The 72,089-nt window shown below is 39.4% G+C and overlaps 5 protein-coding genes and 1 pseudogene across 5 annotated transcripts; 4 read left to right on the plus strand and 2 right to left on the minus strand.

The window, feature by feature from the left end:
* Window positions 1-10,172: 10,172 nt before the first annotated feature.
* On the plus strand, window positions 10,173-11,099 carry LOC123787318 (olfactory receptor 6C4). The gene has a single exon (XM_045789964.2). The coding sequence runs from the start codon at window positions 10,173-10,175 to the stop codon at window positions 11,097-11,099; it is 927 nt and encodes a 308-aa protein (XP_045645920.1).
* Window positions 11,100-22,229: 11,130 nt separating this feature from the next.
* Window positions 22,230-23,204, minus strand: LOC148108715 (olfactory receptor 6C2-like). The gene has a single exon (XM_087869123.1). It carries the CDS (start codon window positions 23,175-23,177, stop codon window positions 22,230-22,232), a length of 948 nt encoding a protein of 315 aa, XP_087725249.1. The 5' UTR covers window positions 23,178-23,204.
* Window positions 23,205-29,080: 5,876 nt separating this feature from the next.
* Window positions 29,081-29,884, plus strand: LOC123787316 (large ribosomal subunit protein eL8 pseudogene; annotated as a pseudogene).
* Window positions 29,885-35,531: 5,647 nt separating this feature from the next.
* Window positions 35,532-36,482, minus strand: LOC123787113 (olfactory receptor 6C2-like). Its single transcript, XM_045789564.2, has one exon. It carries the CDS (start codon window positions 36,480-36,482, stop codon window positions 35,532-35,534), a length of 951 nt encoding a protein of 316 aa, XP_045645520.2.
* A 7,918-nt stretch (window positions 36,483-44,400) lies between these two features.
* On the plus strand, window positions 44,401-45,330 carry LOC123787112 (olfactory receptor 2AP1). The gene has a single exon (XM_045789563.2). It carries the CDS (start codon window positions 44,401-44,403, stop codon window positions 45,328-45,330), a length of 930 nt encoding a protein of 309 aa, XP_045645519.2.
* A 21,141-nt stretch (window positions 45,331-66,471) lies between these two features.
* On the plus strand, window positions 66,472-67,401 carry LOC148108716 (olfactory receptor 6C4-like). The gene has a single exon (XM_087869125.1). It carries the CDS (start codon window positions 66,472-66,474, stop codon window positions 67,399-67,401), a length of 930 nt encoding a protein of 309 aa, XP_087725251.1.
* Window positions 67,402-72,089: the final 4,688 nt, after the last annotated feature.

Raw genomic sequence — 72,089 nt, forward strand, 5'->3', positions numbered from 1 at the left:
ACTCATTTCGAACCCAAAGATGCATTCAGACTGAGAGTAAGGGGATGGAGTACCATCTTTCACGCAAATGGACCTCAAAAGAAAGCTGGGGTAGCAATTCTCATATCAGATAAATTGGATTTTAAACTACAGACTATAGTTAGAGACGCAGAAGGGCACTATATTATTCTTAAGGGAAGTATTCAACAAGTGGATATGACAATTATAAATATATATGCCCCCAACAGGGGAGCAGCAAGATACACAAGCCAACTCTTAACCAGAATAAAGAGACATATAAATAAAAATACATTAATAGTAGGGGACCTCAACACTCCACTATCAGAAATAGACAGAACACCCTGGCAAAAACTAAGCAAAGAATCAAAGGCTTTGAATGCCATACTCGACGATTTGGACCTCATAGATATATATAGAACACTACACCCCAGAACCAAAGAATACTCATTCTATTCTAATGCCCATGGAATAATCTCAAGAATAGACCATGTTCTGAGACACAAAACAGGTCTCAACCAATACCAAAAGATTGAAATTATCCCCTGCATATTCTCAGACCACAACACTCTGAAATTGGAACTCAACCACAAGGAAAAATTTGGAAGAAACACAAACACTTGGAGACTAACAACCATCCTGCTCAGGAATGACTCAATAAACCAGGAAATCAAAAATCAAATTAAACAATTTATGGAGACCAATGAGAATGAAAATACAACAGTCCAAAACCTATGGGATACTGCAAAGGCAGTCCTAAGGGGGAAATACATAGCCATCCAAGCCTCACTCAAAAGAATAGAAAAATCTAAAATGCAGTTTTTATATTCTCACCTCAAGAAGCTGGAACAGCAACAGAGGGACAGGCCTAATCCACGCACGAGGAAGCAGTTGACCAAAATTACAGCTGAAATCAATCAAACAGAAACCAGAAGTACAGTAGAGCAGATCAACAGGACTAGAAGCTGGTTCTTTGAGAGAATCAATAAAATTGACAGACCACTGGCAAGACTTATCCAAAAGAAAAGAGAAAGGACCCAAATTATTAAAATTATCAATGAAAAAGGAGAGGTCACGACGAGCACCATTGAAATTGGAAGGATTATTAGAAATTTTTATCAACAGCTATATGCCAATAAACTAAGCAATCTGGAAGAGATGGAATCCTTCCTGGAAACCTATAAACTACCAAGATTGAAACAGGAAGAAATTGATTTCTTAAACAGGCCAATTAATTATGAAGAAATTGAGTCAGTGATAAACAACCTTCCAAATAACAAAACTCCAGGCCCAGACGGTTTTCTGGGGAATTCTACCAAACATTCAAAGAAGAAATAATACCTATTCTCCTAAAGCTATTTCAAAAAATAGAAACAGAAGGAAAGCTACCAAACTCATTCTATGAGGCCAATATTACCTTGATCCCCAAACCAGGCAAAGACCCCCTCAAAAAGGAGAATTACAGACCGATTTCCCTAATGAATATGGACGCCAAAATCCTCAACAAGATCCTGGCTAATAGAATCCAACAGTACATTAAAAAGATTATCCATCATGATCAAGTGGGATTCATACCTGGGATGCAAGCGTGGTTCAATATTCGCAAATCAATCAGCATGATACATCATATCAACAAGAAAAGACTCAGGAACCATATGATCCTCTCAATCGATGCCGAAAAAGCATTTGACAAATTACAGCATCCTTTCCTGATTAAAACCCTTCAGAGTGTAGAAATAGAAGGTACATTTCTCAATCTCATAAAAGCCATCTATGAAAAGCCTACTGCAAATATTATTCTCAATGGGGAAAAGCTGGAAGCCTTTCCCTTAAGATCAGGAACATGACAAGGATACCCACTCTCGCCGCTATTATTCAACATAGTACTAGAAGTCCTTGCAACAGCAATCAGACAACAAAAAGGGATCAAAGGTATTCAAATCAGCAAAGAAGAAGTCAAAATGTCTCTCTTCGCAGATGACATGATACTCTATATGGAAAACCCAAAAGAATCCACTCCCAAACTATTAGAAGTTATAGAGCAATTCAGTAACGTGGCGGGATACAAAATCAATGCGCAGAAATCAGTTGCATTTCTGTACACGAATAACGAGACCGAAGAAAGAGAAATTAGGGAATCCATCCCATTTACAATAGCACCAAAAATCATACGTTACTTTGGAATTAACTTAACCAGAGACGTAAAGGACCTATATTCTAGAAACTATAAATCACTCTTGAAAGACATTGAGGAAGACATAAAAAGATGGAAAGATATTCCATGCCTATGGATCAGAAGAATTAACATAGTTAAAATGTCCATGCTACCCAGAGCAATCTACACTTTCAATGCTATCCCGATCAAAATACCGAGGACATTTTTCAAAGAACTGGAACAAATAGTCCTTAAATTTGTATGGAAACAGAAAAGGCCCCGAATCGCCAAGGAACTGTTGAAAAGGAAAAACAAAGCTGGGGGCATCACAATGCCAGATTTCGAGCTGTACTACAAAGCTGTGATCACAAAGACAGCATGGTACTGGCACAAAAACAGACACATAGACTAATGGAACAGAATAGAGAGTCCAGAAATGGACCCTCGGCTCTTTGGGCAACTAATCTTTGATAAAGCAGGAAACAACATCCGGTGGGAAAAAGACAGTCTCTTCAATAAATGGTGCTGGGAAAATTGGACAGCTACATGCAAAAGAATGAAACTTGACCACTATCTCACACCATACACAAAAATAAACTCCAAATGGATGAAAGACCTCGATGTGAGACAGGAATCCATCAAAATTCTAGAGGAGAACATAGGCAACAACCTCTACGACATCGGCCAAAGCAACCTTTTTCATGACACATCCCCAAAGGCAAGAGAAACAAAAGATAAAATGAATTTATGGGACTTCATCAAGATTAAAAGTTTATGCACAGCCAAGGAAACAGTCAGAAAAACTAAGAGGCAGCCCACGGAATGGAAGAATATATTTGCAAATGACACTACAGAGAAAGGACTGGTATCCAAGATCTACAAAGAACTTCTCAAACTCAATACACGAGAAACAAATAAAGAAATCAAAAAATGGGCAGAAGATATGAACAGACACTTTTCCAATGAAGACATACAAATGGCTAACAGACACATGAAAAAATGTTCAAAATCATTAGCCATCAAGGAAATTCAAATCAAAACCACACTGAGATACCACCTTATGCCAGTTAGAATGGCAAAAATAGACAAGGCAAGAAACAACAATTGTTGGAGAGGATGTGGAGAAAGGGGATCCCTCCTACATTGTTGGTGGGAATGCAAGTTGGTACAGCCACTCTGGAAAACCGTGTGGAGGTCCCTTAAAAAGTTAAAAATTGAGCTACCCTATGATCCAGCCATTGCACTATTGGGTATTTACCCCAAAGATACAGACGTAGTGAAGAGAAGGGCCATATGCACCCCAATGTTCATAGCAGCAATGTCCACAATAGCTAAATCGTGGAAGGAGGCGAGATGCCCTTCAACAGATGACTGGATTAAGAAGTTGTGGTCCATATATACAATGGAATATTACTCAGCTATCAGAAAGACCGAGTTCTCAACATTTGCTACAACATGGACGGCACTGGAGGAGATAATGCTAAGTGAAATAAGTCAAGCAGAGAAAGACAACTATCATATGATTTCTCTCATCTATGGAACATAAGAACTAGGATGATCGGTAGGGGAAGAAGGGATAAAGAAAGGGGGGTAATCACAAGGGGGAATGAAACATGAGAGACTATGGACTATGAGAAACAAACTGAGGACTTCAGAGGGGAGGGGAGTGGGGGAATGGGATAGACCGGTGATGGGTAGTAAGGAGGGCACGTATTGCATGGTGCACTGGGTGTTATACACAACTAATGAATCATCGAGCCTTACATTGGAAACCGGGGATGTACTGTATGGTGACTAACATAATATAATAAAAAATCATTAAAAAAAAAAAAAGAAAGGTGAACACCTACCATTTGCATCAACATGGGTGGAACTGGAGTATTATGCTAAGTGAAACAAGTCAATCAGAAAAAGACAATTATTATATGATTTCACTCATATGTGGAGTAGCGCAGAGAGTCACAGGGGAAAGGAGGAAAAACTGAATGGGAAGAAATCAGAGAGGGAGACAAAACATGAGAGACTCTTGACTCTGCAGGGTTGAAGAAGGGAAGGGGTGAAGGAATGGGGTAACAGTGATGGGCATTAAGGAGGGCACATGATCTGATGAGCACTGGGTGTTATATGCAACTAATGAATCATTGATCACTACATCAAAAACTAATGATGTACTATACGTTGGCTAATTGAGTTTAAAGTAAAAAAGAAAGAAAGAAAAGAAAAGAAAAGAAAAAAGAAAACAAAGTGTCTTAGATTTCCTGGTCAGCATTAATAATGTAAGTTTCAGCAGGGGCGTTGCATGTCCCTGAGGCAATGCCTGTGACTCCCAGGATTCTGAGCAAAATGAGCACAATTGGCAGGAAAAGAGCACGCTGGTGTTGAGACTGAGGGAAATTCTGTTGCACAAAAAAGTACAAAGAATACAGGTGATATGAGGAAGAAGGCCTGGGAGTGGGATATGAGTGGGGTATATAAAAATGAAACCAAAGGCCTAACACAAGTCAGTCTTTTGACAGAAACATCTTGTATAGAGAGGTTTCTATTTAAAAGATGCCGGTAAGCCCTGTGATCAGGACAAAGCAAGGGTCCTAAGTGTCAGAAGTTGAGCGTAACTAAGGTTGCTGATGGCAGTGAGAGTCAGTGAGCAGACCATGTACTTTTCCGTAATTCAGCAAGGTTTCTTTAAGGAAGACTTTAGGGCACTCTGTAAGGCCTGCAGCTTGAGGTTGGTAAAGGGGGTGGGGAGGAAAAGGTGTGGAGTTGAACCGAATGCCTTTTCAAGGGCCCAGCATTGTGTACTTTGAGAAATGAAGTAAATGCCTAGATCATTATCAGTAATGTCTGGAACTCTGAAGGGAATAAGAAGTGTCTTATTGAAGCCCGTGTTATGGCTTAAATGATAGCATGTCTAGAACGACAGATGAGTAATATTCCCTTCTAAGTGTCCACCATGGTCAGAAAATAGTAAGTATCCTCTGCAGAGGGAGTCAGTGACCCCATAAAATCTATTTGCCATTGGTTAATGGATAGTCCCCAGGGAAATGAGCCTCCTCAACTGTATAGACGGTGGCACATTTTCCCACGTACTGTACATGAGTTAGTCACTACGTTATTCATGGCTGAGGAGGACAGTCCCTTACATTCTTCTCAGGACCTCAGGGCAGTGGCTTCTCTGTGGCCTGATATTTCACAGGCCCACTAGTCCAAAGTTAGATCAGATCTGAGGCTGTGCCAATATGTGTCTCAGAAATCAAAGCCAATTTATCTGCTTGTGCATTGCAATGAGCCCCTGAAAACTGAATTCTTGTATGTGGAGAATATGTGTGGCCTTGATTTGTATTTTGGGTTTCTGGGAGGCAAGAAATTCCCAAAGTTCTTTTCCCCAACAGAGAGGGAGGAACACCTTAGATAAGGAATTGTTGTTGCTGCCATTAGTCAGACCAGATGACCATACCATTGACAAAGGCCTAGGGTCTATAAAAAGGTGCAGAAGGAACCAAGTGTTGGCCAGGACACCCTCTAGTGCTAAGATAACTGCTGACCCATGGTTCCCATCTTTGATTAGGGATGTTCCAGTTAGGAAATGGAATGCAGCAGCTCTTCAGTACACTCTATCATGCATGACAGTGCTGCTGACACCTATACCAACTACAAACTCCCTTTCCTATCATTCTGTTAATCCCAGTGGAGTCCCTAGGTAGCCAATGGATACAAGAGAGGAGTGACCTCTAAGCACTATTGCATATAGCAAAGAACTGATAACCTACAGGTGGGATATGACCGAAAGCCCAGTTTGGCTCCATAAGCAGCATTTTCCTTTTCCTAATGAGGCCTCTATGGCCATGCCAAGTTTGTGGAGTACTGCCTCAATGACCAAAGGCACAATGGGCAACTGGGTTCAGGGAATCACAAGTTCAGGACCTGTGAAAGCATTCATCTCAAGAAGAGCCCACCATACAACCAACAGTTGCCATCCCAATGGTGTGTTGATTCAGCCAAGGAACACAGCTTCATGCCCTAGAAGACCATGAACAATTTATGGCCACTGTGGCGGATCTGGAAACTCTAGAAGGAATGCAAAGAGGTTGTTGAATCCTCTACAATGAAGGAACTTCTGGGGGAACACCAATGGGAGTGTCTATTTTACTGCAATTTAGACAGACTCTAGAGCCTTTTGTCATTGGATGGTCCATTCAAAGTGAGCCAATTGTGAGTAACAGCACAATGAATTTAAATAAAATTTGTACATGAAGAAGATATCACCTCTGAAACCCAAATAAACACAGTAAATGTTGAGTCTACTTTTTTTGTTTTTTTATTTTTTAATCTTTATTCTGTTGTATTAGTCACCATACAGTATATCCCCAGTATTTGATGCAATGTTCCATGATTCATTATTTGCGTATAACACCCAGTGCACCATACAATATGTGCCCTCCTTAATACCCATCACCAGCCTATCCCAATCCCCCGCCCCCCTCCCCTCTGAAGCCCTCAGTTTGTTTCTCAGAGTCCACAGTCCCTCATGGTTCATTCCCCCTTCTGTTTACCCCCTCCCTTCATTCTTCCCTTCCTTCTCCTACCGAGTCTACTGTAAAGTAGTAACTGCTGATGTCAGTGAAGAGTTGGTTCCTTACTGCATTAGATATGGATCATTCCTGGGCTAACAAGTAATGTCCAGAGATTTTACTGAAATAGCAGTGCCTTGAATTTTGCAAGATTCAATGGGCTACCTGATTGGAAAGTTTGAATTACCTTCCAGGAGGATGTTATCAATATAATGTCATACCTATGTTCTTAGAATAAGTTGAACATGGCTAAGATCTATAAAGGTATCGGCACTGGCAAGGCTCCCCAAATATCCCATGGGGGGTGAGTGAAAACCTATCATTCCTTCAAAGGTAAAGAACTACTCATAGAGCAGAACATATCAGCCAAATCTATAACGGTAAAATATTTTCCAGTTGCTGATTCCTATTAATTTTAGTAAAATTAGGTATGCAGATCTTAATGGAGGCTATGAAGGCATTAAGGTTCTGGTAACTCACTGTGAAGTGAATTCATTTACTTCAGGTTTGAGCACTGGCCAAACTGCATCATTAAAGGGAAAGATAATAGGAAGATTGAGTAGACCAGGCACACCAATCCCCAGGGATCTCGCTCCATTGCTCTTAACTACAAACCTCATGTCTGTGACACATTCTCTCATGGAACCCATATCATGGTCTGTCTGGACCTTCTCTCCTCAGCCATATGTTTACAACTTGTTCTCAAAGTTGTCAACAATTGAGATTCATGTGAAGCTTTTAAACTTAAGTCCACAGGGCATGTTTAGCTTCTTCAGGAAATTGATCCCCATAGGCCTGTTCTCAAAAGAGCAGATAAACCCTGTGTCACTCTGCCTAACACAGAGATTGCAGAGAAGCCCAAACCCTGCCTTCTGACTTCAACATAATCTCCCTGAGAACAAAAATATTAAGGAATTGTCCATCTATCAAAGTCTACTTCTCTGATTCTATCATTGCTGGGATAGGGATTACTTGTTTATTTGTTTTTCTTTTTTATTATATATGTGAGGGACTGTGTCCCTCTGGAACTATGATTGGATTCTGGTTTGGATTCATAGAATGGAAGGTAATACACGTCCTCGGTAAGCCCCACACACTCGGGTACTTTCATTAAGAAAAGAGTACAAAGTTTACATGTGGAATCTAAGAAACAAACCCACAAACAAAACACAAAGTGACTCATAGATACAAGAATGAACTGATGGGAAAGAAAGATTACCCAACATTTGCAGCAACGTGGACGGGACTGGAGGAGATTATGCTAAGTGAAATACGTCAAGCAGAGAAAGACAATTATCATATGGTTTCACTCATTTATGGAATATAAGAAATAGCAGGAAGATCGGTAGGAGGAGAAAGGGAAGAATGAAGGGGGGGTAAACAGAAGGGGGAATGAACCATGAGAGACTCTGGACTCTGGGAAACAAACTGAGGGGAAGGGGGTGGGGGATTGGGATAGGCCGGTGATGGGTATTAAGGAGGGCACATATTGCATGGAGCACTGGGTGTTATATGCAGACAATGAATCATGGAACATTGCATCAAAAACTAGGGATGTACTATATGGTGACTAAGATAACATAATAAAAAATTTAAAAATAAATAAAAATAAAAAGAATGAACTGATGATTACCAGAGTGGGGAAAAGCTGGGATGAGAGAAGCAAAATAGGTGAAGGGGATTATGAGGTACAAACTTCAGTTATAAAATAAATAAATCACAGGGATATAATGTACAGCATAAGTGATAATCAGTAATGCTGTGATAACTTTTATGGTGGCAGATAAAAACTAGACCTGTTTTGGTGACCATTTCATAATGCATAGAAATATCAAATCACTATACTGCACACCTGAAATTAATGTAATATTGTATTTCAATTATAATTCAATTTCTTAAAATAAGAAAATATAGTCATCTATGGCTAATGACTCCTACAACAAAGGGAGAGAGAGAGATGGGTAGAATGTTGATGGGAAGCCAACAGACAACATATTAAATTTGATATTACTCAGAGACTCACATGGCCCATCTCACTTTTTATTTACCTCTTAGGAACAGGCAAACATCCCACCACAGTCATTCAGATTGTCAAGGATGTGAGCACTGGATGTTTTTAAAGTCACTGATGTTATTATTCTATAAATGTGGGTCATGAAGTCAACCAATTGTGAAAATCGGGATGAAAATGCAGTACTTGCCAAAGACCACAGGTTAGTACAAACAGGGAAGGGAGGGCTGAAGGCAAATCCAGGTCAAAGTTTAATATCACCTCATGCCTCCAACAGTTGTGTGGAATAATGGGGAGATTGACAAAAATGATTCTGAAGATATGATTTTTTTCTAACCCGTATGCATGTGAATTAGAGGGACCTTTCTATTCCCTTTGCCTCTGAATCAGAAAAATTGAAAAATGCACAAAGGACACCACGGCCAAAGCTTCCTTCCTTGGGGATTACAGATTTATCTACAAAGGACTCTTCTTGTCAGAAACATGAATGTCCCTTTTCCTGGTTTCTACAAGCCAAGAATAGAGAACAAGAACGTTTGAGGCATGATAAACTGTCATCCTTAATTTGTCTTGAGGACACTGTAGACTTTGAGCAAAATCCACTCTGAGGTGCTGCCTGTGGATATTTCAAAATCTCTATTCTCAGAGATCTATCCCAAATCTACCTACAAGACTTTGAACACAGCAGAAAAACATAAGAAAATGCTAATTATTATGATTTATGGATACCAGTGCCTTGTTCAGGTAGTCAAAAATGCTCACAATACGAGATCATACTGAACCAAAGATCTTAAAGGCCTATTACAAATTTATGCTTCCAAAGAAATAGGGGTGCAGGAAAAAAATCACTGACGCATCAAAACCTTCAACCATATCCATGTGATGACTGTCCTGGTGGTTGCTGAAACAAGGGAGTTAGAGGTTTGGACAATAATGGAGGTGAGGATCTATGGCAGACAGCCAGTGAAACGTCAAATACTGCAGGGAAGGGTGAAGAGCACGAGCAGGGGAAAGGGAAGCACAGAAAACAGAATCTGATAGAAATAGTTCCACCAAAAGCACAGAAGTATGAGAAATTAACAGAGTCAGAGGAAAATAACTTCAATGCGGAGATTTCGTAAACACTTTGGGATTAAAGGATAGGTTCGAAATGTTACTCTTCTGAAAAAAATGTGAGTAATTATTCTGTAATAGAGTCTGGAAAATGTCCGGGAATACGTCAACTTGGGAAATTAAAAACACTTTAGGAATAAGGTCATTCACATAGAAGACGATTGGGCTTCCATGGAGCCAAGTCCAGGGCAACGCGATGCTGGTTTAGGTCAACTGCATGGGGAGTAATATATGACATGACTCACTAGGATCAGCTTTGTCTCTCCTACCTAAGAAATGTGAGTTTTCATCATTCACCTCTTTCCTTTAGATCTCCAAGAGGTCAATAATGAAAAACAGGACGTTTACTGAGTTTATTCTGTTGGGCTTCACCAATCAACCTGAGGTCCAGGCTGTGATATGCATCTTTCTGTTCCTCACCTACGTGATAAGTGTCCTAGGAAATCTGACTATCATCATTCTCACTCTAATAGACCCTCACCTCCAGAACCCCATGTATTTCTTCCTCCGGAATTTCTCCTTCTTAGAAATTTCCTTCACATCCATTTTTATTCCCAGATTTCTGACCAGCGTGACAACAGGAAATAAAGTCATCAGTTTTGCTGGATGCTTGATTCAATATTTTTTTGCTATATTCCTTGGGGCAACAGAGTTTTACCTCTTGGCTTCTATGTCCTATGACCGCTATGTTGCCATCTGCAAACCCCTGCATTACCTGACCATCATGAGCAACAGGGTCTGCATACAACTCGTGTTCTGCTCCTGGCTGGGAGGATTCCTAGCTATCTTACCCCCAATCATCCTGATGAGCCAGGTGGATTTCTGTGCCTCCAATGTTCTGAATCACTATTACTGTGACTATGGGCCCCTTCTGGAGCTGGCCTGTTCAGACACAAGCCTCCTAGAAGTGATGGTCATCTTCCTGGCGGTTGTGACTCTGGTGGTTACTCTGGTGCTGGTGACATTTTCTTACACATTCATTATCAGGACCATTCTGAGGATCCCTTCTGCCCAGCAAAGGACAAAGGCTTTTTCCACTTGTTCCTCCCACGTGATTGTCGTCTCCCTCTCTTATGGCAGCTGCATGTTTATGTACATCAATCCCTCTGCAAAAGAAGAAGGTGCCTTCAACAAAGGAATAGCTGTGCTCATTACCTCAATTACTCCCTTGTTAAACCCCTTCATTTACACTCTAAGAAATCAGCAAGTGAAGCAAGCATTCAAGGACACCATCAAAAAGATTGTGAAGCTTTAAAAGACAATACATTTCCGTGAAAAATAGATTTCACTGACTAAATGTGTATTGAGTGTCTCCTATGTTTCAAATGCTGAACTGGCCCTTGAGGATAAATATATGAATGACATATGTCCTAAGTTAAGGAATCTGCAGCCTACTAAGACAGAAAGGTGTTAAACTGTAAATTCATGTAGTAAGTTTACAAAAAATAAAAGAACATGGTTAAGTGCTGTTAGGGAGGAAAAATGAGAATCCATAAAAAGAACAGTAGGAGGGAATTAACTATTTTCCCGAAATGACTTGAAATTTAAGAGGCAAACATATTGCTTATTTAGAAGAGTGGAAAGATAAGGATTCAGAGTGAGACAGAGAGGCCATGATGAAGGTATTTTTTAATTACAGACTATGGAGTTTCATCTTTCAGTTGACATTGGTGAGTCCAGAGAAGTTTTAAGAAAGGAAGTTATATTATCAGCATCATTTTGAAGGAAATCCGGCATTGGCATTGTTCTTCCTCATGGAGCCGTGGAGACTATGCTTTGGACAAAGTGTCAATAATTTTGATTCTCCTCCCCTTTATCATTCATCTTTCAATTGTAGCCATTACAAATTTCATCCTTCCCTAAAGGAAAATTAAAAGGCTATACATGTAGTCCACTTCTCTTCAAATGAGGTGAAAACCCCCAAGATTTTATCAACTTACATTCTCTAGAAGTTGTGGTTAGAAGACCTTCTAGAGCCAAGGTAAAAAGCCTCCTACTTCTACAAAGGATCTATTGTTGCTTTTCTAGCTGGGATCTTTTTAGATTAATGGCTCAGATCTCCCAATCTCTCTCTTTTGTAGTTTCTGGTGATTTCTTTTTCTATTGTAATTTTATTTTCATCTGTTTGTTTACTTTTGCTAGATACTAGAAAGGACAAATTTTGTGATATGACTCCATTCTTTTAACTTTTCCTCAAGTTTTTGTTTTTGTTTATAACATAAGCCATGGATACCTGTTTCATAAACTAAAAATGAATATAAAGTATTAATATGGATTTATATTTAGAATGTTCCAAATTATGAGCCTTAAGCAACCAAATAGGACTACCGTACCAAGAACTCTACACATGGATTCAAGGTAACCACAGCTTGAATATGAACTGGTGGTAGGGCCTCAACTTCAAAGGAACTGAAAACAGTTTTTGGAAACCCGAGTACTTGCACATAGCTTAGTAATATCCTAATACACTACAGATTGTTCATTACCATTTGAGGTACAAGTGGAGCATCATCTGGTGTGTCCATGTGTTTTATATGTGGTAACATTGTTGAGTGGAATGATGCTTCTTGGGCATTTAAGAAACAAGCTGTATTGGACTGGTTAGGAGACAAAATTTCCAGAACCACAGAAAATATTGAAGAGTGCATGTTATTTAAAATAAAAGGTCTTATATGTAAAGTCATTGTTATTATGAATATCTGGGATTCTTTGGTGGCTAAGCTAGAGATTAGTGATGATTTTTAATTTATTACAAATTGTTGGGGAACACCATCAAAAAGACATGACCCCAGCAATTGACTGGTGAGCTGAACCTGGTACTTGGAGGCTCCCTCCCCTATCTTTGAAATGTGGGTTCCACTTGCCTTTCCTGCTCCCAGGGGATGCTCAAAGGACACAGCCTTGGGATGTGGTGTTGACAACACCTGCATGGTATACATGACTGAATCCAGTTACGGCCTCTTTATAAACTCTTAAGACACAGTGGGTGGGTACAGGGATCCATTCATCTTGCTGCTGCCCAAGACAAGCCTCATATGTAAGTTCCCTTTGCTTATTAAAACTGCCACTACCCACCTATAGTGCCCTCTTCTTTCTTCCATCTCTCCCTGTGCTCTGAGTACGAGGGCCATTTCAGATTTCACCCAGGAAGCTTCCAAGAGGGTTACAAACCAACACAAGTTCACTGAGCTATCAGCTGATATAGAGATGTTCTTAAATAGCCATATTTCAACCATTAAGTTCACCCAAATCCACATTTCTACTACGATCTGTGCTGAAGTAGAACACAGTGCCACATACTGGTCAAAAATAGAGGCTCTAGTTCAAATCCCAGATTCCCAACCTTCTACAAGAGTTGCCTTGGGATTGTTACTTGACCTCTTCTCAAACTCTAAAATGTGGATAGTAATCATATCTATCATATACAATAGTTTTGAGCATTAAATGAGATAATAAGTGTAAAACATTTTAAAAGCCAATACTTAAGTGTTTAATAAGTGATACCCATTATAACAGTATGAACAACAACCTTCTCAAGAAACTGGGGCTTAATTAGTATGAATAGATAGTAAATTTATTGGCTTAAAATAATGGGATTATAAACATGTTGGCCATTCTACTTGAAATCCCTCTGCAGCAAGGCCAACTTATTCACATCTCTCTTATGTCCAGTCGCATCCTTCGGTAGCCAGATCGATGAAGGTCTTATGCACTCTTCACATAACACCAATCAGAACATTTGGCAGGAATTATTAGAGCTGACTACATCAACTCCATGTGCCCTGGAGATCTCTAAATATGCTGAGATAAGGAAGGAGGGTACTTGGTGTAAGTCAAAGTTTAAGAACACTAAGCAGGGCTTCACCCAGCCTTCATAATATAAGCATTTACAAATTAATTAGGGAGGGAACACATCAGCTTCTAAATGAACTTGTCAAAAAAAAAAAAAAGACAGGTCATGCACTTATGAAACTGTTCACTAAACTGGCTTTATGCTGGCACTTTTGGAATGTAATCCAAGTCACAGATAAGCAAAGAAATGAGTTTACTGATTCTGTGGCTGAGTCTGAGAATGTTCAATTTCTAAATGTTGAGTTGGTGGGCTTTATCCTTCCTGTCACCACTGTAGACAAGAATCAAAAGAAGGGTGCCTGGATGGCTCAGTCAACTGAGCATCTGACTCTTGGTTTCTGCTCTGGTCATGCTCTCAGGATAGTGGGATTGAGCCCCGAGTCAGGCTCTGCACTGAGCATCGAGTCTCCTTGGGATTCTCCCTTTGCCACTCCCCCACCCCTCTCTTACATACATGATCTCTCATTCTAGAATAAAATAAAACTAGGTGCTCCTGGGTGGCCTAGTCAGTTAAGCGGCTGACTTTCACTCAGTTCACTATCCCCGGAGTCCTGGGATTGAGCCCCACATGGGGCTCCTTGCTCAGCAGAGTCTCTGCTTCTGCCCTGCCTGGCACTCCCCTTGCTTATGTTTGCTCTCTCCCTCTCTGTCAAATAAATAAAATCTTTTAAAAACTAAAATTTAATTTGACTTAATTCAATTTAAATTTAAATTATTTCTTAAAAAGAATCAAAAGAAACAGTTTTAGCTACTAACATTCTCAGGATAACATTAGAGCCGTGCTAGAGCGAGGAGACAATAAAAACAAGTGCTGCCACACTTCAGCACCATTTCCTCTATCCTCTCTCCCTAAAGCCCCAAAGATTATGGACTACGGATTACAAATTGAAACAGTATTCTCCCAATGCTGCTCCTTGCAAAATGTTTAAAACAGAATTCATGGGGCACCTGGGTGGCTCAGTTGGTTAAGCGCCTGACTTGATTTGGGCTCAGGTCATGATCTTAGGGTCATGAGATCAAGTCCCATGTCCAGCTCCATGGCAGGTGTGGAGCCTAAGATTCTCTCTCTCTCTCTTCCTTGCCCCTCCCCTACCTTGGGCGTGTATGCACACGCACGCTTTCTCTATCTCTTTTTCTCACAAATAAATAAAAAGAAAAGAAAATTCAAAAGAAAAAAAGTATTTTTTAAGATGACAGTTTAGGAAGGAACAGTTCTATAATGACTTGGGCTATCTGGCCTGAGGATCGTCCTTGTCATTCCTTTAAGTTATCCAGAAGGTCACAAACCAGGGCTTAAGCTTCTGTTCATATGCATCACTAGACAGTAGAGCTAATGCTATACAGAGGTCATGAGTTCAGAAGCCAAAACAACCACCCATCTTAGGAATATATCCACTGAGAGAGAGGGGCAAGATTACACACCAGATAACATATGATGCAAAGATGAATTACTGGAACAGAAGCAGCAAGAATTTAAAATAAGTATAATTTGGGACGTCTGGGGAGCTTAGTTGGGTAAGCATCTGCCTTTGGCTCAGGTCATGATCTCAGGGTCCTGGGATCAAGCCCAAGCCCCATGTCAGGTTCCTTGCTCGGCAGGGAGTCTGCTTCTCTGTCTCCTTCTGCCCTTCCCCGCACTCGTGCTCTCTCTTCCTTGCGCTCTCTCTCTTTCAAATAAATAAAATCTTAAAAAAAATAAAATAAGTATAATTTCCTAAAAAAGATAAGAATGATATTGGCAAAATGAAGGACAAAACATTATAAAAATAACCAGGTAAAAATAGTGCTGGAAACCACAATAAATGAAATAAAGAATAAAACAATGAGGCTAATATTGGAGAGATAAAACCAAAACAAAAATGGTGAGCTGGATCAGCTCTGATGTGGTCTCCCATAAAGCAACAGAAAACAATAAGGAGATTAGACATAGAAATAGGTAGTTAGATATATAGGCACCAAAAGACAAGTGCAGATACCAAAATAAAAATATATAATGAGAGTTACAGGTAAAGAGAAGGTGGGGAGAGAAGGCAATAATAACATATTTCGTATAATAGAGAAGGATGGATATTTCTAAGTATGCTGAAATGGGATTGATAAAGAAAACATACACCTTAAGAAATAAGACATTTAAATATGATGGTAAACTAGAAGAACACCTCAAACAGCTTGCCACACAAAGAACAAATATGAAAGCACTTAAAAGAAATACTCAAATAAGAGGATAAATAAACCCAGAAGGATGATGCAAATAATATGAAACATAAAAATGATAATATAATTTATATTAATCATATAAAGTACATTATTATCTTTTTATTTTTTATTATGTTCATTTAGCCAGCGTATAGTACATCATTAGTTTTTGATGTAGTGTTCAACGATTCGTTAGTTGTGTATAACACCCAGGGCCCAAGACCTATAAAGAACTTACCAAACTCAACACCCAAAAAACATTTTTATCTTTTTAGAAAGTATTAGTCAAAGAATAAAAGAAAGAAAATCTATATGCATAACCAGAACTAAAATTCTAGAAAACATGTACATGATGGGTTGTGAAGATAGACCAAAATAACATACAGAAAGATAATATACTTGTTATGATCCAAAGAAATAGAATTGTATATGTTTAAGGATTCAATAGATGGAGGGGCGCCTGGGTGGCTCAGTCGTTAAGCGTCTGCCTTCGGCTCAGGGCGTGATCCCAGAGTCCTGGGATCGAGCCCCACATCGGGCTCCTCCGCTGGGAGCCTGCGTCTTCCTCTCCCACTCCCCTGCTGTGTTCCCTCTCTCGCTGGCTGTCTATCTCTGTCAAATAAAGAAATAAAATCTTTAAAAAAATAAAAGAAATCAATAGATGGAAATGAACACAGATGAATCTTAAAATATCCATGCTAAGAATGAAGTAGAATTTATAACTTTTAATCAACAAACTAAGAAGTATCCCTCCATCCCTCTAATGAGAGATAGGAAATAGTTGAAAAGTAATAACAAAATAAATGGAATAAGAACAAGATGGCAGAAATCAGTCTTACTATAATAGTAATTATAAAAAGAATACATCAGTGAACCCCATGATGAAAAAGATACAGATCCTCAAACTGGATTACAAACAAAAATAAATAAATGCAGCAATGTGTTGTATATAAGAGACACACTTAAAGTGACAGGATATTAAAAAGTTGAAAATAAAATGAATAAGTGACCATCATTTACATGGCAGAATAGGTTTTCTTTTTTTTTTAAGATTTTATTTATTTATTTATTTGACAGAGAGAGACAGCCAGCGAGAGGGAACACAGCAGGGGGAGTGGGAGAGGAAGAAGCAGGCTCCCAGCAGAGGAGCCTGATGTGGGGCTCGATCCCAGAACGCTGGGATCGCGCCCTGAGCCAAAGGCAGACGCTTAACGACTGCGCCACCCAGGCGCCCCCAGAATAGGTTTTCTACCATCTTCCCCCTACCAAAGAATATCAAGTTTGAAAATCACCACAGAAAAGAGTACCTTTGTGGAAGTCTGAAAGTCCAGTGGGGAAATGCCAGCTGACTATTGAAGGGGAAAAAAAATCTGAGATTGAAAGCACTGAAGAAAGGAGAAGGAATAGTTCCACTTTGGCCATATCATCCCTCCCCCAAAGGGGGCACACCTCAATGCCAAAAGAGACCTGGTAGGCCCATAATTTTTCATATGGAGGAACATAGGACTGCATGAATGAGCACCCAGCTCCCCCATCTGTGTGAGAATTGCCAGAGAGGCACATTTCTTTCTCACCCCATCCAGAACACTGACTCATAAACTGCATGACTGAGGATCAGTGAACAGCTTGGGCTCAGAATGGAACGTGTGGGAGCAATATGGATTCTACTAACCACTTTGAGGACTCATGAGGAACCCCACCCTGGAGAGCTGGGGATGCCTCACCTTCAGATCCCCTCAACTGATCCATGGGCATCCCAAATGCTTTACAAGCTTCAACCACACACCTTCGCACTTTGTGGCCAGCTCCCAGTGTGTGCCCCTAAGAGTAGTAAGAATGAGCCTTTGCAAATGGCTACTCAGCACATGCAGAAATCTGGCCTAACCTTACAGGATGGGGACAAAACACACAAGCTTGGAGGGGTGGAAAAAAACTGCCAACCAAGAAAAGTTGTCCTTCAGAAATGAAGGAGAGATAAGGACGTTACCTTATAGCAAGACTAAATCATGAAGAAATAGAAAACATGAACAGACCAATAACTAGTAAAGAGATTGAACTGGTAATCAAAACTTTCCCAACAAAGATATGCTAAATTTAAAGACAAATCATAATTAAGTGATGTGTTATCAGATAAATTATAAAGTAGTGGTAAAATTAAAATAAGCAGGAAGATAATAGACAAAAATACCTATAATATTAATTATAAGACTGCTATTTTACCAAGAATATAAATTTTACTTTAATATATTCTGGTAACTATGAGTAAGAATTAGAAATAGCACTACAGTTCTACAGAAAAAGCTAGAGGTTAATATTAAAGTTCCAGAAAATTGCTTAAAAAAAGACATTTTAATCAAAATGCAAAATGTCCTTCCTATTTGTATTCTAAGGCAGTTGTTCGCTTGAATGTAACCAATGTATGAAATGGGGTTAGAGATAAAGTGTTATTTTGGCACTGTATTTTTATAAAAGCCAATATTTCCTACCATATACCCCTAAGGAGAAACCTGGACGTCATTCATCATCATGAATAAATGACAGGTAAACACGCTCTAAATAACAACAAACAAACAAACAAAGAAGACCCACGGGCTGAGTGTAGGCAGCCCATGAAATCATTTGCATGATTTTCTTCAGCGCTCGTTTTCCCAGGTTTTTAATCAATACAGTAATTTCTTTCACCCCTCCTGTCCCTCACTGACTCAACATTAACTACATAGCTGTACCAAAGAGGTTCATGAGGCTCCCAGTGTGTGCATTTATCCCAACACCACTCTCCCACTAGTAGGGCAGTTTCTCCTTGGGAACATCCCATCCAAACAGTAGAAATATTGTACATACGTAAGACATCTACTTCCAAAATACATTCAGCAGCATCAGTGACAACTACTTGGACATATGAAATGTTCATCAAATATTTTGACTATCAGCCTATTGCTAGATGGCTTAATGACAAAATATACAAATGTCAACTGTGGATGGTCTGAAATGTCAATACAATGACAGTTCAATTTCAAGGGTGAGACAATTGTTGACTGATTATCCTAAATCATGCAACTTCACTTCTACCACACTCTCACAATCTAAAGCAAGTCAGAGGTCCAGCCAAGTTAAAGGGGAGAAGAATTTACATCCCTGGATGGAGAAATTGACATTGAAGAATTTGAAACAGTCTTTAATCCACCATAGCCGTGAATCTGAAAATGCCTCTAAGCTCAAAAATAGCTACATACAATCAGCTCATCCTTCAATATTTCTACTTTTTCCAGAATCTTGGGCCTTCTGATCCTCATGGTTTGCGCAGCAATCTGATGACTTTAATCCAGTGATTGGGTGCTCTATTTGGCTTTTTCAGTTGTTCTGTGAACAATTACTCAGAGGCAGAAATGTATCAATAATTGTTAAAGCTTATATTAAAATACCTCTCTGTACTGCTAAGGGTTTTGCCAGTTGTTTTTATCATGATTTTAATACATTCAGGTAGGAAGGAACAAGGAATTTTATTATATTCTTATATTAGATTCCAACTCCTGACCTCACTCCACATCTACAAACTGGTCCTTGGCATTCTATTATAAGCAAGAGCACTCCCTTCTCTTCAACTTAGAATTGCTCCATTGATTGCTTATGTATATGGATTCATGAACTTCTAATTTTCAACAGCTGAGAGCTCATTGCTGTACTTCATAATTATGGTGCTCAAACTGCCCCACATTTTGTCTCTTGTATGAGTTCCTCATATATTTTCAGCGATCCATTCTGGGAGAGGAATAGTAATACCACAGTCTGAGCAGATGAGACTGGATCTTCTGAGTTCAAACAACTGGACATCATCTATGTAATGAAAACTCTGGACATCAGAGGGCAGAGGCACTCACCATAAATCTTGACCCACCCACTGCTTGCAAATGGAGTTTGTCTCATTAGCACGTCTCTACCTATGACAGAGAACTGCACAGTGCAATGTCTTTGACACTTTACGAGCATACACAGGACAAGAAGGAACACATCAATTTCATTATGCATACAATAATGAAAGTTACAATGAGTGTATACTGAATCAGTGAGAGGCTTCATGCATAAGGTCACTTGAACCTTTTTTGTCACTGTGAGTATTGCCTAATTTTATCAGTTGAATTCAGGCACTCTTTTTCTCTAAAACAGACCAACGTGTTTTAGCACTTGTGCACTATGGTTTATAACAGCTGCCAGAAAGTCGTGGCATCCCCAGCTGGGAGCTCAGAAAGTACAGGAGATGGGAAAGGATACCCAGGGAGCATGGAAATGGCCAGACCGGCAGAAAGGTTTTCTTTTCTTTCACTTTTCTCCCCAGGGTCAGTGCCACCTCCTCCTCTACACATCTCTCACTGTCAGGAAAGCCCTGGAGCTCAGGGGCTCTTTCATTTTGCCCCTACACATGCCATCATGGCTTTGCCCCACAGCACTGAAAATGTTCTGCCAACCTCCACCCAATGCTTCCTTCCCCAAAGGATTGGGGAAGGTGAAACTTGGTTCCTTGTAGCAAACAGATTTATAAAAATGTCTATCTCTTCTCTTCCCCAAAGTTTCCCAGCATACTTGGCCCTTTTATTTAAAGCAGCTGAGATCAAGAAAGAAAAATCCTTCATTGACAGTGAACAGCCTTTCACCCAGGGGTGGCCTAGAATGTGATTAATCTTCAGCCTATACCTACTGACGAGACCAACCTTCCAATGATTCGGAACACTCATAATCCCCAAAAACAGAGGATAGAGCTCTAGACAATGGAGAGATGGTAATGAAGAAAAAGTAGTTACACTTGTGGAAAGCATAGCATAACATACACAGATGCTGAATCACTACACTGTACACCTGACACTAATACAATGTTGTGTGTCAACTATACTCAAACAACAAAAAATTTTAATAAAAAATAAAAGGCTAACACTTTTCCTACACCCTATTTCAGTTAAAAATTGCTGTGTAACAAGTCACCCCAAATCTTTGCATCTTAAAACATAAATTTATTATTGTCCATGATTCTAGAGGCTGACTGGGATCAGGTGGGTGGTTCTCACTTGGTTCCATCATTTAGTTGCAATCAGATAGTAATTGGCATTGGATGATAAGAAGGCTGGTGTGGAGTTTATCTAAGATGGCTTCTTCAATCCTGTGTCTGACGCCACAGCTGGAATGGCTGGAAGAGATGGGCTGACCAGGCATCTCTCTATGGTCTCTCCATGGGGCTAGCTTAGGCTTCTTCACTGCATGGCAATATCAAGGTATTCAAACTTTTCACATGGCACCTGGATTCCCCCAGGGCATGTGTTCCAAAAAAAGAAGCTTCTCGTGCAACTTCCCTTATACCACATTCTCATGATCAAAAGCAAGTTACTGACCCAGCCAAGTGAAAAAAGAGAGGAAGGAATTTATATCCTGTAATGGAGAAAATGACATTGATCCACTACAAATGATGTAATCCACCACAGCCATGAATCTGAAAATGCCTCTAAGGGCAGAATTAACTACATACAATCAGTTCAAGCTTCAAAAGTTCTACCTTTTGCAGTCTTTGCTCTCTGATCTTCATTAGTTCATCAGCAATCTGATGCTTTAAGCCAATGCTTTTGGTGTTGTACCTGGCTTTCCTGGGAGTTCTTAGAACAATTACTGGTGGAGGAAGAAATCAATCGATAAACTCTAACAACTGGAAAATTACACTTCTTTGTATTGTTGGGGTTTTGCCAGTTGTTTTGTCATCATCTTCAATACATTCACATAGAAAAGGAAAGGGAATATAATTATATTCCTAATTTTGTACACATGCACATACTGTTTATTTTGAGATGGCATTGACAAGGCTGAAGTGAAGATAAAGGCTGCTTTACATCCTGAAAATCAGCATAGTTATCCCCTTGAAGAGGGAAGACACTTCAAAACAGATTGCAGTGCAAGGAGGGGAAAGCAGTAACATGTCCAGAATAGTTTTGACATGAAAAACTAATAACTAATGAACATTAAAGATGACTTAAGTCGAGCTGATTGAATTCAGGTTAGAAGGAGATATAATGGGTTGTAAAGAAGTAAAGAAGTGCCCATTTCATAATACTGGGTCCTTCAGCACTCTTTATTAGATGTTCTTCCAAACTTTCTTTAATGCCTGTCAAAACTTGCCATTCTCAATGGCTTCAATTTCAATCCATATTCTGAGCATATATCTTTTATTTTTTTATGTAGTAATATTTTTATTATATTATTTTAGTCACCATACAGTATATCCCTAGTTTTTGATGTAAAGTTCCACGATTCATTACTTGCATATATGAGGATATATCTTTTAATTTGAGTTCCCGGTCTACTATTTCTTTGAATGAAATACGAATCTTTTGAGAACATCACGGAGAGACTGCTTTACTTGTTTATTTCTCAGGGTATAAATGAAGGGGTTCAACATAGGGGCAACAGATATAGTGAGTAGAGAAACTGCCTTATTAATGGCCACTTCATCCTTAGCTGAAGGCTTGATATACATAAATATGCAGCTGCCATAGGTCATGGAAACCACAATCATGTGGGAAGAACAGGTGGAAAAGGCTTTTTTCCTTTGCTGGACAGAGGGTAATCTTAGAATTGTCCTAATGATGTATATGTATGACAGAACTATACACACAAGGGTCATTATGAAGGTCAACACAGCACAGATGACAACCAGCTGTTCTATGAACCAAGTATCTGAACATGAATTCTTCAGTATTGGAGAAGCATCACAATAAAAATGGTCAATAACAGAGTCACAGAATTCCAGGTGGAGACTCAAACCAAGGAGTGGAATGATAATCAATAAGCCAGATACCCAACAACAGAGGATGAGATCCCTGCAGACTCTACTGCTCATGATGGTCACGTAATGCAGGGGTTTGCAGATGGCCACGTAGCGGTCGTAGGACATCACGGCCAGGAGAAAAAATTCTGTAGCTCCAAAGAGGACAATAAAAAAGATTTGGCTGAAGCAAGCCTTGACGGTGATGGTTCTGTCCCCACTTGATATGATGTACAGGTATGGGGGGACACAGGCAGTTGTGAATGAGATTTCTAAGAAAGAGAAATTTTGAAGAAAAAAATACATAGCTGTTTTTAAATGAGAATCCACCAAGGTGAGAGAAATTATGGTCAGATTCCCAATTACACTTAATATATATGTGATAAACAGAAAGATAAAAACCAAAATCTCTAGCTGTGGGTCATCTGTCAAACCCAGTAAGATGAACGTTGTTACTGCTGAATGGTTTCTCATCACTGGCTTCATACCACTGCCCAATCTTCACGTAAAAGTCACAGAAAATGGATCTGAGGAGCAATGTCAAAATATGACAGGATCAATAGTGACTATAAACAACAATTAAACCTAGTCGCATGCTGTGCCTGGTATAACCGGAAAACTGGTCTTTCATGAGGTGATGACCTCAGCCCCACTGAAGGTACCACAGGGAAGCAAACCCAGTTTGTCCAGTTTCAAAACCTATATTTGTCATCTACTACATGAACTACGTTGGACAAGTCATTTAACCAATCTGTGCTCCCAATTTCCTCCTCTGTAAGATGGGGTAATGATAATACTGCATCTTCGAGTTACTATGGGGTCTAAATGAGATAAACCAGGTACATGCTTATAATAGTACCAAGGAAATAATAAGCAGTGTACAGATACTACTTTTTTATTTTCTGAAGCCAATCTCTGATCACCTCAAGAAGACATTTCGCTCTTCAGGTAGCAGCTCTCCCTCTCTGTTTTTCACACCATTAATTTCTTCCCCTTTCTAGATTAATATCACCAGCACACAAATGTGCTCTGGTATGCCCTTATATAATTACTTTAAGTCCTTTCCATTAGGGAGTGACATTTCCACCATATACTTTTAATACAGTTTCATATAGTTGTTGTGTAGTTTTGCCTTTTGTGAAGATTTTAATATGAATACTCAAAACAAAATCAACTTAAGTCAATGAAGACAGGAAGGAGGACCTACAACTGAAACCTGAATTGAAAAAAATCAACAAATTTTAATCTCAAATGAATACCATAACCATACCAGTGGGGAAAAGAAAGGACTAATGCAAGTTCCGATGAATACATACAACTGTATTGTCTCAGTCTTAGTCTGAAAAGAGGATAGGAAGAAATGTGAACAAATCCGGAACTCTTTTTAGTACACTTGTTTTTTCTAGTAGTATGGATGAAACCGTGCTGAAACTATTTTAGATTTATTATAGGACTGAGTAATGAGAACATGCTGATTGTCAGAGTTTTCAACAAGGAATTAGAAAGATACTAATATGGATTGGGGAAAAGGCAAAAAAGAATCCTAAATGGATGGACTGGAATGGGAGGTTTCGTATATAAAGATATATATACATTTTTATATATGCTTATGTGAATGTGCCCATGTATATTTGTATACTGTATTATACATGTATATGCTTGCTTGTATTTTTTAGCCCACTAAAATGGCTAAGTAAAAAGATACCCCAATAGCACTGAGCTCATTCTAGAGCCCCAAAATGAAATGAACCAGTGTCCCCTTAAAAAATGGCTGATTCAGGACTGATTCAGGACTGAAACAGAGTAAGTACAGGTGAGCATGCAACATCTTGCTATGCCAAAAGTAAGGAAATCCTCAAACAATGGGGTTTGTAACAAGGTCCACTGAAACCAGCTTGATGGAGGTCTCACTGACAAAATGTGTGACAATTTGAGCACCATAATTAGTAAGTACAGCAATGAATTATAAGCATTGAAAACTAAGAATTTATGAGTCCAAACATATAAGCAGTCAATGGATCACGTATAAATTGATAGGAAGGGAGAACTCTTGTTCACAGTAGAATGCCAAGGACCACCCAGTAGCTGTGGAGCAAGAGCTTGAGTTGGAAATCAGATTTTGGCAATCACTACAACAATGACTGAATCAGGCAAAAACCATCGAGAGATGCAAAATCAGGGGGAAAGTTTTGTTGAGGAATAGAAAACTTGTATGTTCTTTAAGTGTATTCATATAATTGCTTATTAGTTACCAAAAAAACATAATGACTACACAATGGAGAAATTGGACAACTTGACCTGGTGATCAGATGTGTCACCCTGAAAATAACCATACCATCTATATAGTACTCTAGCTGAGAATGAATAACTTGAATTGAATCAGGAGAAAACATCAGGGAAACCAAACTGAAAAATTCCTTTGAAAACGGAAGGAAACTATATTCTACAAAAATGTGCACCTCAAAAAAAAAAATAAAATATACGGGCTGTGGAAATATTAAAAACAAAGAAAGCTAAAGAATCATAAAAATTAAATGCAATGCCTTAAGGAAAACAAAAGCAAAAATGAACTTTGGGACTTCATCAAGATAAAAAGCTTCTGCACAGCCAAGGAAATAGTCAACAACACAAAGAGGCAACCCACAGAATGGCAGAAGATATTTGCAAATGACACTATAGATAAAGGGCTGGTATCAAAGATCTATAAAGAACTTCTCAAACTCAATACCCAAGAAACAAATAATCAAATCAAAAAATGGGCAGAAGATATGAACAGACACTTTTCCAAGGGAGACATACGAATGGCTAATAGACACATGAAAAAATGTTCAACATCATTATCCATCAGGGAAATTCAAATCAAAACCACATTGAGATACCACATTACACCAGTTAGAGTGGCAAAAATTGACAAGGTAGGAAACAACAAATGGTGGAGAGGATGTGGAGAAAGAGGATCCGATCCCTCTTACACTGTTGGTGAGAATGCAAGCTGGTACATCCACTTTGGAAAACAGTGTGGAGGTTCCTCAAAAAGTTAAAAATACAGCTACCTTATGATCCAGCAATTGCACTATTGTGTATTTACCCCAAAGATACAGGTGTAGTGAAAAGAGGGGCCATATGCACCCCAATGTTCATAGCAGCAATGTACACAACAGCCAAACTGTGGAAAGAGCCAAGATGCCCTTGAACAGACATAAGGATAAAGAAGATGTAGTCCATATATACAATGGAATATTACTCGGACATCAGAAAGGATGATTGCCCAACATTTGCATCAACATGGATGAAAATGGAGGAGATTATGCTAAGTGAAGTAAGTCAACCAGAAAAGACAATTATCATATGGTTTCACTTATTTGTGGAACATAAGGAATAGCAGGGAGGACATTAGGAGAAGGAAGGGAAAAATGAAGGGGAGGAAGGTGGGGGGGGGGAGATGAACCATGGGAGACTAGGGACTCCGGGAAACAAATTGAGGGTTTTAGAGGGGAAGCGGGTGGGGGGATGGGCTAGCCCAGTGATGGGTATTAAGGAGTGTACGTATTGCATGGAGCACTGGGTGTTATACACAAACAATGACTCATGGAACACTACATCAAAAACTAATGATGTACTGTATGGTGACTAACATAACATAATAATATTTTTTTTAAAAAAGGAAAATACTAAACGCATAAATAAAATAAATAAATAATAAATAAGTGCAATGCCTGACCTAATTTGGATAGTGTATAGAAGGGAGAAAAATTCAATCAAGGATATTATTGGTCAGGAACAAAGTTGAAGTACGGATGGCAAATTTGATAAAATTATTGTTTTGGTGTTAAATTCACTGAAGTCAATAACATTACTGTGGATTTGCAAGTAAAAATCTTATTCTTAAGACATCACACCAAAGTACATAGGGATACAATAGTAAAGGGCCATAATATCTGTATTTTAACCACAAATGTGTCTTAAAAAGTATTATGAAGAGAGACAGAGAGCAAATAATAAAGTAAATAGGATAAAAGATTAACAATGTGTGCCTTTGATATTCATGGGTTTTGGTACTACTCCTAATTGTGCAAGTTTTCTATAAACTTGAAATTATATCCAAATAAAATGTTAAAATTAAAGACAGGTCCTCACACTGTCTATTACTATTCATCTATCAGCTGAAAGAGAGGGAAAAATACACACACACACACACACACACACACACACACAGATGGCCCTTGAAAAACAGAGAGGTTAGAAGCACCAACACGCTGCACAGTCAAAAATCTATATATAACTTTTGACTTCCCCAAAATTTAACTACTTCTAACATACTGTTGACCAGAAGCCTTACCAATAATGGTCAATCGACACATATTTTGCATATTGTATGTATTATATACTGTACTGTTGCAATAAAGTAAGCTAGAGAAAAATGGTTAAGAAAATCATAAGGAAGAGAAAATTCAATTACAGTACTCTACTGTGTTTATCAAAAAAGAAAAAAACATCTCCACATAAGTGGACCCGCACAGTTCAGATCTGTGTTGTTTAAGGGGCAACTGCAGGGGCACCTGGGTGGCACAGCTGTTAAGCGTCTGCCTTCAGCTCAGGGCGTGATCCCGGCGTTCTGGGATCGAGCCCCGCATCAGGCTCCTCCGCTGTGAGCCTGCTTCTTCCTCTCCCACTCCCCCTGCTGTGTTCCCTCTCTCGCTGGCTGTCTCTCTCTCTGTCAAATAAATAAATAAATAAAATCTTTTTTTTTTAAAAAAAGGGGGGGCAACTGCAGCATCTTATTATACTGAAATACATTTCTAATCCAACAAAAGCTCACCAGCACCAACATACTAGACAAAACCCCCACATCTCTCTCTGAATTGATTTCTCTGTTTACCCTCTTGCCCCCACTCAGCTACTCTTGCCTACATGGCAGCTGGAGGGACTTTTTTTAAATGTAATTCGTCCACGTCCATCCCTAACTTAAAATGCAACAATAGCTTCCTATCATCCACAGAACAAAGCCTATGCCATAGCCTACCAGTCATTTATAATCCCCACTGTCTTTGACCACATCCTGGTTATCTGGCTTTCTCTCTGATCCTCAAGGCAGCCCTACTTTGGCTTCTGCATATGCTGAGCCGTCTGCCTACATTGTTCTTCTGTCAGGACACTCCCAGATACATCTTGTCACTGCGGGTTCAACTCAAATGTCATCTGCTTCTAGGACTTACCCCTGACCACCAAATTTGGTGAGACTCCCCACCACCTGTTCACTCTCATTTACACCTGCCTTTTTAAATGTCTTTCTAATAATCAACACATTCCAAAATTATGTCTTCCCCTCCCTTAAAACCAACCATAATATAAGTGCCACTTGGGAAAGGAACTTAAACATCTTATATTCTCCTTTATATCCAGCACTAAATATAGTGCCTGTCACAGAGCTTTGCATGACAAATTTTGATGAATTTACCCTTTCACAACCAGAATCATTTAAACAGATATATTAAATATAAATAAAGAAATGAATCTCTACAGTCGATTTTTCACATTAGTGAAAAAGGATGAGGATGTATTTTGGAGAAAGTGGGCAAAAGAGACCCTTTCATGAGATGCTTTTTGCCAACATCTATTAAATTATATTTTTAATGGACTGGTCATATCCACTCTGTTGAGGAAAAATGACCATATGTTCCAGATTTTTCCTCCATATTATTGATGTTCTCCTTAATATAATTTATACCTCATCAGTATATCTATCAATTTGGTAAGAAGACCAAAGGCCAACTACACAGTCACTCAGGGTCTGAACAAAAGCAACATAATTGTTGTCCTGAAACGCCTAATTGATTACATGATTTAGTCAACTCTTTGCTACCTTCAGTCAATGTTCTAGGTCTCTGTTCTGTAATACAGTAGCCATTAGCCACATATGATTTTTTTTTTAGCATTCAAGTGGCCTGGATACTTTTTTTTTTTAACTAGTTTCAGAAGTAGAATTTAATGATCTATCACTTGCATATAACACCCAGTGCTGATTACATCCAGAGCGCTCCTTAATGCCCATCACCCAATTATCCCTTCCCCCCACCAACCTCCCCTCCAGCAACCCACAGTTTGTTTCCTACCGTTCAGCATCTCTTATGGTTTGCCTCCCTCTCAATTTTCATCTTATTTTATTGTTCCTTCCCTCCCCCTACGTTAATCTGTTTTGTTTCTTAAATTCCACATATGACTGAAATCATATGGTATTTGTCCTTCTCTGACAAATTTCGCTTAGCATAATACCCTCTAGTTCCATCCACGTCATTAAAAATGGCAAGATTACATTCTTTTTGATTAGCCACATGTGAATTATTATCGAACACTTAAAATGTGGCTGGTCTGGCTCTCTCCTTCAGCCATCTAAGATGCCAAAAGGAAAGAAGGTGAAGGTAAACAAGGTGGCCCCAGCCCCTGCTATCATGAAGAAACAGGAAGCCAAGGGGTGGTCAATCCCCTGTTTGAGAAAAGGCCCAAGAATTTTGGCATCAGACAGGACATCTAGCCCAAAAGGGACTTCACCTGCTTTGTCAAATGCCTCCGTTACAACAGACTGCAGCAGCTAAGGGCTATTTTCTATAAACATCTAAAAGTACCTCCTGTGATTAACCAAGTCACCCAGCTCTTAGACCATCAAACAGCTATTCAACTGCTTAAGCTGGCCCACAAACACAGACAAGAGACAAAGCAAGAGAAGAAGCAGAGATGGTTGGCTCAGGCGGAGAGGAAAGCTGCCGGCAAAGGGGACGTCCCCACTGAGAGGTCGCCACTCCTTCAGGCTGGCGTTAATACCGTCACCACCTTGGTGGAAAACAAGAAGGCTCAGATGGTAGTGATTGCACATGCTATTGACCCCATCGAGCTGGTCGTCGTCCTGCCTGCCCTATGTCATAAGACGGGGGTTCCCTACTGCATTATCAAGGGGAAGGCCACGCTGCAGCATCTGGTCCACAGGAAGACCTGCACCACTGTCACCTTCATACAGGTTAACTCAGTGGACAAAAGAGCCCTGGGTAAGCAGGTGGAAGCTATCGGGACCAATGACTGACAGATGCGATGAAATCCACTGTCACTGGGGAGGCAACACCCTGGGTCCAAAGTCCATGGCTCTCATTGCCAAGTTGGAAAAGGCAAAGATTAAAGAACTGGCCACCAAACTGGGTTGAGTGAATGCTGTTGAATTTTCTGTACATAAAAGTAATAGAAGGTTATCTTTCAAAACAAAAAAAATGTAACTGGTCTGGATGACATATGCAGCAACTATAAAATATACATAACATTTAGAAGATTTAATAAGAAAACAATATAAAATATCTCACTAATAATTTTATTATGGATACACCCTGAAATTATAATATTCTGATATACTGAGATAGAGAAAATATATAATTAAAAATAATTTTGCTTGTTTCTTACACTTTTGTAAATGGTACTATTGGAAAATTTTGAATTGCAAATGTGGCTTACATTGTATTTATATTGGCTGAAGTTGTTATAATATTTCATGTCTTCTCCCACTAGAAAATAAAAAAAGGATCCCCATAAGACCCAATTAGTTTGGCATCTAAATACCTTTCTCTGGTTTTTTATTATTCCCAACAATTATCCCTAAAATGCATGTTTCCTGCATCAAGGATATGAAGCTTCCTTTACCTTTGTGAAATGAGTGAACAGTATCAGTTCCCACTAAGTAGAGATCCCCAATATAATGCCAAGGTTGCAGATATTATAACAAAGAGGTGCGTGGAGAGACATTAACCTGGGTTTATGAGACAGATCATTGGCAGATAGGTGATATTGGTGCTAAAATAGAAGATTTTTTTTAATTGAATCTTTACCATTGATAATTGAGATAAATGGAATAGATATGTAGACAGATACTTGATAGGAGAAACAGACAAACTGAGAGGCTTGTAGGCACCTGGAGACTTGTTTCTGTATGCCAATCAAACCACTGTACCTGGGAGGCTATCAATTTAATGATACATTAAATAAGTCCTGCCCACTTTGTCGATCTGATGAAGGTTCATTTGCTCCTTAGAATCTCAAAAATTCTCTTAATAAAATATCAAAAACAAAGTCTCAAAGAAGTATTTTAGGGGAGGCTGATCGGCTCAGTCAGTAGAGCATGCGACTCTTGGTTTCAGGGTCATGAGTTCAAGCCCCATGCTGGGCCTGGAACCTACTTTAAAAAAAGTTTTAAAAAGGGGGCTCCTGGGTGGCTCAGATCGTTAGGTGTCTGCCTTTGGCTCGTGATCAGCTCCAGTCATGATCTCCGGTCCTGGGATCAGGCTCCCAGCTCCTCAGGAGGCCTGTTTCTCCCTCTGCCTCTCCTCCTGCTTGTTCTCTCTCGCTCGCTCTCTCTCTAATGAATAAATAAAATCTGTTTTAGAATGTAAAAAAAAAAGGATTTTATTTTCTCTCCCAGATTAAAATACGTAGTGAAACATATTATATAGAGCAAAGCAGAAATATCCTCCCCACCCCTTACAAACACAACAGTACCTGACACGTAACAGACCCAGTACTGACCTTTGACATGCTTCATTGTCTCACTCGGAAGCCGCACCTCAAGTGACAGACGTGACTTCAGCTGAGCAACAATCCAGCAGTAGCAGCATCGAAGTGCATCTCTGGGCCCTTAGGAACCCGTCCTCACTGTGAATATACACACGGTTGCTGGGTTACAAGATAACCATCCTATTTGTAAATGAGGAACTATTTCTGCGCACTCTGAGTAATGAAAGGGAAGATAACTAAGTTCGAGGAGTAAAGGGAAGTTAAGCAGCCTCTCTAGGTTTTCAAAAATGGGTGTTCTCATCTTCTACAGGGGCAAACAGATTTTTAAATTAAAGATCCGCCTTATCACTGGAGGAGATAATGCTTAGTGAAATAAGTCAAGCAGAGAAAGACAACTATCATATGATTTCTCTCATCTATGGAACATAAGAACTAGAATGATCAGTAGGGGAAGAAAGGGATAAAGAAAGGGGGGGTAATCAGAAGGGGGAATGAAACATGAGAGACTATGGACTATGAGAAACAAACTGAGGGCTACAGAGGGGAGGGGGGTGGGGGAATGGGATAGACCGGTGATGGGTAGTAAGGAGGGCACATATTGCATGGTGCACTGGGTGTTATACACAACTAATGAATCATCGAGACTTACATCGAAAACCGGGGATGTACTGTATGGTGACTAACATAATATAATAAAAAATCATTATTAATAAAAAAAAAAAAAGAATGAAAAAAAAAAATAAAAATAATTCCCTTATCCAACAGTAAAAAAAAAAAAATAAATAAAGATCCGCCTTATTACCTTCTTCAAATACGGTGCATAGAAAAAAACTCCATAAAAAGGTCTCTGGGGGCCCTGAATCAAAAGCCTCTGATGAATCTAAAATATAATTTATTTTGGCAAAAAAATCCCAACCCAAGCACCAATGGGGTTAATACACTTGGAGAGAAAAAGATGTAATAAGAGCAACCAACTCGATCCAGGCATAGAAAAATGAGATTCTAATTACAAATCAGAACCTATGCTACATCATTTATTCACACGTGTTGTAAGCAGTGAGATGCGTTAGGCAATAGTCTTTCCATATAAAATTACGTGCACATGCATATTTAATATAGAAGATTCAAAAGTAGATACGAAATATTAAAAAAAATCATAGAACCTCTAATGCCCAAAAATAAACATTATTATTTTGGTGTTTGTCCTTCAAAATGTTATCCATGTTCATATACGTACATATATTTTAAGTATAATATTACACAGCATTTTAACTTACATTTTTACCTTAAAATGTACAGTAAATATCTTTCTTTCTTCAAGATTTTTTTTTAAGATTTTATTTATTTGTCAGAGAGAGCACGAGCAGGGGGAGGGGCAGAGGGAGAAGCAGGCTCCCCGCTGAGCAGGGAGCCCAATAGGACCCTGGGATTATGGACTTGAACTGAAGGCAGATGCTTAACCAACTGAGCCACCCAGGCACCCAGTAAATATCTTTCTATTTAAGAAAAAAAAAAAAGATGCATAGGCCAGTATTTATTTCACTATGCTCTTTGCTGTAGATTTTCCTTACTCATGCTAAGGAAGTACCTTTCCATTAATAATTTCCTAATATTTTTTTAAATAATTGATGAATGGATATTGATTTTCACCAATGCCCATTCTATATCTATGGAGATCATAACATGTTTCTCTTTTAATTCAGTTAAAGTGCTGAAAAATAAATAGATTTTTCTAATATTAAACGAACTCATTTCTGAGATGAATACACTTCGGCTGAACTGTATTATACTTACATTACTGATTTGGTTTACTGATATTTTCTTTAAGATTCCTATACCTGTGTTTTTGAGTGAGAATCCTCTGTAATTTCCTATTCTTGATAGCCCTTGTCCGGCTTCGGTATTAATGCTACAGTGTATTGAGGATACATCTTCTATTCTCTGAAAGAGTTTGTGTAGTAATTCCTTTTTAAATGATTGGTAGAATTTTTATTTCAACCATACAAGCTGGAAGTGTTTGGTGAGATTTTTGACCACTTATTCATTCCTTTAATGGTTACAAGAAAATTTTCCCATTTTTAAATCAGTGTTAAGAGTGTAGTAGGCCCCAAGTCTCAGAGATACAAAACAGGGATCTGATACAGGCCCTCAGACCTCAGGCTGGGGAAGGAAGAGGAGGGTAGAGCTGCAGGGTTACCAGACTGCTGAGCTGGGAGCAGAGACCTGCACAGCGGAGGAGAAGGGAGAGACGTGTGTCTCACGGGTGCCACCAAAGCCACGCATTGAGTGCCTTGGGGGGGAGGGGCTGCGGACAACAGAACTGGCTCTGTGTTGATAACCTTCAGAAAGGAGTCCACAGAAGGGGGAATGAACCATGACAGACTATGGACTCTGGGAAACAAACTGAGGGCTTCAGAGGGGAGGGGCGTGGAGAATGGGATAGGCTGTGATGGGTAGTAAGAAGGGCACATATTGCATGGTGCACTGGGTGTTATACGCAAATAATGAATCATCGAACTTTACATCAAAAACGAAGGATATACTGTATGGTGACTAACATAACGTAATAAAAAATTATTATAAAAAAAAAAAGAAAAAGAAAGAAAGGGGACCAACCCCGGATGCAGGCTCTTGCTTAAAGAGACAGCTCTCCTCCTCTGGAAAAGCACAGGAAGAGGAGGAGGGCAGCAAAGCCAGCAGACCACTCCACCTCCTATACTCCAGGCTTGTATTTTTGATCCATTATTTTTACATCCAATCTTTGAGGATTTTTTCAAGTTTTTAATTAACATTTTTTGGATGTATTGTACATACAGAATGGGGGGGAAAACTCAAAAATCTACAGCTTTAAGACTTTTCATTCAGGCCTCTCCAGTGTCCAATATGGTTTCTCTAGCCTTGTAAGACCACTAAAAGATCTGCTGTTTCCCTGGCAAATCATTTACTCTGGACCCTATTTTTGAATACCTACTGCTGTGTAACACATCACTCCACATTTTAGTGGATAAAACAACTGTTTATCACTTGCAGTTCTAGGAGTGGAAGGGATAGTTGGGTGGTTCTCACATGGGTCTTTCATTTAGTTGTAGTCAGTGGCGAGTGGATTTGGAGTCATGTGAAGGCTCATCAAAGCTGATGTCCAAGATGGCTTCTTCATCAGATGTCACCAAAGCTAAGATGGCTGAATGAGATGGGGACTGAGCAAGTATTTCTATGTAGCCCCTCTGCAAGTATCTCTCTCCTCACTGCATGGCAATCTCAGGGTATTCAAACTGCTCACCTAACACCTGGGTTCCCCAAAGCATCTGTTCCAAAAAAGAAGATGAAAGCTACAGGTCTCCAAAGACCTAATTTCTGAAGCGATATAACTTCACTTCTACCACATTTTCATGGTCAAAATCAAGTCATAAAGAGAGTCAAGATTAAAGGGGAGAGGAAAGAAGTATACCTTCTGATCCGGAAAGTAGCAAATAACGTGCAAGTATCTTTAATCCACCAGAGTCATGAATCTGAAAATGCCCTCAAGAGTTAAAGCAGCTATTTACAATTAGTTCATCCTTCCACAGTTCTTCCCTTTGCATAATCTCAGCCCCTCTGGTCCTCATTGTTTCAGCCACAATCTGATGTTTTCAAGTCAATGATTTTTGTGTTTTACCAGGCTTATTAGTTGGTTTTAGAACAATTACTCAGAAGAGAAAGCCTATCAATTATCATTAAAGACTATTTGGCTACATTTTTGTGTATGTAATGATTTTTTGCACATGTTTTAATAAGTTCAGATTAGAACAGGCAAAGATGATTATTAGAATTTTGTTCAACTGCACATATTTATTGTGAGGTAGCATTAACAAAGCAGAGTTGAAGGTGGAGGGAGCTTATGTGTCCTAAAAATCAATGTTCTTGTCGTCCTGAAAAGAGAAGATACTTTGAAAGAGGGAGTGTTGCAAGGAGGGAAAAGCAGTGACAGGATGGAATAGACTCAATGCACAAGACTAATGACTAATGTATTCCTGACAAAACTAAGAAGAGTTGATTGAAATGTAGATTAGGAAGACATAGAAGTTCCAGAAAAGGTAGAAATATCCACCTGCATAATGCTGGGCCCATCACAATTTTTCCTTAGACTTCCTTCTCAATTTTTTAAATTGTTCCTCAATATTATGAGAACTACACAACTCCCATAACTCAATTTCCACCTATATGCTGAATTGATAAATGGTTTGTAACATATGATTTCATGTTGATATATGATAAATTGTTTTTTGTTTTAATTTAACTTCCCAATATGACAATCTAATATTTCTGTGAAAGAAATGCAAGTCTTTTAAGGATGTCATGGAAAGACTGCTTTACTTGTTTATTTCTCAGGGTATAAATGAAGGGGTTCAACATAGGGGCAACAGATACAGTGAGTAGAGAAACTGCCTTATTAATGGCCACTTCATCCTTAGCTGAAGGCTTGATATACATAAATATGCAGCTGCCATAGGTCATGGAAACCACAATCATGTGGGAAGAACAGGTGGAAAAGGCTTTTTTCCTTTGCTGGACAGAGGGTAATCTTAGAATTGTCCTAATGATGTATATGTATGACAGAACTATACACACAAGGGTCATTATGAAGGTCAACACAGCACAGACGACAACCAGCTGTTCTATGAACCAAGTATCTGAACATGAATTCTTCAGTATTGGAGAAGCATCACAATAAAAATGGTCAATAACAGAGTCACAGAATTCCAGGTGGAGACTCAAACCAAGGGGTGGAATGATAATCAATAAGCCAGATACCCAACAACAGAGGATGAGATTCCTGCAGACTCTACTGTCCATGATGGTCACGTAACACAGGGGTTTGCAGATGGCCACGTAGCGGTCGTAGGACATCACGGCCAGGAGAAAAAATTCTGTAGCTCCAAAGAGGACAATAAAAAAGATTTGGCTGAAGCAAGCCTTGACGGTGATGGTTCTGTCCCCACTTGATATGATGTACAGGTATGGGGGGACACAGGCAGTTGTGAATGAGATTTCTAAGAAAGAGAAATTTTGAAGAAAAAAATACATAGCTGTTTTTAAATGAGAATCCACCAAGGTGAGAGAAATTATGGTCAGATTCCCAATTACACTTAATATGTATGTGATAAACAGAAAGATAAAAACCAAAATCTCTAGCTGTGGGTCATCTGTCAAACCCAGTAAGATGAACGTTGTTACTGCTGAATGGTTTCTCATCACTGGCTTCATACCACTGCCCAATCTTCACATAAAAGTCACAGAAATTGGATCTGAGGAGCAATGTCAAAATATGACAGGATCAGACAGTGTCTAGCAATACCAAGCAGATCAAGTTACAAGCATTTCCTTCTATAACTTGATGATCAGGTTTTGATAAGGTAATTCTCTCAACTCTACTGAAATATATTACTGGGAATATCAGCTTATTGGCAGTTTTCTCGAAAATTACTGCTACGTCCATGTTTTGAAATATTCCAGGGTCTCCCAATTCACAGCACTCATTTTCCATTCCATTTTTAAGCCCACGCTTTGGTTGAGATTTACCCTATTAGGTCAGGAGTTGAGCACTTTTGAGCTCTACTTTGATGGGTCGTAGCATCTCTTTAATCCAAACCTTTTGTATTCAGAAACTAAATCCTAAAATTCCCCTGCTTCAAGTTGTGGTACCTGATAAAATGCAAAATATATGGAGGATGTTGGTTATGCCCTACCAAGATTCTCCACATCCCTCCTCTAGTAAACTAGGCATTATTTAAAGGTCAAGGTAGATTTCTCCCAGAAAATAGTCCTTCAATGGCTCTTCCTCCAGACTTTTTCTAAGTGCCTCTGTAATTCCCTTATTTTCCGTATCTGTGCTCAGCAGAAAGGGCTTGAGTGGAGAGGGCTATTATGTTAAAATATTATAATTTGAAAACCATGGGTAAAAAGTACAAAGAGGTGAAGGACACCAAGACATACCTTGCTTTCCCTCCTTCATGACAACTGAAGTGTAATACATGTTTCAATTATGCAGAGGCATTAAGTGTATGGACCTTGGAACGGTTTGTCTGGGATCATGTCAGACCTCTGTCATCTAGGTGAGTGATCTTAGGCGAGTCATTTACTCTGTCTGTACTCCCGGTTCCTAATATGAAGTGGAGTTAACAGGAATAGTACATCATAAGGTTACTGTGAGGTTTAAATGTGTAATATCGACTCCCATCATGCACAGGTTTAGTATGGTGCCTTGCCAAGTTACAGATATCATGATAGAAAAAGGGACATTAGGGGCGCCTGGGTGGCACAGCGGTTAAGCATCTGCCTTCGGCTCAGGGCGTGATCCCGGCGTTATGGGATCGAGCCCCACATCAGGCTCCTCCGCTATGAGCCTGCTTCTTCCTCTCCCACTCCTCCTGCTTGTGTTCCCTCTCTCGCTGGCTGTCTCTATCTCTGTCAAATAAATAAATAAAATCTTAAAAAAAAAAAAAAAGAAAAAGGGACATTAACCTGGGTTTATGAGACAAATAGCTTGCAAATAGGATATACTTGTACTGAAACACAGGGGGTATAAAAAAATGGAATGTTTACCAATGGTAATTGAGACATATGGGGTATAAATATATAGACAGACACTGGATAGATAAATGAGAGACAGAAATAGGCAGAGAGGAGAGGTCTAGAGAAAGTGATTAGAAAGTTGTTTCAGGGGCACCTGGGTGGCTTAGTTGGTTAAGTGTATGGCTCTTGATTTCTGCTCAGGTCATCATCTCAGAGTCACAAAATCAATCCCCACCTTGGGCTCCATGCTGAGCGTGGAGCCTGCTTAAGATTCTCTCTCTCCCTCTCCCTCTAACCCCCACCCCTCTTGTGCACTCTCTGTCTCTTCTCTCTAAAACTAAAAAAAATAGGGGCACCTGGATGACACAGTCGGTTAAGCCTGCCACTCTTGGTTTCAACTCAGGTCCTGAGCTCAGGGTCATGAGATCAAGCCCCATGTTGGGCTATGCACTTGGCACGGAGTCTGCTTGGGATTCTCTCTGCCCTCCCTGCTCATTCTCTCTTTCTCTCCCCCTCACTCTCTCTAGTAAATAAATAAATCTTTTTTTAAAAAATAATAAAAGAAATAAAAAGAAAGTTGTTTCTGTGTGCAAATCAAATTACTGTACATGGGATTGCACCAAATTAACGATGCATAAAATGGTCCCGCCCGCATTTTTTTTCTGGTGGAGGTTGACTGCAAAACACCCCAGTACTTACCTCTGACATTCTTCACTATTTCACTAGGAAGCTATACCTCAAATGACCTTAGTGAGTCTCACAGTTGAACAAGAACCTACCACTAGCATCAACTAAGTATATCCCTAGCCGCTTGCCCCCAAGAACCTATACACACCATATATGTACATTTATGGTTTCTGAACTTATAAAAAATACCAATCTAATTTAAAATTAGAAAATATTTCTATGCTGGGAAACTGAAAGGAAGATAATAAATTTTAAAGAGCAAGGAGGAATTAAGAAGCCTCTCTAGTTCTACAAAAGCGGATGTTCTGATTTTCTCTGGACAAACAAGTTTTTACACTTACAACCCTGTTCGTTTCCTCCATCCACAACACACATGCTGAAAACTACTTTAAAAAGTCCTTGGAGGCCCTAATTCAAAAGTCTCTAATGAACTTGAAGTGCAATTTACTTTGCCAAAGAAAATCCTAAGCCAAGCACAATGGGAATAATGTCCTTAGAGAGTAAAAGATGCAATAATAGCAACACAGTCCAAGCATAAAATAATAAGATTTCACTGACAAATTAGAAATCTGCTCTTAATTATTTGTTTACACATGATATATACAACGCAGTGAGTAAAAAGATGGCCATATTGTCTAAAATTACATATGTAATAAATATTTAATATAGAAAAATTCAAAGACAGATATGAAAAGTGAAAAAATTCATAGAAACTGCAACATCCAGAAATAAACATTATTGTTTTAGTGTCTGTCCTTCCAAATATTACCTGTAGTAATATGCAAGTGATGTACCCACTACTACCAGTGATTATAAAGGAATTCACTCAGGAACAGCCAAATGGAAGAGGTTCATGGGGCCAGGTGTGGGGAATGGGAAGGCATGGAGTTTCCATGCCCTCTCCTGACACACCATCTTCCCAGCACTTCGATGTGTTCACAAACTCAGAAGGTTCCCAAATCTCCATGTTCAACGTTTTAATAGTGATTAATCTCCATCCTCCCCCCACCTTGCCCTCTGCAGCAAACAGTGAACGGGGCTAGAGGTTCCAATCCTCTAGGCGTGTGGTCTTTCTGATGATCGGACAATCTGAGACTCTCTAGGGTCCCCATCCTAAGTCACCTCATCAGGAAAAACTCAAGGTAAAACGCATTCCTTTTTTTTTTTTAAGATTTTATTTGTTTATTTATTTGAGAGAGAAGAGATTGAGAGAGCATGAGCAGTGGGGAGGAGCAGAGGGATAGGGAGAAGTAGACTCCCCGCTGAGCAGGGAGCCCAACACAGGGCTTGATCCCAGGACCCCGAGATCACAACCTGAGCCGAAAGCAGACGCTTAACCCACTGAGCCACCCAGCCGCCCCAGTAAAAGACATTCTTATCAATCAGGAAATTCCAAGAGTTTTAGGAGCTCTGTACCAGGAATATGAGCAAAGACCAAATATTTTTTATATATATGTACAAGGTACATATATCCACAAGGTGAAATAGCCAGATGCAACAACAGAGTAAAAGTTCTTAATATTTGTATCTCAGTAATTAATAGAACAGGAAGAAAAAGAAATGAGGAAGTAAAATGAAGATTTAATCAATACAATTAACAAGCTAGATAATAGCTATATGTAGAAAAATGTACCCCAAAGCTGCAGAATACATTTTTTTTGCTTTCATCTCTATAAACACATTTGAAAGAAACAACTGAACTATAGCCAGATATACCTTTATAAGAATTCCATCACTGAAGAAAAGAAAATGGGAAATATTTGAGGGGCATATCCTATGTACCAGGTATTGGTCCTTAACAATTATAAGTCTGTTTAATGGGCATTATGATCTCCATTTTACAGAATAGAACACTGAGATTCAGAGACATGAATTTCTTGTGTCATTCAAGATGGAGCTGATTGTTGTGTTACATTTGGTTAGACCATATTCTCTCTCTGGCCCTCACCATTGTGAGAATTCTACGAAAACTTTTATAGGGAAACTGTAAGACATTTGTGTAGTGGGTATCTTTGTCTCTAATTCTGGCATTTTGTTCCCAAGGCTAGCACTGCTTTTTCTGGTGCTTGCACTCTATTGATAAGTAAATGATAAACCTGATTAATTAACTGCTGTGAAGGCATCTTTGGGGCAAAAGTTTAGCCTTCCAGGTAATATATGCATGTCTAACAAGTTCTTCACGACCTTACACTGAAAATTTGCAAGTGTTTTTTTTTTAAGATATTTTCCGTCTTTTTTTTAAGATTTTATTTATTTATTTGACAGAGAGAGAGAGCACAAGCAGGGGGAGCAGCAGGCAGAGGGAGAGAGAGAAGCAGGCTCCCCACTGAGCAGGGAGCCCAATGCAGGGCTCAATCCCAGAACCCTGGGATCATGACCTGAGACAAAGGCAGATGCTTAGCCAACTGAGCCACCGAGGCACCCCACAAGTGTTTCCTTGGAGGTACTTCACAGGCAATACAAGGCTCCCACCCTCACCTCAACCTTCCACTTTCATTCATTCTGTATTTTATTTCTACATGCAACATGAAAGAAAGAAAGAAAGAAAGAAAGAAAGAAAGAAAGAAAGAGAAAGAAAGAAGAAAAGAAAGAAAAGAAAAGAAAAGAAAAAAGAAAAGAAAAAAGAAAAGAAAAGAAAAGAAAAAAGACAAGAAAAGAAAAAAGAAAAGAAAAGAAAAAAGAAAGAAAAGAAAAGAAAAAAGAAAAGAAAATTACTGCTTACTATCTTTAGCCAATAGTCAGTAAATGGCCTAATTACAACTAGGCTAGCAATGTTTAGAAACTGACTTTTAAGGACCTTCATGACCTGCAAAGAGTTCCAGCTAAGCTGTTTATCCATGGTAAAGGGCAGCTATGCCCATCCATGGGGAAGACAAATGCCATGACTCCATAGTCTTCCTCTTCTCTGCAGCTGATGCTCTCTTGCTCCTCCCAACCCCACCTCTAAGCTAGTCTCTCTGGACTCTCATCCCTTAACTGTATGTTTAGAATTTGTTTCCAAAATATCAACAAAGGACATTCATTAACCTATCCAAACAAGGATTCCCCAGGGCAACCTGGGCTTCTTCATTCAGTTGCTTCCCCATTGCAGGCTCTCAAGAGAGCAAATACAATCTGTGTCACTCTAGGTAAAGCACAAATCTGGGGTGGGAGGGGGAGTTCATAATCTGCCCTCCGAGGTCATCAACCTCATTTCACCTAGAACAGAAAAATCCAGAACTACTCTACTCCTCACATCCTCCTTCTGGTCTCCTATATATTGGTTCATTTTATGAAGATAGAATATCTAAAAACACTGCTTCATCTCCAGTCTGAATTAGTGGGAGAACAGAAATGAGCAAATCCCACTAAACTGACAAGGGACAGCAGAAGACGATTTCTTACAAAGAAAAGCCCTGAAGTTTTGTTATTTCTGTGAAATGCAGGATAGGACTTGGTGGTAGATAATGTAGAAAATGCAAAAAAAAATTTATATTGTTTTTTAATTATGTGGCCTTAACATCTTTATTCACCTCTAAGAATATTTAGGACTGAAATCCCACTATGACCAATAAGATAGTCAAGTGAGGAAGTATGTTCCCGTCTATAATTTCATTGATTTTACTTCTCTGTGGTGGTGAAGCCTGAAGCTGATGCAGATGTGAACACACAACCACTCTCTGAAGATTCCAGGTTGGTAACAGGGACGGCAAGGGCGTCCAGAGCAATGTGTAACTTTTCTTGATCCCTGATTCCAACTGGGGAGTGCAAGCCATTAGTGGGGTATGGATTCAATTTAATGGGTTGCAACCAGCATTTTAAATCAAAATGTTTTAAATAGAACAAAATAAAAGATATCACATTGTAGCACATGTAGTAAGAATTGTTCTGTAAAACCTTTATTTAGGTTAGATATATATGTATGCCGGAAAATGATATAAATGTAAACTGCATTATGGTCAAAAATGCTTGAAAGCTACTGCCTTATAAACGTTTATAAGAGCAAAACAAAGAAAGTCTTGAATAAATCAATAAGCACACTCCCACATAATGTGACCCTTTAGCCACACAAGTTCACAAATCAGTAGAGACTTAAAATGCTCTGTAAGTGCTTAAATACAGAGCCTCATAGAAAACCCTGGGACATAGTTTCATATACTTCCCCCATAAAATTTCTATACCTACATACACAAAATGTTTTACACATGATTTAGTGGATTCGTCTACATGGTAAATCCAATCTAGGAATTATTGGATACCCAGTTAAGGACTTCTTCAAATATTTTGAGATAAAATATAAATATGGGAAGGGACAGTAAAATAAAATAGAATAAAAACAGAGAGGGAGACAAACCATAAGAGACTTTTAACTATAGAGAACAAACTGAAGGTTGCTGGAGGGGAGGTCGGTGGGGGGACCGTCATTAAGGAGGTCCAACTGGGTGACAGGCATTAAGGAGGGCACTTAATGTAATGAGCACTGGTGTTACAGGCAAGTGATGAATGACTAAATTCTACCCTGAAATTAATAAGACACTATATATTAACTAACTTGAATTTAAGTAAAATCAAAAAAAGTCTATTGGAGAAGAGAAAAAAGGAAGAAGAAGAAGAAGAAGAAGAAGAAGAAGAAGAAGAAGAAGAAGAAGAAGAAGAAGAAGAAGAAGAAGAAGAAGAAGAAGAAGAAGAAGAAGAAATTGACCATGGAGAAGGGGGGCATAAAGGAATAAGAGAGGGGCTGCCCCAGGACCTCCCCACACCGCCCCCCACCCCCTTCAGTGGCCATCCAGTGCTGCCAGAAGTACAAGGAATGCTCCACCTCGCCTGGCACCCCCTCCCCCACCAATGGAACATTTCTTGGACGCCTCAGCTCTCTGCTTGGGCCGGCCAGCAGCCACCTCCCCAGTGCAAGTACCCGTAATCTCTGATGGGAGGGGCTCTGCTGAGCAGGAAAGCAGGGGGGCAGGGGCCCATGGCTGTAGCTGGGAGTTAGCAGCTTTCCTCTCACATGCTGGGGCTTAACTTGGGCGTAGTCACATGTAGGGCAGTGGTGGGCCCAGGACCCCTCTTCCCTACTCTCTTGTGCTCTGGGGTCTCTGCTGCTGCTGGGGAAGGGGTCCCGGGTGTGAAGTAGGTCAGGGAAGAAGAACTCCTAAAATGTCCTTGGAATGTAACAGAACCTTCCTGTCCTTATAGGCAAGCAAAACTCTAGATCTAAATACTCTGAATTAGTTTGAGGAAATAAATGCAGGTTTCTATTCTAATGTATTATTTACTGAACCCTAGACAGGTATGTGGAATGGTTCAAAGGACAGAATGACAATCCTAATACACAGATCTTTGCATTCAAATGGACAGACAGGGGCCTGAAGGGTCCACTGGGAATGAGTGAAGAACTGGTACTTTTTGGCATTAGGGGACTTATGGGAGTTGGACCAGAAAGAAAATGAGAGACTGCTATAATTATGACAAATAAAAATAGAAACAGCAGGAAGACTAGGAAAAACAGCAAATCTAAGAAGCATTAGGCAGTCAAAGGAAGTAAGGCAGTGAAGAGAATCAATGGGAAGGAAAGAAAGTGAATATGGGGATAAACTTAGTAACTATTCTGGAAGGAGGCAGCTGCTGGAGGCCCTTCTTTATTCACTCATTCCACAACCTTTTTAACATCACCTGCAAGAAAGAGACTTGCTTCATGTTGGCACTGGGGAGAGTACCCTGTGGGGAAATAACAGCAAGAAGTTTTCTCTACAGGGCAGATGGAACTGGAAAGAATCCAACACCATTCAAACAGCCCACCGGTCTGGGTCAGGTCATCAGGAAAATTCACGGTCCATCACTTTGGGTTCTCTTCCCATTTCACCTGTCCGTTTCAGAGCACCTCTTCCTTTCTCACCTTTTATTACTATCACTTTTTTACCTTCAGACTCAAAATTTTTCAACAATGAAAAATAAAACCATGTTGACTGAGTTTATCCTGCTGGGTCTGACAGATGTCCCTGAACTCCAGGCAGTGGTCTTCACCTTTCTGTTCCTTGCCTATTTACTCAGCATCATCGGAAATCTGACAATCCTCATCCTCACCTTGCTGGACTCCCATCTGCAGACTCCCATGTATTTCTTCCTCCGGAACTTTTCTTTCTTAGAAATGTCCTTCACAAACATCTTCATTCCCAGGGTCCTGATCAGCATCACAACAGGGAATAAGAGTATCAGTTTTGCTGGCTGCTTCACTCAGTATTTCTTTGCAATATTCCTGGGGGCAACAGAGTTTTACCTTCTGGCCGCCATGTCCTATGACCGCTATGTGGCCATCTGCAAACCCCTGCATTACCTGACCATCATGAGCAGCAGAGTCTGCATCCAGCTGGTCCTCTGCTCTTGGCTGTCTGGGTTAATGGTTATTATACCACTGATCTCTCTGATGAGTCAGCAGGACTTTTGTGCATCCAATAGGCTGAATCATTATTTCTGTGACTATGAGCCCCTTCGGAAACTCTCCTGTTCAGACACAAGCCTCATTGAGAAGGTTGCTTTTCTTGTAGCATCTGTGACCCTAGTGGTCACTCTGGTACTAGTGATTCTCTCTTATATGTTCATAATCAGGACTATTCTGAAGCTCCCCTCTGCCCAGCAAAGGACAAAAGCCTTTTCCACTTGTTCTTCCCATATGATTGTTATCTCCCTCTCTTATGGAAGCTGCTTCTTCACATACGTAAAGCCCTCAGCAAAAGAAAAGAACACATTCAACAAGGGAGTAGCTCTACTCATTACTTCGGTCGCACCTTTGTTGAACCCCTTCATTTACACCCTAAGGAACCAACAGGTAAAACAAGCCTTCAAGGATATAGTCAAAAAGCTTGTGAATCTCTAAAGAATTTCAGAATTAAAGCCTTAATGGCTAAGTTCTTACCGTGCACCAAGCTCTCTGCCAGTGACTACATATCCAAGAAAGAGTTAAACTCCAGGCCAGTGAGAGAGACATGGAAATAAATAAGTTACAACCTACAAAGTGTTCATATAAAGAAATGGTTCAGGGGCACCTGGGTGGCTCAGACGTTAAGCGTCTGCCTTCGGCTCAGGGCGTGATCCCAGGGTCCTGAGATCGAGCCCAACTTCAGGCTCCCTGCTCTCGGGAAGCCTGCTTCTCCCTCTCCCACTCCCCCTGCTTGTGTTCCCTCTCTCGCTGTCACTCTCTCTCTCTCTCTCTCTCTCTCTGTCAAATAAATAAATAAATAAATAAATAAATAAATAAATAAATAAATCAGAAAGAAAGAAAGAAAGAAAGAAAGAAAGAAAGAAAAGAAAGAAAGAAAGAAAGAAAGAAAGAAAGAAAGAAAGAAAGAAAGAAAGAAAGAAAGAAAGAAAGAGATGGTTCAGGCTTTATAGATGAAAAAGTGACCCAATCTGAGTTAAAGAGTCAATAAATGTTTTCAGAGCAGATGCCATTTAAACTGAGTCTTGACCAGTAGGAATAAGTCAAGCAAGCAGAAATAGAGGAAGAGAAATTTAGGTAGAAAAAATACTGTTGGTAGGAGCACAAAATTTCAATCCAAGAAGACTGAGTAAATGTCATTAATTACACTGATATAAAAAAAAGAGGAAAAAAGTTTGTGAAGATGATAGTTTTAGTTCTGAATTAAGTTAAATCTCATTTTGCATAAATGAAATGCCCACAGGGTCAGGGCATTTGGATTTGGGACCATATCTACGAATTTAGCAATCTTTACCATGTACAGAGTAATTGATGTGGGACTAGAGGAAGTACAGAAGAACAGAAGTAAGTATAGAAGTTCAAATATTAAACTCTAAGAATCCTCCCAAAATTTAAAGAGCAGAAGAGGCAGCAGAATGATAAGAAATGCCAAAGATCTATGGAACTCATGGAAAGAGAATGTCTCAAGAAACATAGGTAGTTGGCAATGTGAAATGACTCAGAGAGCAATTAATATGAAGAATCAAAGTTTGAGAACTGACAATTAGGGTGTTGTTGATCTCAGCCATTTTCAGCAAATGTGGAAATTGGGGTGGGGGAGGAAGAAGCCAGATTATAGTGGGATACTGGTGAGGGGGAGCCAAAAATGAAGAGAATGGTAAAACGGAAGTTCAAGAGTGGAGAAATGAAAAGAAGAATAACCTCTAAATTATGCTCCCTATGGTTTCTCATTACTAGTGTCTGTGTTTTCTCATTACTAGCAATATCACAGTAACGGTTATATACAAAGCCTGTTTCAGGGCACCTGGGTGGCTCAGTCAGTTAAATGTCTGACTCTTGATTTCAGCTCAGGTCATGATCTCACGGTCATGGGATCAAGCCCCGTGTCAGGCTCTGCACTGAGTGTGGAGCCTACTTGAGATTCTCTCCCTCTCCCTCTGCCCCTCCCTGCCCCAACTCATGCACTCTCTCTCTCTCTCTCTCTCTTTCTCTCTCTCTCTCTTTCTGAAAAGAAAAAAATGTCTGTTTCCCCTCTAGTCTGTAAGGTCCAGGAGTGCAGAGATAATATCTTTTTGGTCACACAATTCCATCTGCAATGCCAAGCAATGATAGGTGCTCAATAATTACTTGTTGAATGGATAAAGAAATAATCTTTTGATAGATGGAGGAAAGGACAAATGAATAAGGGGGCTCAGAACTGATTTTTTTTAAGTGAAGAACCTTGATATTTGACCGTTTGTATCCTGAGAACAATGAATTACTGAGGCATGCCTCAGATGAATTTATGAGATCTGTCTGGAAACTCCACTCTATTTTACAGATAAGAACCTGAAGCTTAATAAAGGCAAAATAACTTGTACAAGATCACACAGCTGAGTGCCTGAACTAGAATTAGAAGCCAATTCTATCTGATTCTGTCAGAGTCCAACTGCCTAACTACTGAGCAATGCAATCTCTCACCGTTCTAACTGGTTTTAGATTTACTCTCCTAAGAGTTTGTAAGTATTTTAGGTAGCCATGGCTTTCCACCTGTTTCCCATGTTTTCCAAGCTCTCAACAAGCTTTGGCTAGAAGTCTTTAGGATGGGAATCTCCTTATGACGTTGAAAGCATACAAAAAGCCCATATTAGTCCACCTATGGCCCCTAACATCTCTTAAGAAGCTTCTCTTTTCCATGCCCGTATCTCTTCTGAACAATCTGGGTCTTTTTTCTCTCTCTCTTTAAAAGGAAATAGACCCCAAGAGCAAGTGACCTGAGAAACCAGTGTATTCTTCCTCCTCCTTTATCCCCAATAAGCTTCTAACAAAGATTCAGTTATGAGAAGGGAGGCTCATATCTCCTACTAACTGTGCTCCCTCTTCCCTATTCATCTCCTTTCCCATGTACTGGTCAATGGCTTCGATTCCTGGCCTTGCAGCATCTAACACAGCACCATGCCCATTACGGGCACCCGGTAAATGTTCAATTAATAAAACAGTAAAGAATGAGTAAATGATGTCTTTATTACATATATTAAATCATTTTCATAAGCTTATCTATCACCTATTAACTTTTTAAAGGGCCAAACTCTTTCTCTTCTAAACACTTTTAAGCATATTTTGAACCACACAGCTATTTCTTTGTAGTGACAGCTACAAACAGTAGCAGAGATAAATCCATGCTTAAGACTTAAGGGCAATTTAAGCATATTTTCAGAAGCCTAAGAGACACATACACCTTTAAAAAAAAAAAAGGTATTCCCCATTAGTTTATCTTTTGTAAATACGAAGGATTAAATGATTTTATTTTAAGTCTTTCCTCCTATTTAAGATGCAGTTAAGAGAGGTGGTGTACTGGTGCACACTGGTGCAAACATTCCCAAAATCTCAGTGGCTTAAATAACAAAAGTTTCTAATTTCTCATACTATATATCCAGTGTGGGTCAGCAGCAAACTCTGCTCATGTGCTCTTCCCACATCACCTATTTAGGCTGCCATTTCCACGTGCCATGCTTCAAGAGTCACAACAGGAAACACAGAGACACAGAATGTCTCAAACCTGCAATTACTTGCTCCACTCAAAACCTACCAGTTAAAACGAGTTAACAATTGCAAAGAATCCAAGAAGTGTGATCTACTCACGCACAGAAAGGAAAGAGACCATAAGAACTTGTGCGCAAAGGTGAGAACACCCTATAGGCTAGAATAGGTGACATTCCTTCCAAATAGCAGCCAAGTTGTAAATGGGATTGGCTACGGAAATTTGGCAGAGCAAATTACTGCCATGAAAATTGTAGTGAGGCGGAATGAGGAAAACAACTTCTTGTGGTTTGATCTTTTTCAAAATCTAAATCTTATCATGTCATTCTCTTTCTTAAAACCCTCTATGGCTTCTCATAGATGAGAGAAATCATATAATATTAGTCTTTCTCTGCTTGACTTATTTCACTTAGCATTATCTCCTCCAGTGCCGTCCATGTTGCAGCAAATGTTGAGAATTCGTTCTTTCTGATAGCTGAGTAATATTCCATTGTATATATGGACCACAACTTCTTAATCCAGTCATCTGTTGAAGGGCATCTCGGCACCTTCCACAATTTAGCTATTGTGGACAATGCTGCTATGAACATTGGGGTGCATATGGCCCTTCTCTTCACTACGTCTGTATCTTTGGGGTAAATACAGCAATGGCTGGATCATAGGGTAGCTCAATTTTTAACATTTTTTTTAAGATTTTTTATTTATTTATTTGACAGAGATAGAGACAGCCAGTGAGAGAGGGAACACAAGCAGGGGAGTGGGAGAGGAAGAAACAGGCTCATAGCGGAGGAGCCTGATGTGGGGATCAATCCCGCAACGCCAGGAACACGCCCTGAGCCGAAGGCAGATGCCTTAACCACTGTGCCACCCAGGCGCCCCCAATTTTTAACTTTTTAAGGGACCTCCACACTGTTTTCCAGAGTGGCTGTACCAATTTGCATTCCCACCAACAATGTAGGAGGGATCCCCTTTCTCCACATCCTCTCCAGCAATTGTTGTTTCTTGCCTTGTCAAATTTTGCCATTCTAACTGGCATAGGGTAGTATCTCAATGTGGTTTTGATTTGAATTTCCCTGATGGTAATGATATTGAACATTTTTTCATGTGTCTGTTAGCCATTTGTATGTCATCATTGGAAAAGTGTCTGTTCATATCTTCTGCCCATTTTTTGATTTGTTTATTTGTTTCTCGCGTATTGAGTTTGAGAAGTTCTTTGTAGATCTTGGATACCAGTCTTTTATCTGTAGCATCATTTGCAAATATATTCTCCCATTCCGTGGGCTGCCTCTTAGTTTTTTTTTGACTGTTTCCTTGGCTGTGCAGAAGCTTCTTATCTTGATGAAGTCCCACAAGTTCATTTTATCTTTTGTTTCTCTTGCCTTTGGGGATGTGTCACGAAAAAGGTTGCTTTGGCCCATGTCGTAGAGGTTGCTGCCTATGTTGTCCTCCAGGATTTTGATGGATTCCTGTCTCACATCGAGGTCTTTCATCCATTTGGAGTTTATCTTTGTGTATGGTGTGAGAGAGTGGTCAAGTTTCATTCTTTTGCATGTAGCTGTCCAATTTTCCCAGCACCATTTATTGAAGAGACTGTCGCTTTTCCACCAGATGTTTTTTCCTGCTTTATCAAAGATTAGTTGCCCAAAGAGCCGAGGGTCCATTTCTGGGTTCTCTATTCTGTTCCATTGGTCTATGTGTCTGTTTTTGTGCCAGTACCATGCTATCTTTGTGATCACAGCTTTGTAGTACAGCTCGAAATCCGGCATTGTGATGCCCCCAGCTTTGTTTTTCCTTTTCAACAGTTCCTTGGCTATTCGGGGCCTTTTCTGGGTCCATACAAATTTAAGGACTATTTGTTCCAGGTCTTTGAAAAACGTCCGTATTTTGATCGGGATAGCATTGAAAGTGTAGATTGCTCTGGGTAGCATGGACATTTTAACTATGTTAATTCTTCTGATCCATGAGCGTGGAATATCTTTCCATCTTTTTGTGTCTTCTTCAATGTCTTTCAAGAGTGATTTGTAGTTTCTAGAATATAGGTCCTTTACGTCTCCGGTTAAGTTAATTCCAAGGTAACGTGTGGTTTTTGGTGCTATTGTAAATGGAATGGATTCCCTAATTTCTCTTTCTTCGGTCTCATTATTCGTGTATAGAAATGCAACTGATTTCTGAGCATTGATTTTGTATCCCGCCACATTACTGAATTGCTCTATAACTTCTAATAGTTTGGGAGTGGATTCTTTTGGGTTTTCCATGTAGAGTATCATGTCATCTGCGAAGAGAGAGAGTTTGACTTCTTCTTTGCCGTTTTGGATACCTTTGATCCCTTTTGTTGCCTGATTGCTGTTGCCAGGACTTCCTGTCTATGTTGAATAATAGTGGCGAGAGTGGGAATCCTTGTCATGTTCCTGATCTTAAGGGAAAGGCTTCCAGCTTTTCCCCATTGAGAATTATATTTGCTGTAGGCTTTTCATAGATGGTTTTTATGAGATTGAGGAATGTACCCTCTATCCCTACACTCTGAAGGGTTTTAATCAGGAAAGGATGCTGTATTTTGTCAAATGCTTTTTCTGCATCTATTGAGAGAATCATATGATTTTTGGCTTTTTCCTTCTGGATAAAGTCTAAGACACCGATCAATTTGCGAATGTTGAACCACCCTTGCATCCCAGGGATGATTCCCACTTGGTCATGATGAATGATCCTTTTAATGTCTGTTGGATTCTATTAGCGAGGATCTTGTTGAGAATTTTGGCGTCCATATTCATTAGGGAATATTCTTTTGGATAAGTCTTGCCAGTGGTCTGTCAATTTTATTAATTCTTTCAAAGAACCAGCTTCTAGTTCTGTTGATCTGCTCTACTGTGCTCCTGGTTTCTAATTCATTGATCTCTGTCTAATCTTGATCAACTGCTTTCTCGTGCATGGATTAGGCACTTGGAGAGATGGTTCCCCCTTCTTGGAATGCATCTGGATAAGGTGACATTGCCTCTCTGGGGACAAAAGAGCCGGTGGTGCCATTTCCCTCCCCTGCCCCTCAGAACAGGCTCAGAGACACCTGCTGAGGGTGGCTAACTGGGACACTGGCACTTTGCTGCACTTTACCTCTGAACTCCACGTCCCTGTGTTTTGGTGCAACTGCCCTTCTGGGACAAACACGCATCAATTCCAATGTGGCAAGACCTTCCCCCAAGAGAACCAGCATGAGTTCCCACCACACAAGGTCCCTAAACTTTGGAGTTTTAAAACTCAGCCGACCTGCCTGGAATAGACCCCAAGGTGCACCACACTGCCAGGTGGGCAGACAGCCTGGACACTGACAGGGTGAAGGCAGCAATCTAAGAGAAGCCTGGGACACAAAGCAGAGATTTTCTGCTCTTCTGGGAGGGCTTCCTGGACAGCAACAGGAGTGAACTTCCCTTTCCAGGGACTAGGGAGGTGTCTGGCACCATTTTCCTCCATCACACCTTAGCATAAACTAACTTCAGTAAGCAGCACAGAGCCAACATGGGAGACTTAAACTGCTTACACCTGGCCCCACCCCCCTGTGCTCTGAAGGTGCTTCTGAACTAGGGAAAATGTGTCTGAGAGTCAGAGCAACAGCAGGCCTGTCCTCCAGAAGACTGGCACAAAGTCCCCACACACACCACATCTACTGACCATAGAGTTCTGCAAAGCTTCAGCTCTAGTGGAAATAGCATCAGGTCTCTTTTAAAAAGCAGACTAGAGGACACTTAGTTAAATCTGCCACACTCTGGCCAATATCCAAACACCCTCCACTGAAGGCAAAGAAAAACTATCCAGAGGACTAACCTGAGAGAAAGAGCAGCCAAAACACAGCAGCAGACTGCACATAACATACACCAGAGACACTTCCTGAAGCAACAGGCCCTGGACATTATATGACCTCTTCTTCATAAAGCCATTACTCTCAGGAGCAGGAAACATAATAGCCTTTCATAACACACAGAAGACAGAAACCTAGACAAATGACAAGACAGAGGAATTCACCCCCTAAAGAAAGAACAAGAAGATATCACAGCCAGGGATCTAATTGAACAGATACAAGTAATATGCCTGAACCAGAATTTGAAGCAACAATCATAAGGATACTAGTTAGGCTTGAGAAAAGCATAGAGACACTGGGGGTACCTTAATGCAGACATAAAAGAACTAAAAACTAGTCAGAACAAAATGAAAAATGGTGTAGCTGAGATGTGAAACCGACCGGATATAATGACAAGGATGGAAGAAGCAAAGGAACAAATAAGTGATACAGGAGATAGAATTATAGAATATAATGAAGCTAAAAAGAAGAGGGAAAGAAAAATACTAGGTCACCAATGTAGACTTAGGAAACTCAGTGACTCCATAAAGTTTAATAACATTCATATCATAGGAGTCTCAGAAGAAGAGAGGAAGAAGGGAGCAGAAGGTTTATTTGAGCACATTATACCTGAGAACTTCCCTAATTTGGGGAAGGAAACATCCAAAGCCAGGAGGCACAGAGAACTCTCTTCAAAATCAACAAAAACAGGAGGAGTTAAGATGGCGGAGGAGTAGGGGTCCCCTTTATCAGCTGGTCTCCTGAGTCAAGCTGGATAGGTACCAGACCATCCTGAACACCCACAGAATCAGCCTGAGACGTAGGAAGATACATCTGGATCTCTACAAATGAACATCTCCAGCGCTGAGTATTGAGGTATGAAGCGGGGAGCCGTGAATCGATGCACAGATATCAGAAGATAAACGGAAGGGGGAGGGAGCCGCCGCGTTTGGGCACCGGGAAGCGGATGGACCCTCGGACTGGCACCCGCGAGAGAGCAGACTGAGACCCTGAGCCGGGAAACGCGCAAGACCAGTCTGAAAACCAGAGCTCGGGAGTGCACGAACCACACTGAAATGGAGCTCTGGAGCACGCCGGGCAGCTGGCGGCTGGCGGTGTTAGAAACACAAAGGACAGAGACTTACTGGCCCTGGAAGTGAGGGCTGAGACGCTGGCTGTGGGGCACACATCCCCGGACGCTGCAGGGTTTAGCAGCACCAACAGAAACAGAGGTAAAGTGGTCAGAACATCAGTGGATCGTGGTCTGTGATCCCTCTGTTCTGAGACAGAGGCTGGGATTCGGCTACTGCTTCTCTGACTCTCAGAAGAGGCACAGAAACTGCCAGGGAAAGCCACCAGAGAACAAAAGCCTGGAAAGACCAGCTCACAGTGTGCCCATCCCCATCCCCCCTCGCAGGGACAGGGAGACTCTACCCAAACAGGCCTGCCTGAGTATCGGCGTGCCAGGCCCCACCCCGAGAAGGCAGGCTGAAAAATCAAAAGCCCACATCCCTAAGGTCCCTATAAAACAAGTGCACACTGCCTGGGTTAGTGTCAATAATTTGGGCTCTGGACAACCCTGCAACCTCTCCTCATCAGAATGAAAAGAAGGAGAAATCACCCCCAGCAAAGAAAAGACAATGAGTCTGTGGCTTCTGCCACAGAACTAATGGATATGGATATAACCAAATTGTCAGAAATGGAGTTCAGAGTAACAATGGTCAAGATGATGTGTAGACTTGAAAAAAATATTAACGAAAATATTAACGAGAATATAGAATCTCTAAGGGTGGAAATGAGAGCGAATCTGGCAGAAATTAAAAATACTATGAATCAAATGCAGTCAAAACTAGATGATATGACGGCCAAGGTGAATGAGGCAGAAGAACAAATCAGCGAATTGGAGGATGGGTTAGTAGAAGAGAAAGCTAAGACAGAAACTTGGTCCAAAAAAATCCAACCTCAAGAATGTAGGTTACGGGAGATTACTGACTCAATGAAACGTTCCAAAGTCAGAACCATCGGCTTCAACAAAGGGGTGGAGAAAAACAGAGGTCTAGAAGAGATATTTGAACAAATTGTAGCTGAAAACTTCCCTAATTAGCAAAGGAAACAAGCATTTGTGTCCAAGGGGCAGAAAGGATCCCTCCCAAGCTCAACCACGACAAACCTAGGCCACGTCACGTCACTGGGCAATTCGCAAATATTAGATCCAAGGACACAGTATTAAAAGCAGCCAGGGCAAAGAAATTTCTCACATGCCAAGGCAAAGGTATCAGAATTACGTCAGACCTGTCTACACAGACCTGGAATGAGAGAAAGTGTTGGGGGGGGGGGGGCATTTTTAAAGCTCTTTCAGAGAAAAACATGCAGCCAAGGATCCTTTATCCAGCAAGGCTGTCATTCAGAATTGATAGAGAGATAAAGACCTTCCAGAATCACCAGACATTGACCAATTTCGTAACCACGAAACCAGCTCTACAGGAGATATTAAGGGGGGTTCTATAAAAGTAAAAAGGCCCCAAGAGTGATACAGAACAGAAAGTCACAATCCATAGAAACAAAGACTTTACAGATAACATGGTATCATTAAAATCATATCTCTTGATAATCACTCTCAATGTAAATGGCCTAAATGCTCCCATAAAACACCACAGGGTGGCAGATTGGATAAAAAGCCATGACCCATCCATTTACTGTCTACAAGAGACTCATTCTGAACCTAAAGATACATCCAGACTGAAAGTAAAGGGATGGAATACCATCTTTCATGCCAATGGACCTCAAAAGAAAGGTGGGGTAGCAATTCTCATATCAGACAGATTGGATTTTAAACTAAAGACTATAGTTAGAGATACAGAATGGCACTATATTATTCTTAAGGGATGTATCCAACAAGTGGATATGACAATTGTAAATATATATGCCCCCAACAGGGGAGCAGCAAGATACACAAACCAACTCTTAACCAGAATAAAGAGACATATAGATAAAAATACATTAATAGTAGGGGACTTCAACACTCCACTATCAGCAATAGATAGATCACCTAAGCAGAAAATCAACAAAGAAACAAGAGCTTTGAATGCCATACTAAATGACTTGGACCTCATAGATATATATAGAATACTACACCCAGGAACAAAAGAATACTCATTCTATTCTAATGCCCATGGAATATTCTCAAGAATAGACCATGCTCTGGGTCACAAAACAGGTCTCAACCAATACCAAAAGACTGAAATTATTCCCTGCATATTCTCAGACCACAATACAAAACATTGAGATCATACCATGCATATTTTCAGACCACGATGCTATGAAACTTGAAATCAACCACAAGAAAACATTTGGAAAGAACACAAATACATGGAGGTTAAAGAACATCCTACTAAAGAATGAATGGGTCAACCAAGAAATTAAGGAAGAAATTTTAAAATACATGGAAGCAAAAGAATGAAAACACGATGATCCAAAACCTATGGGATGAAGCAAAAGCAGTCCTAAGAGGGAAGTATATAGGAATACAAGCTTACCTCAAGAAGCAGGAAAAATCTCAAATACACAACCTAACCTTACACCTAAAGAAGCTAGAAAAAGAACAGCAAGTGAACTAACGCCAGCAGAAGAAGGGAAATAATAAAGATTAGAACAGAATAAATGATATGGAAACAAACAAAACAATGTAGGACAGATCAATGAAACTAGGAGCTGGTTCTTTGAAAGAATTAATAAAATTGATAAACCCACAGCCAGACCTACCAAAAAGAAAAAAGAAAGGACCCAAACAAATAAAATCACAAATGAGAGAGGAGAGATCACAACCACCACCACAGAAATACAAACAACTATAAGAGAATATTATTTAAAATTATATGCCACCAAGTTTGACAATCTGGAAGAAATGGATAAATTCCTAGAAACATTTAAACAACTAAAACTGAAACAGGAAGAAATAGAAAATTTGAACAGACCCATAACCAGCAAAGAAATTGAATCAGTATTCAAAAATTTCCCAAAAAAAACAAAAGTCCAGGGCCAGAAGTCTTCCTAAGGGAATTTTATCAAACATCTAAAGAAGAGTTAATACTTGGTCTTCTCAAACTCTTCCAAAAAATAGAAATGGAAGAAAAACTTCCAAACTCAATCTACAAGGCCAGCAACACCCTGATTCCAAAACCAGACAAAGACCACACTAAAAAAAAAGAGATCACAGGCCAAGATCCCTGACAAACATGGAAACAAAAATTCTCAATAAGATACTAGCAAGTCGAATCCAGCAGTACATGAAAAGAATCATGCACCGTGATCAAATGGATTTATTCCTGGGTTGCAAGGGTGGTTCAATATTTGCAAATCAATCAATGTGATACATCACATCAATAAAAGAAAGGACAAAAGTTATATGACCATTTCAATGGATACAGAAAAAACATTGGACAAAGTACAACATCCTTTCATGATAAAACCCTCAACAAAGTAGGTTTAGAGGAAACATACCTCAACATAATAAAGGCCTCAGAGAAAAAAAACACAGGAAACATCATCCTCAATGGGGAAAAACTGAGAACGTTTCCCCTAAGGTCAGGAACAAGACAAGGATGTCCAGTCTCACCACTTTTATTCAACATAGTACTGGAAGTCCTAGCCACAGCATCAGACAGCAAAAAGAATTAAAGGTATCCAAACTGGTAAAGAAGAAGTAAAATTTTCACTGTTTGCAGATGACATATTATATACAGAAAACCCAAAAGATTCCACCAAAAAATTATTAGAATGAATTTAAATGAATGATAAATGAATTTAGTAAATGAATGATAAATGAATTTAGTAAAGTTGCAAGACAAAAATCAATGTACAGAAATCTGTTGCATTTCTATACACCAATAATGAAGCAGCAGAAGGAGAAATTAAGGAATCAATCCCATTTACAAAAGCACCAAAAATAATAATATACCCAGAAATAAACTTAAACCCTAAGAGACCTGGATTCTGAAAACTATAAAACACTGGTGAAAGAAATTGAAGACAACACAAAGAAATGGAAAAACATACCATGCTCATAGATTGGAAGAACAAATGTTGTTAAAATGTCTATACTACCCAAACTAATCTACACATTTAATGAAATCCCTATCAAAATACCCACAGAGTTTCTCACAGAACTAGGACAAACAAAGGTAAAATTTGTATGGAACCACAAAAGACTTTGAATAGCCAAAGTAATCTTGAAAAAGAAGAACACAACTGGATATTCACAATTCTAGACTTCAAGTTATATTACAAAGTTATAGTAATCAAAATAATATGGTACTGGCACAAAAATAGACACATATCAATAAAACAAAACAGAAAACCCAAAAATAAACTCACAATTATATGGCAAATTAATCTTTGACAACGCAGGAAAGAATACCCGATGGTGGGAGCACATCGGTAGCTCAGTCAGCTGAGCATTTGACTCTTGGCTTCAGCTCAGGTCATGATCTCAGGGTTGTGGGATCCAGCCCCATGTCAGGTTCCATGCTCAGTGTTGAGTCTGCTGGAGATTCTCTCCCTCCTCCACTACCCCACCCCCAGCTTGCTCTTTCTGTCTCTAAATGAATAAATAAAATCTTTTTTTAAAAAAAGAATATCCAATGGGGGGGGGACCATCTCATCAACAAATGAATAGGGAAAACCAGACTGCAACATGCAAAAGAAAGAAACTGGACCACTTTATTACACCATACTTGAAAGTAAATTCAAAATAGGTTAAAGACCTAAATGTGAGACAGGAAACCATTAACATCCTAGAAGAGAACACAGGCAATAATTTCTTTGATATCAGCCATAGCAACATTTTTCTAAATATGTCTCCTGAGGCAAGGGAAACAAAAGTAAAAATAAATTATTGGGACTACATCAAAATAAAAAGCTTCTGCACAAGGGAGAAAACAATCAACAAAATTAAAAGGCAACCTATAGAATAAGATATTTGCAAATGACATATCCAACAAAGGGTTAGTACCCAAAATATATAAACAACTTAAAAATTCATCACCCCAAAATAATCCAATTAAAAAATGGGCAGAAGGGGGGCGCCTGGGTGGCTCAGTCATTAAGCGTCTGCCTTCAGCCCAGGGCATGATCCCACGTTCCTGGGATTGAGCCCTGCATCGGGCTCCCTGCTCCACTGGGAGCCTGCTTCTCCCTCTCCCACTCCCCCTGCTTGTGTTCCCTCTCTCACTGGCTGTCTCTCTCTCTGTCTAATAAATAAATAAAATCTTTTTTAAAACAGATGGGCAGAAGGCATGAACAGACATTTCTCCAAAGAAGACATCCAGATGGCCAACAGGCACATGAAAAGATGCTCAACATCACTCATAATCAAGGAAATGCAAATCAAAACTACAATGAGACATCACCTCACATCTGTCAAAATGGCTAAAATCAACAACATAAGAAACAACTGTTGGTGAAGATGTAAAGAAAAATGTACCCTCTTACACTGTTGGTAGGAATGCAAACTGGTACAACCACTCTGGAAAACAGTATGCAGGTTCCTCAAAAAGTTTAAAGTAGACCTACCCTATGATCCAGTAATCACACTACTGGGTATTTACCCCCAAAACACAGAAATACTAATTTGAAGTGATACATGGATTCCTCTGTTTATAACAGCATTATTTACAATAGCCAAATTATGGAAGCAGCCCAAATATCCATCGATAGATGAATGGATAAAGATTAGATAGATAGATAGATAGATAGATAGATAGATAGATAGATATAATGGAATATTATTCAGCCATAAAAAGAATGAAATCTTGCCATTGCAATGACATGGATGGAGCTAGAGAGTATAATGTTATGTGAAATAAGTCAGCCACAAAAAGACAAATACCATATGATTTCACTCATATGTGGAATTTAAGAAACAAAGCAGATGAATGAAGGCAAAAAGAGAGAGATGGAGAAACCAAGAAACAGACTTTTAACTATAGGGGACAAACTGATGGTTGCCAGAGGGGAGGTAGGTAAGGGGATGGGTGAAATAGGTGATGGGGATTAAGAATACACTTATCTTTATGAGCACTGAATAATATATGGACTTGAATCACTATAATGTATACCTGAAGCTAATACAATATTGTATGTTAACTACATTGGAATAAAATAAAATGTAGTAATTTAATATAGTAAAATATTTAGAGATCTATAGTGCGTGGATTTGAAAAGGTTTGAGCAGGAGTGTTAGGAAGTGGAGGAGAGATTTTCAAGACTTTGAGAGGAAATGGAGGAAGGACACAGGGTCTCCAGTCTTCCATAAGAGAATAGTCATCAGGACAAAAAGACCGATGGGAAGGAAAAGGGAGTAATGGGGAAAATGCTAATCTCTTTCTTCATATCTCATGTTACTTGACCAATGTGAAGATTGCCACAGCAGCAGAAAGGAGAGGCCCCAAATGCTACTACTATCTTGCCCTTGAGGAGACATAACAATGTTCTGAACATCAAGCAAATAATTAAGGTATATTGTCTTGAGTCATATTTAAATATAATAAAGGTATCTTTAGCATTATGCCCAGAATGTTGTAACACTGCTCAAAAAAATGTTGTTTTTAAAAAAAAGTTGTTTCCTATTTCCTGATATTAATCATTATCATTGCTACAGTTTCCACATGGCTTTTGTACTACACAGACAGTCTCCTGTTAACTTCCTCAGAGTCCCTTTGGATTTCTTCCCTAACACCTTATTAAAAGTTCAATTCCAGAGTTCTCAACAAAATAGGGTTCATTAGTATGCTCTGAATGTTGGCCTCCTGGGATCTTTGGTTTCTTTCCTCAACTGATCACCCTGAGGTCTCTTCAAATTAGGGCATTTAAAATACACTTCAGTCTGGTATAAAACCACAAGCAGCACATACTCAGCCTCAAACAAGTCAGAAAAAGGGAAACAAGACTTTGAAGGAGGATGCTTTTTAATATCACTACTTAAGTATGCTTAATTTAAATAAATCACATCTCAAGGGTATGAGGTCAGGGTGCAGTTTAAATTATTGTGGAATGAAGCAGTGGCAAATGACAGCTAAGCTGATATAGATCAGGATGAGTATGATTTTAACTATCAAATTTTCATAAGTTTGGGAACTTTTGTGAACAATTGGGTCAATAAGTAGTGATGAGAAAGCAAACAAGATCAGTTTTATGCCACCATTCATCCACATCAGACTTCTAATTGTGATTCATCCCATGGACATGGATGGGTAATATCCCGCAGAACTTGCCCTGAGAGTTAAGTGTAAGTATATTCTCAGTTTATAATTATTCCTGTTTGTGCTTATGGAGCATGAAATCATGTAACTTTTCCCATTCGATAGGTTGCCTTTTCATTTTATTGATGGTTTTGACCTAGAGAATATCATGCTTAGTGAAATAAGTCAGAGAGACAAAGACAAATATCTCATGATTTCACTTGTATGTGAAAACAAACAAACAGAAACAGACTCATAAATAGAGAACAAACTGGTGGTTGCCAGAGGGGAGGAGGAGTGGTAGGATGGGTGAAATAGGTGAAGAGGATTAAAAGGTACAAACTCCCAGTTATAAAATAAGTCATGGGGTTGAAGGGTATAGCATATGAAATACAACCGATAATGTTGACATAACGTTGTATGGTGACAGATGGTTAACTACACTTACTGTGTTGAGCACTGGGTAAGGTGTAGAATTGTCGGTTCACTATGCTGTATATGAAACTAATATAACATTGTATGTCAACTATACTTCAGTTTAAGAAAGTAGCACACAGCATTTATACAATCTAGACAAGTATAAAATAAAAGAAGATAGCTCCCCATATGTCCCTCACTTCCCCCTCTAACTCCATAAATTCACAATTTATTGTCCCAGATCTATGAGACTACGCACATAAAAATAGTTTTATATAAGATATAGAGATATAAAAATATGTCTTTTTTTACCCAATGGGATCATAAAATACACTATAGTTCAGCAGCATGCTTTGTTCACATAGCAGTATACCACATATATCTTTCCAAGTGAGTTCATGTAAATCTTTCCCATTCATTTTTTAAGTTTTTATTTAAATTCCAGTTAGTTAAAAAATAATAATAAATAAATTAAATAAATAAATAAATTCCAGTTAGTTAATGTACAGTGTTTCCTATTCATTTTTATTGGCTTGTTGCATTTTGTAGTTTGGATGTGCCAAAATTGTTTTGTCATTTTCCTACTGATGGAATTTTAAATTGTTTCCAGCTTTTTACAAGTACAAACAATGCTACAATGATTTGTAAAATTATCGAAGCAGATTTATTGCAGAATTTATATGGAATGTAAATGTGATTTTTTTATGATAACAAAGCTATTCATCAAAGACCAAAAATTAATGGCCAGGAAGTGCAAGAGCCTGGACACGCAGATCATTGGATGATATGACCTCATTTCACACATCTTCAAGATTAGGATATTCTTGGACACAACAGCAAAGATGGCTCTCTGGTGTTCCAGATAGGCATATGGCATTAAGGATCCCAGGGGCTTAAGATTTCTTTATTTCAGGAAACTTAGAAGATCAGAATGACATTAAGACACCCACAGGATTCTAGACATTTAAGGCTTTTCCTGGGAAAATCACTGACCTTTCTGAAAAAGAATATTATGACCAAGTAATCTGATAGCCCTTTTCCTGCGTCTGTGTTGGAGCTATACTGTGTCCCAAGAAAAGTGACTCAGCCTGTCCAGGAGGCTGAGAGAGATGGGATAGGAGAGTCCAGATGCATGAACACTTCTCCCTAAGAGTCAGTGGTAAGAATATAAAGCGGTTCCTGAAAGCCCCTCCTGAAATCATTCGATGTCTGAATTTTCTCTTTCCATCAGTGACAGATAGCTCAGTATCCTGAAAACAAAGCATGAGGGAGTTCTGTGCCCAAACAAACTTTACACACATTAGGTCATTTCAAAATTCAATTACAAATTACAAATAGAAGAAATACAAATTTTTATTATTTGGTGGTGGAAAGCACCAACTATGAACAAGGAAAATCTCAAAATACAATCTTGCTGATAGAGGCCTGGGTCTCAGCTCAAAATCCCAGCAGAACTAGGTAATATTTATGGCTTACTGGCCATTCATTAGCAGAAGAGAGAAGGGAAATGGTAAAATCAATTTATGTATTCAAGCAACTTTATCCTAAACTGGCTCTGGAAAATTCCTGTTAGTTACCAGACAAAAAAAAAAAAAAAAAAGAAAAAAAAAAAACAAGAAAAAATACACAATTTATATGGTAAATTGCCAAAGATAAAAGGATGAATGGAGAGCAAACTAAAAGGGGAAAAGAGAAAAAAGAGCACTATCTTTTTTTCATTTATTTAACAGCTATGTATTTTGATCATATTGTATGTTTTTGCCATGGTTATTGGGGAATAAAAAAATACCCAATAAAAGGAATAATATATTCATGATGAACCCAGCATAAACCAACACTACAGTCATTCAATAAGTGTTGGTTCTTCTGTCCTTCCCCTGCTCTTAAGGAATTTTATCTGTTTTTGGAAAGACGATATATACACGTGAAACAGAAAACACTTAATGTCTGAATAAAATGCATCATTTATGTTAATTCTTATCTAGAATCAAGCATCTTTCTGCATTTATGCTGTGTCACAGATATTCAGGTATTCATTGTGATGTAAAAATTACACGCAGAGTACAGCCACTGTGGAAAACAGTACAGTGATTCCTCAAAAAACTAGAAATAGAATTACCATATGATCTAGAAAGATAGGCTGCTGGCTATATATTCAAAAGAATTGAAAGCAAGGCCTCTTTTTTTTTTTTGAAAGCGGAATCTTGAAGATGTATTTGCACACTCATGTTTATGGCAGCATAATTTACAATCATCAAAACAGAAGCAACCCAAACATCCATCAACAGATGAATGGGTAAACAAAATGTGATATGTATATACAATGGAATATTATTCAGCCTTAAAAAGGGAGGAAATGCCTTGAGAATACAATGCTAAGCAAAATAAAACAGTCACAAAAAGACAAATGATGTATGATTTTACTCATATGAGCTAACTAAAGTAGTCAGATTCGTAAAAACAGAACACAGAATAGTGCTTGCCAGGGGCAGGAGGGAAGGGGGGAAGGGGAGTTGTTTATTGGGTACAGAGTTTCAGTTTTACAAGATAAGAAGTTCTGGAGATCTGTTGCACACCAAAGTGAATATGCTTAGCACTTACTGAACGTAAAAGTGGTTAAGATGGTAACTTTTATGTTCCATGTTTTTTTACCACAACTTTTTATAATTCCACAAAGTGTCTCCAAATGCTAATTACACTCTGTACAGGTTGTCTTACTCAGATAATAGTGCTTAGCAACTGGACTCAATTTACTGATTTTCTGTCTCCACTTGCACAAGGAGATCTACTGGAAGTGGAGGAAGAGATAAACTCTCATTTCTATATGTCCTGGCTACAGAAACGGAGAAAGACTCTAGTAGCTCGAGCTACATGTTTGTCAGGGTCAATGTATGGACTATCTTCCAATTAAAAGTTTGCCTGAAAATACTAAAAATTTCCTTTGGGATGTATATGGCTAAATATACAGGAAATTAAATTTAGATCAAAGGTCTATAAACAGAACTTGCTCAACTAGCCCTGACAGAAAACTCGGGAGTGACAAAACTGTCAGTTTTCATAAAATAATATGTTAAAAATAAGAATTAACATAATGATGTATTCTATTCAGGAATTAACCATTTTCTATTTTATGTGTATATGGCATCTTTCCAAAAATAGATTGTAAGTTCCTTAACAGCAGGGGAAGAGCAAGAGAACCAACACTTATTGAATGACTTTTAAGAGTTACTGTTTTTCAAAAGTAAATTTCTTGACATTTAACCAAAAAATCCTATCGAGGAATGTGGAAATTTAAATAGGTTTTGTCACAGTGAAAAATGATGCTGAGATATAGTTTAACATATTAAGTTTAATTTGAAGGGAATATGTCCAAAAGGTAATGTTTTAGGGAGAGTTAAAAACATGGGGCTGAAAGTGAAATAAGAATTCAGGCCTAAGAATACTGATTTGAGAAGCATCATGAGATAGGTGTATGACAGGATTGTTTCACTCATTTAGAAACTAATGCTGGCAACTTCTGAAAAATGTGTTTAGGAGAAAGGACAGCCAGAGTAAGAGACACATCATGAGAGTTTGAAGAAAGGAGGAAAAATTAGAAAAGAGCCATTGGTTAAAGGAAGAAATTAAGAAAACATTAGAAGGAAAAAACCAAAGATGATGTACAAATAAAATACACAGAAAATTTTTAAAGAATACGCAATTACTGTTTAATAAGCATGTTTGAAAAATTAAAAAGTGGGTCTGGTCCACGTGTATTTTAGAATATAAGAATTTGCTGGCTGTGTGTGCTTAGCTAACTCACTAAAACTTTCCCAGCCTCAGTTTCACCATCACCACTATCTTCATAGTATCATTAATGTACATTATCTCATCTGTAAGAATGAGATAATAGTTGTAATCACTCTGTCCCTGGATGCAGGTGGAAAATCAGCACAACCTGGTAGTTCAGTGTGCAGACTATGGATCAGGCAGCACTGGGTTAGAGTTCTGGCTCCACAATACACCAGCTGTGGAATTTGGAACAATTTATCAACTGCTCCAAACTTCAGTTTCCTCATCTGCAAAATGGAGATAGTAATGGTACCTATCTCAAAGGGTTGTTATGGGAATCAAATAAAATAATGACAAGGCTTGGCACCTATTAAGTCCTCAATTGATAACAACTATTATTTTTAGAGGGGCAAGGGGCAGATCAAGAGGGAAAGAGAGAGAATCTTAAGCAGGTTCGATGCCCAGATGGGAGCCCAAGGCAGGGCTTGATCTCACAACCCTGAGATCATGACCTGAGCCAAAGTCAACAGTCAGACCCTCAAGTGACTGAGTGACCCAGGCCCCCGATGCCAGTTATTATCTATTATTATCATAGTTATAACCAAGTAAAACAATGTACATTAAATGCTTTCTAAGGTAGAAGGTAGTAAAATAAAAATATTTGTGACTTGTTTGCATTTTCAAGAGTCAGAAAAAAACTGACCTCTGACACAAGAAGAGTCATCTACTCTCTGGAACAGAGGTATTGGAAGATGAGTACAGGGACAGAAATGTCTTGAGAAAAGAAAGGTAGGTGTGGAGGTTTGTGCCAGAGGAAATTTTGCAAATTAATAAAAAACTGTAAGTGTGTTATCTGCTGGAAATGGCTTTGAGAATTTGAGAACTGTAGAGAAGGTTAAATAAAACCTAGCTTAAATTTTAAATTTAACATAAATTTTATTATAGTAGCTATGTAACTATTCAGAACCCTGTTCTTCACCTGTAAACAAAAACTAATTACTCGGCTTCTCAAAGTATGGTGTAGATAGTGCCCTAAGCAAACAAGTTTTTCATTAGAAACTCCTAAATGGGTTTTGCAACTTTTTATTTCAGTTCTATTTGTCTAGACAGAGTAAATTTACATGCTTTTTAATACACATGGATATGAAAAAAAAATGATAGCAGATATCTTCTTGGAGAGATGTCATCTGTTCCACTGCTAAAACCATCTAAGGAAACTTGAGGCTTGAAGGAAAGCAGACACTGGCACTAAAGATTTAGAGACTGATGATGCTAGTTACAGTGATCCACAAATTCAGTATATTGAAGGGAACTTGACGGCATCCTTAGTTACTGCAGTTACAATGGTAGTGCTGATTCCCTCCTAAAGGCTCCTCAACTGTGAGCTAACACAGCCTTTCTTCTCACTCTGAGACCAAGAAAGGGATGGAAATGAGGCATCACTGCCAAATTACCAGATATGATGCAAGATCCAAAGTACACTCAATGTTCAAAGTGAAACTAAAAATAGAAAATGGAGAAAATGATACCTGAGGCATTGGTTTATAAGGTAGGCTAGGAAAGTACAGAAAGAGCCTGAAATGGAGCCACAGAGAAAATTCTCCTACATGAGAATTAAAAAAAATAATTCTTGTGAAGAGCCAAACTCTGTCCAATAGAAAATCTAATTTGAGTCAAATTGACAGAAAAGAGGCATTTGAACCAATTCAACAGAAAAGGCTTAGCTTCTCCTAAATGTTCCTGAGCTCCTCCTTCCATTCTCATCAGTGACTTTTTCCTTTGTACCTTTATAGGCAGCAAAGGTTAGCAATGGAAAACCAAACCTTTCTGACAGAATTCATTCTGCTGGGACTAACAGACACCCCAGAGGTCAAACCTGTAATCTTTATATTTCTCCTCCTCACCTACATATTCAGCATCATTGGAAACCTGACAATCATCACCCTTACACTACTGGACTCCCACCTCCAGACTCCCATGTATTTCTTCCTCCGGAATTTCTCCTTCTTAGAAATTTCCTTTACGACCACTTTTACTCCCAGGCTGCTGTTCAGCATCACAACTGGCAACAAGACCATCAGCTTTGCTGGCTGCTTCACTCAGTATTTCTTTGCCATCTTCTTTGGAGCCACGGAGTTTTACCTTCTGGCCGCCATGTCCTATGACCGCTATGTGGCCATCTGCAAACCCCTGCATTACCTGACCATCATGAGCAGCAGAGTCTGCACCCAGCTGGTCCTCTGCTCTTGGTTGGCTGGATTTCTAATCATCGTATCCCCAATCATCCTGACCAGTCAGCTGGATTTCTGTGCCTCCAACATGCTGAATCATTATTATTGTGACTATGGACCCCTCCTAGAAATATCTTGCTCAGACACAAGACTGCTAGAGCTGCTTGACTTTATCTTAGCAGTTGTGACTTTGGTGGTCACCCTGGCACTGGTGATTCTCTCCTACGCAAACATCATCTGGACCATCCTCAAGATCCCCTCTGCTCAGCAAAGGAAAAAGGCCTTTTCCACATGTTTTTCCCACATGATTGTCATCTCCCTCTCTTATGGCAGCTGCATCTTCATGTACATAAAACCCTCAGCAAAAGAAGGAGTTGCCTTCAATAAGGGAGTAGCTGTGCTCAATAACTCAGTTGCCCCTTTATTGAACCCATTCATTTACACTCTAAGGAATAAACCAGTAAAACAAGCTTTCAAGGATGTCACCAGAAAGATTATGAGTATTTAGTTAATGTAAGAACCTCAGACTCAAAGGAAAATCTGAACAATATGAATTAAATTCCTCCCCAGGAAAACATAAGGACAGCTGCTCTAATCCTCTCCTTATTAAAGCATCATCTCAGATGAATTTATCATAAGGAGGTGTCACAGTTATCTTTCAAACCTGCCAATGAGGGGTAACTCTTCCCAAAACAGAGCTCACACATTTATTTCTAGTTAATAGACTTTTTTAGCTGGACATTTGAAAATGTTGCAAAAAATGTAAGACAATTCAACTCTTCACATCACTTTGAGAATATAATTATTTAAAATAAAAATCCATTATTTGTCTAAGAAGAAATGTGTTTATTACAGTTATTTTAAAGCAAATTAATATATAGATATTTTAAGTTCTGTTTTGATTTCTAATACAATTTTTAAAGATATAAATAGAAAACCTTAGTAGATTAATTTTATAGGAAAAAGATGTCTCTAGATAACACTGGTAGTCTAAGAAGGGAGTATCTGGATAAAATTACTAGAATGTCATAAGACTGATAGTCCTGGGCTGACTAGTAAAGTTTAGTTTTATATGTGACGTTCTTAATCTAATCAAACTCTTTCAAAAAATTATCCAAACAAATTATCAGAAATACTAGACACTTTCCAGAAGATGCTAGTAATTACATCTTGCAATAAAGCTCTACTCTTGCTATGAAAGCCATCTTTTCTCAAGTTTGAGACAATTTTCTCTCTCATTTTTATTGCTCTGACAATTCTAAACCTGTCTTCTTTAGAACTTAATACAGAAATAATTTCCAGTTGTAGGTTTGATATTTCTGACTCTATCTGTTCTTCCAGTCAGGAAATTAAAATGAAAACTATTACCAAGGGTATCCCTAACAGAGTGACTATACAATGTCCTCTTAAGTGAAGAGTGGGGGTGGCCGGGGGGAAAGATGGTGGAGGAGAAGGGGACCCTTTTTTAGCTGGTCCCCTGAATCCAGCTGGATATCTACCAGATCATCCTGAACACCCACAAAATCAGCCTGAGATGCAGGAAGATACATTTGGATCTCTACAAATGAACATATCCAGCGCAGAGTATTGAGGTACAAAGCGGGGAGCCATGAATCTGTGCACAGATATCGAAAGATAAACGGAACAGGGAGGGAGCCGCCACGCTCGAGGGCCAGGAAGCAGTAGCCACCTGCACTGGGGAGCAGGCCGGACTCAAAGACTGGCACCTGTGGGAAAGCAGACTGAGACCGTGAGCCCAGGAAGACGCGCACGACCAGACTGAAAACCAGAGCTCCGGAGCGCTCACTGGAACCAGACTGAAAACAGGAGCTTGGGAGTCTGAGCGTCCAAACTGAAAACCGGCGCTCTGGAGCGCACGCAAAACATACTGAAACAGGGAGCTCAGGACCACGCACGGGAACTGGGGGCAGCTGCCAGTTTTGAAAGCACAAAGGACAGAGACGTGCCAGCCCTGCAAGTGAGGGCTGGGAGAGTGGTTGTGGGGCGCACATTACTGGATGCTGCAGGGTTTTCAGCAGCTCCGACAGAAACAGAGTTAAAGTGGCCAGGAGAGAGGACTGCGATCTCTATGTTCTGAGACAGAGGTTAGGATACGGCCACTGCTGCTCTGATTCTCAGAAGAGTCACAAAAAACTGCCAGGGGAAGCCACCTAAGAACAAAAGCCCAGAAATACAAGTTCACATTGTGCCCATTCCCATACCCCCTCACAGGGGACAGGGCAATTCTACCCAAACAGGGTTACCTGAGTATCAGCGTGGCAGCCCCCAATGGAGAAGGCAGGCTGAAAAATCAAGAAGCCCACATTCCTAAGGCCCCTATAAAACAAGTGCATACTGCCTGGGTCCTGGTCAATAATTTGGGCTCTCTGCATTCCCGCAATCTCTCATCATCAGAATGACAAGGAGGAGGAACCCTCAGCAAAGAAAGGACACCGAGACTGTGGCCTCTGCCACAGAACTGATGGATATGGATATAACCAAATTGTCAGAAATGGAGTTCAGAGTAACAGTGGTCAAGATGATGTATAGGCTTGAAAAAAATATTAACAAAAATATTAACGAGAATATAGAATCTCTAAGGGCGGAAATGAGAGCAAATCTGGCAGAAATTAAAAATGCTATGAATCAATTGTAGTCTAAACTAGATGCTCTGACAGCCGGGGTAAATGAGGCAGAAAAACGAATTAGTGAATTGGAAGATGGGATGGTAGAAGAGAAGGTAAAAATGGAAACTTGGCTCAAAAAAAATCTAATCTCAAGAATGTAGATTATGGGAGATTACTGACTCAATTGAACATTCCAATGTCAGAAACATTGGCATTCCCAAGGGGGTAGAGAAAGAGAGAGGTCTAGAATTTGGACAAATTGTAACCAAGAACTTCCCTAATCTGGTGAAGGAAACAAGCATTCCTGCTCAAGAGGCAGAGAGGACCCCTCCCAAGAACAATGAGAACAGACCGACACCATGTCGCATCATACTGCAATTTGCAAATATTAGATCCAAGGATACAGTCTTGAAAGCATCCAGGGGAAGAAAATCCTCACATACAGAGGGAGGAATATCAGAATAAAGTCAGACCCGTCTACAGAGACCTGGCAGAACCAGGAAGGGTTGGCAAGGTATTTTCAAAGCTCTAACTGAGAAGAACATGCAGCCAAGGATCCTTTCTCCAGCAACGCTGTCATTCAGAATTGATGGAGAGACAAGGACCTTCCAAGACCAGCGGAAACTGAAAGAATATGTGACCACCAAGACAGCCCTACAGGAAATATTAAGGGGGGTTCTATAAAAGTAAAAAGGCCCCAAGAGTGATACAGAACAGAAATTTACAATCTATAGAAACAAAGACTTCATAGGCAACATGACATCATTAAAATCATATCTCTCAATAATCACTCTCCTAAATGCTCCCATAAAAAGTCACAGGGTTGCAGATTGGATAAAAAGACATGACCCATCCATTTGCTGACTACAAGAGACTCATCTTGAACCTAAAGATACATCCAGACTGAAAGTGAACGGATGGAATACCATTTTTCATGACAATGGGCCTCAAAAGAAAGCTGGGGTAGCAATTCTCATATCAGACAGATGAGATTTTAAACTAAAGACTGTATTAGAGATACAGAAGGACACTACATTATTCTTAAAGGATGTATCCAACAAGTGGATACAACAATTATAAATATCTAGGCCCCCAACAGGGGAGCAGTTAGATACATAAGCCAACTCTTAACCAGAATAAAGAGATATATAGATAATAATACGTTAATAGTAGGGGACCTCAACACTCTGCTCTCAGCAATAGACAGATCACCTAAGCAGAAAATCAACAAAGAAACAAGAGCTTTGAATGACATACTGGACCAGATAGACCTCATAGATATATATAGAACACTACACCCCAGAACAACAGAATACTCATTCTTTTTGAATGCACATGGAACTTTCTTCAGAGTAGACCATATACTGGGTCGCAAAACAGGTCTTAACTGATACCAAAAGGCTGAGATTATTCCATGGATATTCTCAGACCACATTGCTTTGAAACTGGAACCCAATCACAAGGAAAAATTTGGAAGAAACTCAAACACTTGGAAACTAAGAACCATTCTGCTCAATAATGGTAATTAAGAAGGAGATTAAACAATTTTTGGAGACCAACGAAAATGAAAACACATCAGTCCTATGGGACACTACAAATGCAGTCATAAGGGTAAAATACATAACCATCCAAGTCTCACTCAAAAGAATACAAAAATCTAAAGTGCAGTTTTTATATTCTCATCTCAAGAAGCTGGAGCTGGAATAGAAGACCAGGCTTAACGTGCACAAGTAGGCAGTTGATCAATATTAGAAACCAGAAGCATAGTAGAGCAGATCAACAGAACTAGAAGCTGGTTCTTTGAAAGAATAAATAAGATTGAAAAGCCACTGGCCAGACTTATTCAAAAGAATAGAGAAAGGACCCAAATTAATAAAATTACGGATGAAGGGGGAAAGATCACGACCAACACCAAGGAAATAGGATCATATCTTTGTGACAATAAATTAAACAACCTGGAAGAAATGGATGCCTTCCTGGAAACCTATAACTACCAAGACTGAAACAGAAATAAATTGATTATTTAAACAGACTGATTAATTATGAAGAGATTGAAGCATTGATCAAAAACTTCCCCCAAAACAAGAGTCCAGGGCCTGATTGATTCCCCGTGGAATTCTACCAAACATTCAAAGAAGAAATAATACCTATTCTCCTGAAGCAGTTTCAAAGAATAGAAACAGAAGGAAAACTACCAGACTCATTCTATGAGGCCAGTAGTACCTTGATCCCTAAACCAGGAAAAGACCCCATCAAAAAGGAGAATTACAGACCGATATCCCTGATGAATATGGACACCAGAATTCTCAACAAGATCCTAGCTAATAAGATCCAACATTACATTAAAAGGATTATCCATCATGAACAAGTGGGATTCATCCCTGGGATGCAAGCATGGTTCAACATTCGCAAATCGATCAGTGTGATAGATCATATCAACAAGAAAAGAGTCAAGAACCATATGATCTTCTCAATTGATGCTGAAAAAACATCTGACAAAATACAGCACTGTTTCCTGATTAAGACACTACAGAGTGTAGGGATAGAGGGTATATTCCTCAATTTCATA

Source organism: Ursus americanus, chromosome 17 (genome assembly GCF_024610735.1).
Source record: "Ursus americanus isolate L20-20 chromosome 17, mUrsAme1.1.p, whole genome shotgun sequence".
NCBI classification, from domain to species: domain Eukaryota; kingdom Metazoa; phylum Chordata; class Mammalia; order Carnivora; family Ursidae; genus Ursus; species Ursus americanus.

Coding starts and splice junctions, on each gene's coding strand:
- LOC123787318 (XM_045789964.2), top strand. CDS start 10,173: ATGAAAAACAGGACGTTTACTGAGTTTATTCTGTTGGGCTTCACCAAT.
- LOC148108715 (XM_087869123.1), bottom strand. CDS start 23,177: ATGAAGCCAGTGATGAGAAACCATTCAGCAGTAACAACGTTCATCTTA.
- LOC123787113 (XM_045789564.2), bottom strand. CDS start 36,482: ATGAAGCCAGTGATGAGAAACCATTCAGCAGTAACAACGTTCATCTTA.
- LOC123787112 (XM_045789563.2), top strand. CDS start 44,401: ATGAAAAATAAAACCATGTTGACTGAGTTTATCCTGCTGGGTCTGACA.
- LOC148108716 (XM_087869125.1), top strand. CDS start 66,472: ATGGAAAACCAAACCTTTCTGACAGAATTCATTCTGCTGGGACTAACA.